The 72,089-nt window shown below is 35.3% G+C and overlaps 4 protein-coding genes and 1 pseudogene across 4 annotated transcripts in view; all 5 read right to left on the minus strand.

The window, feature by feature from the left end:
* Positions 1-5,309: 5,309 nt before the first annotated feature.
* On the minus strand, positions 5,310-12,807 carry LOC115975325 (probable GABA transporter 2). The gene is made up of 7 exons (XM_031096059.1): positions 12,442-12,807; positions 11,990-12,220; positions 9,383-9,480; positions 8,843-9,029; positions 7,857-7,987; positions 6,210-6,446; positions 5,310-5,814 (listed from the first exon to the last, which is right to left on the minus strand). Exons 1-7 carry the CDS (start codon positions 12,524-12,526, stop codon positions 5,425-5,427), a joined length of 1,359 nt encoding a protein of 452 aa, XP_030951919.1. The 5' UTR covers positions 12,527-12,807; the 3' UTR covers positions 5,310-5,424.
* A 9,797-nt stretch (positions 12,808-22,604) lies between these two features.
* On the minus strand, positions 22,605-25,450 carry LOC115975326 (high mobility group B protein 6-like). Its single transcript, XM_031096060.1, has 9 exons — positions 24,892-25,450; positions 24,335-24,463; positions 23,976-24,247; positions 23,783-23,888; positions 23,629-23,694; positions 23,347-23,517; positions 23,154-23,257; positions 22,960-23,044; positions 22,605-22,879 (listed from the first exon to the last, which is right to left on the minus strand). Exons 1-9 carry the CDS (start codon positions 25,372-25,374, stop codon positions 22,754-22,756), a joined length of 1,542 nt encoding a protein of 513 aa, XP_030951920.1. The 5' UTR covers positions 25,375-25,450; the 3' UTR covers positions 22,605-22,753.
* A 4,161-nt stretch (positions 25,451-29,611) lies between these two features.
* Positions 29,612-42,523, minus strand: LOC115975328 (annotated as a pseudogene).
* A 5,895-nt stretch (positions 42,524-48,418) lies between these two features.
* Positions 48,419-53,204, minus strand: LOC115975327 (protein trichome birefringence-like 23). Its single transcript, XM_031096061.1, has 3 exons — positions 52,494-53,204; positions 51,429-51,718; positions 48,419-49,557 (listed from the first exon to the last, which is right to left on the minus strand). The coding sequence occupies exons 1-3, from the start codon at positions 52,867-52,869 to the stop codon at positions 48,784-48,786; spliced, it is 1,440 nt and encodes a 479-aa protein (XP_030951921.1). The 5' UTR covers positions 52,870-53,204; the 3' UTR covers positions 48,419-48,783.
* Positions 53,205-67,435: 14,231 nt separating this feature from the next.
* LOC115975329 overlaps positions 67,436-72,089 on the minus strand; it is a 5,869-nt gene continuing 1,215 nt past the window's right edge. Inside the window, exons 2-5 of the mRNA XM_031096064.1 lie at positions 70,055-72,089; positions 69,163-69,223; positions 68,852-69,075; positions 67,436-67,857 (exon numbers count right to left, since the gene is read on the minus strand). The exon at positions 70,055-72,089 is cut by the window's right edge and continues 309 nt beyond it. Of these exons, the coding sequence (XP_030951924.1) occupies positions 67,803-67,857; positions 68,852-69,075; positions 69,163-69,223; positions 70,055-72,089 (2,375 nt within the window). The 3' untranslated portion in view covers positions 67,436-67,802. The remainder of the gene's footprint in view (positions 67,858-68,851; positions 69,076-69,162; positions 69,224-70,054) is intronic.

Here is a 72,089-nt window from a genome sequence, read left to right on the forward strand (position 1 = left end):
CGTCCTAAATTATTTGGCCTAGTTAGAAAAATCCAATTATTTAAGGAAATATTATTAACTGCCTTATCTCTTTTTTTTTTTTTAAATTAGAAATTTCATAAATTACCCTTAAAAAATTTACCAAAAAATTATTTAAGAAAAAAAATTTCTAATATTGGCTCCAATTGCCAAGCAATTTTCAAAGTTATTGTAGATTTCAAATTCTATTAGTGTACTACTCTTACAATTTGCAAACTTATATTCAAATCCAAATTCTATAGCCACCAAGCCTAATCCAAATTCAATCTTTATCTTTAAATCAATTTTAATACAGTAGACTAGAAACTCTACTTGTGGCAAAACAATATCTTTAGTGGATTTCAAAATTTAGGTTTTTAATTTTTTTTTAATAAAAAAAATGCTCCCACAAATAAATTAAGGACATAAAGGGAATGTTAATAAATTAATGGTGTTTGACTTTACAAACAGGACATAATTTTGGGATATCCCAAAATAGAATACAAGTCAAACAATTTGGGATAAATGGAGTAATTAAATATTAAAAAAAGTGTCTCATTTAAAATTATTGCCTTAGACTTCAAAATGTATTGAGTTAGCTTTAACATTACCTCATATATAATATACAGGAAAATATCATGATACTTCTTGAACTTTGGAGTAGTGGCTATTACACCCCTTGACCTTTTATTTTAGCCAATTTACTCCCTAAAATTCACAAATGTGCCAAATTGATACTTTGGTTACCCTACTGTTAAATTCACTAACAATAGTCATTTGACACACATGTGGACAATTAAAAAACTATTAGCCTAACATTTTGAGGTTGGCCCTTTGAGGCATAGGAAAAAAAAAATGAGGCATGAACAATGGTATTACCTCATCTCCTTTATAATTACAAAATACTTAAAAATTGACATGATAATAAATATAATTAATGTTCAACAACATAATAACTCAGATGAAATGTGAAATTAGTGAATCTATTTTATGAAGTCACCTGCAAGGTGTAGATTCAATTTATTTTTGTTTTTATTATTGATATTTTATATTAGAATCATAAAGAATATATATATATATATAAAGAAAATTTTAAATAAATATTTTAACCATTCTTTTTTAGTAATTAGTCATACATTTATATAATATTTAAAAGTCGAAACGTAGCATTTATTATTACTATACTTTTGTTAAGCCACATCAGCGTAGTATTTTGATCCACTTTAGTTCATTTCAATTGTAAGGTCTATTCGTAAATAACTAAATTAGTTAATTTATTTTTATTTTTTTCCAAATCTATTAGTATATGAAGTCATTTAAGTCTTTTTTTAATTAATATTAACCACACAATAAGTTTTTTTAAATAATGCATCTTATGAATGTTCTCATTTAAATTTTTAATGGCAAAAAGAACACTTCAAAGATATCAATTTTTATCAAAAAGTTTACAAAGTGACATGATTGGTTAGTTTCACATCAATAACATAATAAACACATTCCTGATTATTTTTTAGTGATATTGTCGTTAGTACAAATTTTATTACATATAAGTCTTACAAATATATATAATATCTTAAAATTGAAGCGTAGCATTTATTGTTGCTATGTTCCTCTTAAGCCACAACAATGTAGCCTTTAGTCCATTTGGCTCACATCGGTTTACCTCAGTCCAATTTTGTCCACTTTGGTCTATTTGGTCCCAATCGGTCCACTTTGATCCCATCGGTCCATAGACTCCATACGGTCTATTTTGAACTAATTGGGCCTTAAATTAATTCTTTTTATATGTTGCCTTTTCCATTTTGGACTCAAATATTCTTTTTTTTTCTTTTTTTTTCGGTTGAAAAGTATGAAATTTTATTCTATTTTGGCCAAACTATTTAATTTTGGGATAAAAAATACAATATATATATATATAGACATTAGAAATTAGAGCTATGAGCCCTAAAAAACAATGAAAGTGATAAATATTCAAAAAAATCACCTTAAAATTCAAGTTTCAATAATACATGCATTATACTTATATTTGGAAAGGAAAAAAAAAATGTTATAATTCTAAACTTAAATAATAATTTAAATTTAATATAACATGTTACATGTGTTGGATGGAATGGAGGTCGTACATTTTTTTTTTAATATGCCAACCAATTAGGGTTTTTTTTTTAAAAAATCATTTTAATAACATCTTCTCCATTTATATAAAACAATATTATAATTATATAATTTAAATCTATTTATTAAATTGTGTTTTTCATATATATATATATATATATATATATATATATATATATATTATTGAATGCAAAATACATTATATATTCCATTACATAAAACTTATAAAAATAAAAAATACTTTTAAACAACATGCCCTATTTTTAAAAAAACCAACAAATTTTTTATTATAATATTTTATTTTTATAATATAATATAGTACATTTTCCCACTATGGAGTGAATTTGCGAATGAGTATTTATTTTATTAAATATATTTTTTAATAACAAATGGGTAATTATAATATCCCAAACATCACTTTCTCGTATATACCATTAACAGCGACCTACGATTTTTCCGTGCGACATATGATCTAATCAATAAGGGAATATCATCACCGCACTAACTACAAGCCCCAAGATTATAGAATCAGCAAACTGCATGATTTCCGAGCAGTAGGACAAGTGGACCACTTTGCCATATGACGACTAATAAGAGATATTGCCAATCTATTCCGATTGATAAGGAAGTTTTCCTTAAAGCATATGAAATGTTCTAAATCTCATAATTTTTGCCGCATGTGAACGGTACCGATCTATTTTGAAATGGTGCGGACAAGAATGCTAAAAAAAAAAAAAGTTTTTTATTCGTTTCTCTCTCATCCTTTTTGACTTTCTCTCTACTCTCTTTTTCTTGGTGTTTGGTGGGAGGAGTTAATATATTATTTTAATGTATAGTAAATATTATTTTAATATATAGAATTGAATGATAAAATATCTGATAAATGAGATATTGTAAAACGATGTGGTAAAATAATAAAGTAGGTTTTTGATGTGTCAAAATGACATTTTTTATAAAACATCTGTTGTGGGTGCTCTTAGCTTATAAAAAGGCCAGCCCTTGCCCTTTTTTTGCCATGGTAAAAGTGAAACATTGTTTGCATTGGTAATCCTTGACCTTGGCCTAAAGAGCCCTTCTTTTATTTATTTATTTATTTATTTATATTATTTATATTATTAATATATGAGAATTCAAGTTCAATATGGGCTATAGGCTAAAAATGCTTGTATTTTCAATATATATAATATTTTCCAGTCACTTTCCCCAATTACATTTCGGCCCTCATAAAAATCCCTGTACCTTCGTCCCCATTTATCCAAAGCCTATACATAAAAATTTCTCAATTTACTGAGGTGATCAGTGATTACTTTGATTAGCACTTGATAGTTCCTTGGATATCAGTAGGTTGATAAGTCTCAAGCGCTGATGATCTTTGGGCTGTATCTTGTAAACAAGAACACTGAATCAGAGGAGACCGATGGGGACCAGCCAAAAGTCCTCCGATGGCGAAGTTAGTGAACTTGGAATTCTCTGTAAGAAGGGAGTGATTTCTTGAATAAAAATGTCTGAATGACTTACCTTCTCATCGAAGAATCCTTATATAGTATGTGTGGAACGGTTATCTGTTTAATAACCGTTCCTAATGTCGAGGAGTCCGAAGAATTGGGTAATTTCCATAACCGCTATGGAAGTTACCTCAGTTGAACAACTCCTTCCATAATGGTTAATGGAGAATTTGGCACTTAGTAGTTTAATCCAGTGAACTCGTCCATCTTTCATTAAGGATGGACGAGACTATCTAGGACGGCTCGTCCTTGTCCAAATGATTAAGGATGGATAAGCTTCCCATGGGATCTCGTCCGTCCAAAGACGGACGAGGTTAGCAAGGACACTTGGGATGATCACTTTGCTTGTCTGGTTCGCCCTAGTTGGTCTTTCATTGGACGAGCCATGTGGACGAGTTCAAGAGTTGATGTTTTTTGTGACACCATCAGCACTCACTTTTACAAACACCAAGATTGGTGCTACATCACTTTTACATGAGGCAACTACTAACATTGTTTTTTAACAGTCAAGGGTGACGCCAGGTTTAGCCCCTCTAAAATACAAATTTAAACATTCTAGTCCTAAATCTTTTTTAAACCCAATTGAAATAAGTCTAAATATGATCCTCTTAATAATATCTTGACATTTTTAAACATTAAAAAAAATCAATAACAAACTAATTTGATATAAAATCTAGAAGGAAAAAAAAAATAGTAAGTCCAACAACAAAAGTAAAAAATTGTTGATCTTGAACCATAAAAAAGAAAATTTCATTTAGATCTTAATAAATTTGAAATGAATTAGTCAAATGGTACTAAATTGTGTGCATTGAAATAGATATAGCTCGTTCAATGAATAATGAAGATATTATACAACGATTTCAAAATATGAAACCTTGTAAAAAAGATAATTGTAAAACATTATGTATTTTTTTTTTTTTTTATGTTGATATATTCATGTTTTCTTCTGTTTTAGAATTTGTATAATTTTTGTTTCTTACTAACCCCTTAAAAAAAAATCCTAGAGTCACCACTATTTTTTAATTAGTCACAATTGTGAAAAAGATGTGATTTTTTTTAGCACTAGGCTTATATTTTAAGAATTCATCTCTCCATTTACGCGACATAATTTTCAATATCAATGATGGAGATGGGTTTATTCATGCCTAGGACAAAAAATAGCATTACCCTTGAGAGAAAGTAATTAGTTTTCAGTTAATCATATAACAAAAGTGTTACGTCCATAAAATTTTTACAACACTTTCACAACAAATCATAAATAATAAATTGTTGCCGATTCTAATTTGAACCCATCACCATTTTTTTTTTTTTTTTTTGTCCACAAATAACAACCAATTACTTAAAATTTGTTACAAAAATATTATGATTATAGAATTTCTCCAACTAAAAAGTATGGCCTCTCCAGTCTCTCCTATTGCGTGACAGGATGGTACGTACCATCATCTGTCAGTACTTAATGCAATTAATACATGAAGTTCAACAAAGCCAATTTTCAATCTAAGCCGAGACTCATGATAGAAGTTGAGATCTGTCTGACGAACGAGTACACTTTCAATTCGATTTAATTTCCACCGTCACCAAACGCAATTCAATTTACAAAGCTCACATCTAGCTAAGTATGCTGTACTACGGTAAATGCTAGTGCCCCACGGCCCCCATGTAATTTTGTGTTTTTTATGTCAGCCACAAAAGATGCGGTATGGAAACTCGTATTTCAATTACTTCGAAGAGCACAACGATACAGATTCACCTTTCCAAGTGGTGAATAACCCAAATTGAGAGCAAGATTGCTGTGTAATTCATTTTGAACTTACCCAACCACATTACTGCTAAAGAGCTTAAATTTGTTGGCATCAAGAATCAATTGCCTTACTGAAGAGAACGAGCCCATGAGTCCTGCACCTGTGAAGACAACAATAATAGACATATTGATCCAATAGGTGAAAGATGATTTTGGAGGCTTGAAAGTCATGTTGTAGAGAAGCATTGGGAGGACGAAATCCAGAGGGATGAAGCCAGTTGCTCCTACCACAGCATTAATGTCTCCAAAGAATGGAAGCATTGCTGCAAAAAATCCGCAGAATATCACATACAGCGTCCGAAGAATTATCCGAGGAATAAGGTTCCTTTTAGAAAACATCCCTTGTTTTACATCAGCTGATTTTTTTTCCATGATCTCATAAGCAACTTGAGAATAAACCTGTGATATATCAGAGAGAGTTACTGAATGCAACCTGAAATTTTGTTTAAATAAAGGAATATACTATGAATGGCCATTCATTTTATACCACCCCCCCCCCCCTTCCCAAAACATACATAAAAATAAAAAGACAAAAAAATTCCCCCTCTTCTTGTTTGGTAATGGTAGTGACACAACATTGTTTAAAACTATTGACATGACTTATTGTGATTAGTGCAACATAACTTTTACTTGGACTCATCATTGACACCACTTTTAATATACAAATCGCAATAGGTCAAAATCGCCCATGTCTCTAGACTTATTTTTTCTTATTCTCTCTTGTAGAATTGATGTGCCAATGCATATATTGGAATGCAATATCTAGAAGAATTGATTGCCATTTGGAAGCTTACCAGACCAATGGCAAAGAGCTGCAGGAGAACAAAGATCACAGCAAGGCCAATAACCCATGTTGGAGCCAAAGAAGGACTTTCATCCGGGAATAAGCTATTGAGAATATTTGAATTAGCTTTGTTTCCGAACACCCAATATCCAGACACTGCAGCCGAGTAGAAGGTAACAAAAATTACGGCGTAACACATTTGAAGCCCTTTTACCATCTTCCCAGTGGCAGGTGGAGCAAGAGTTGCCTGTATTGATGGCAGGGCAAAATTTAAAATCAAGAAGCATGATAAATCATTGCTCGACCGTAATTCTTTAACGTTTGATATAATCTGAACAACCTATTTTACTAATCAGGCAGCAAGTGCCATTGTGCAGTTCAGTAAAATTAACCAGATCAAGAGGCCTAGTTGACAGTGGTTCCTAGGGGCGGAGCTAGGAAATTTGGTTTGGGGGGGCCGAGGTTAAACCATCTCGTAGTGAGTTACAATTCAAGAAAAACTCAAAATGCGACATATATGTTTTTGTGCATTGGTTTGATCAATGTAATTCTTATTAGCACTTAAAAAAACTAAATGACCAATTAAGTATCTTAAGTTCATTTTCCCTTCTAAATTTCTCTTAGCCCTTTTCAGAACCACAAGTTCAAACCATTCAAGAAATTAAATATAAATATAAAAATTACATCTACAAGAAAATATAAAAATTTTAAAATTAAAAATAACAAAATCCTTATAAGCCAATATGAAATTATATGTAAAAATACAAGATGACTTTGGTATTTTGAATAAAGCTTATCAATTGGTTTAATAAAATAAAAAAAAAATAAAGAAAATATATATTTATATATATATATTAAAAAAATTATTAAAAAATAAATTTAAAAAAAAAAAAAAGAGGAGAAGAATACTCTAGTACTTCTCAAGATCTTAAAATCATCTTTGCTAGTTTCAAATAAGCTCAGCACTCTTTTTTGAGACAAAATTATAAATTTTATGCAAAGAAAAGAAAGAATACAAAGCCAAAAGAATGGCCACAGCACAATAGAGCAGAAAAAAAAACAGAGCAGGAAAAACAGCAACATGTATATTCAGTAACAAAGAGCAACATTTACTAGCAAGTGCCAACAGATGCAGACAACAATCTCAGCTTACAACATAGAGCAATATAATAACAATAAGAGCAATATCAGCTCACACCAGATCAGAAAAATATATTGAAGCTTGGGAATTGAAAAAGTAAAACTTCTAATCAAGCCAATAATCTGACATGTGAAGAAGTTTCAACAATAAAGACTAATAATAAATGAGAGAAAATATTAAAAGATGAAAAGCAAGTTTGGAAGGAATTCTAAACGTGGACATATGGGGAGGGGGGGGGGGGAAAATAATTTTTCATGTGGGGGCCAGTTCTTAGAAAAATTGTTCAAGTATGCAATTTTACCTACTCTAATTTTTTTTTTTTTTTAACTTTTTTTTTTGGGGGGGGGGGGGGGGGGGGCATGGCCCCCCAGTCACCAATGTAGCTCCGCCCCTGGACTTGTTCCTATCCACTTATTCATCTGAGGTGCCACATCGCCTATGGAAAAAGAAAGACTAATGGAAAGCTCAAAAAAGGAAAAAGAAAAATATAGAGCTTTATTTATTCAGAAGCTTTACTTGTATTTCAGGTAGTATCCCATTTCCAAAAATGGAAGCAAATATAGATATAGATGTAAAGGCACTGAAAACCCTTGTTTTCATTTTAGATTCTAAAGAGTAGTCCCTTGGAGGGGCATTTTTTGAGGTACCTGCAGGACAGATGGAACTTTTTTAATCACCAGAGCATATTAAGATTAAATTATAAAAATCATTCCAATTCTAGAAGAGAGTTGTATCCCCAAGGAAAACAAATTAATTATGTTATAAAATTTACAGGAAAATACAATTATAATATTCAAGGAGCTATGGGCTACCTACAAGTGTTAGAACTTTCTTTCTTAAGTTTGCCTGGCCTAGTTTTGGGAAAATGATAAATAAGCAGACATGAAACCATGAGGGCTTTGATTTGTTACCAGTGATTCTGCATTTAGGACACCATCAGGACTTTAATTTTATTTTCAGTAATTCCGCATTTAGGACAAGGTGCATAAACTGAGGAGACGAGCATAACATCTACAAAATTTTTTGGACAGGGTTTTTTGTCAACTTGGGTGTGATGATGGTTATGAGACTTAAACTTAGGACCTCATGATCACATAAGACTGAAACCACTAAAACAACCCTTAGGATTAAATGCGTCATCCACTTCTTCATCTATTCATTTTGATAATGATTCTTCCATTTCAAGTCACCACAAGAATGATGGACGCCTCAAAAGTAGGTTTACTTTTCTTAAAAATATGAAAATAAATATAGATGCGTAATAATATGAAAGCCTTAAAAGTCGGTAACTTGGCAATGCTCTAACTATAGAGGAGCCATCTTTGACAAGTCTCAACAGCTAGGACAGAACGTGTACAACTAGTAGGTAGTAGAAAAGTACAGCAATTTATCAAGTTTGGGCCCAAGTGGGCCTAGACCTGATACTCTAGCAACTAACATATATAATGCATGGTTAGTTTATGTAAACGAAGCTTCATAGACGGATCGATAATTTTCTGTACCTGCATGTATACAAGCGCCAACGACAAGGAAAGTGTAGCCCAAGCTGAGAAGCAGCGAACCAAAGTTGATGTGTCTGAGAGAATGAAAGGTAGGAAACTGAGAGAGAATTATCATTACAAGTGTCACCATTGCTATGAAGTGGTACAACTTCAAGGGCCCATTGGGGGAAAGATTCGAATACAGGATCTTTGAGAACCAAAAGAAAAAGAGGGGGAAAAAAATGCAAAGGGTCATTAAGGAATTAAATAAATAAAGAGTAACATTTTAATCCAATTTTTTTTTTTTACTTTTTTTATGAAGGTATCTATTTTGTAGACCATTTGATTCTTTTTGAGGGAAAAAAATTTACAAATGACGGTATCTATTTTTTTTTTTTAACAAATGCCAAGCAATCTATTTTGGTGTTATATCTTTATCCTAGAAAATTATATATGTAGATTGCACTCATTTATCCCCCACCAACTGCAATTAGCAGCACTACCACTTTTCACATTACAAATAAAACTCATCTTTTTCTTGATAATTATTAATAACTATACCTCAAGGCATTGCCCTGCCAGCAAAATTGCACCTATTCCAATTCCAGTGTTGATAGCCGTTTGGATTAATATTACAAAATAAAACATCCATCCCGACCCTGTAAGAAAAACAAAGGCACAAAATAAGTGATTTTTTTTTTATGGATTTCTGATTTTATATATATATATATAGACACAAGCATATGTTGAAAACACCAGTAAATGTCACTTGAGTTACAAAGTTCTCTTAACAACATTTGAATTGCTATAAGTTATAATCTCTAAAATATTAAAGTAGTAATGGTACTATCAAAATTTTATAACAAAGATCTTATCAACTGACATGATAATAAATGTGATTAATACCACATCAACTACATAATAAATAAATTTCATAAAAAAATTTTGGTTAAAAATTAGACATTAATTTATAAGGTTTACATAGTAAAATTTATAAAACTAAATTCACCATTCATATATCTCATGTGATTCTTTTAATTTTAAAAAAGCCCACACTAAGCTAAGCAAATGAAGCACCAAGGGAACGTAAATTGTTGTGTGAAAATAATAATAATAAGTTTCAATAAAGATTAGTAAGAACATTAAAAATTTTAACAAAAATGGTAAACTACAGTTAACACCCATGAGGTTTAGGCTGATGTCAGTCAGATCCAAGGCAATTCAAAATTTAAGCAACTTGGTCCCTAAACCTTTACCATTTTTCTATTCTCTGTCACAATGATTACTGATTAGAGACCAAATTGTCCAATTTTAAAATGACTTGGTCTTATGATAAAAAACTATCATCAAGAACAGACGTTATAGATTGAAACTGTTTAAAATAAATAATAAAATATCTTAGACCTAACTAGTATTAGTCCAAACAATAAGACGTTAACTGTAATTTACCTTTTAAGAGCATTAGTATTGGAGCTTGTAAAAGCCCCAAAATGGTATTTTACCATCCACAAACACTAAAATGATGCTTTATATGATTTCTTTATCCTAAAAGACATACAATACTACTACAGTAGGCTCTTATATATGCAACTTATTGTAGCAACTTGTATTTATTTTTTAATTCTTTTTTATTCGCTCTGCCTCTTTCTCTTGATCATTTTGTCTTCCTCTTTCATTGACTTTGGGTTTTATTGGGTTTTAGGTTATATTATTTTATTGTGTAGATATATTATTTTAATGTGTTGTATAATAAAATAAAAGCTGGATTGTTGAGTGTATTGTAAAATGGTACGGTATGATAAATAAAGTATCCATTAAGATGGTAAAATGAGATATTTGGTAGAAAGCATATGTGAATGCTTTAACAGACAAATATTCTCCTGAAAAGATAACATGTGTATAGCTGCTTTCAAATCTTCAATGATTCCAATCAAACAAAAGAAAACCTTTTATATGACAAACCTAGTGGCGCACTTACTTTGGAGGTAGAAGTAGTTTGATTGGTTTCTCAAAAAAAAAAAAGTAGTTTGATTGGACTAATATCTGTATTAAGGAATCATGTCCACATTTAGGAATCTTCGCGATGATTTTGATCTCTTCTCATTCTTTAAGACCAATAAAAAAAACCACATTCATCACAACTCATCAATTCACATAACTTTTCAAAATTCCCAAATCACAAACAATCCCAATGATAGCTCTAATTTGGTGCTTTTCAAAAAACAAAAAAAGGTAACACTGGGTATAATATAACTTAAAAAAAAAGGTAATAAGAGAGGCACATTTTTGTAACTTTCGAAAAGGAATCCATCCTAAGTGAGAGATTATATATAGCTTAAGGTGAACAAATACTCTCAAGATTTACGGCGCATCAAAACCAACTCTCAACCCAAAAAGAAAAAGAAAAAAAAGACTTCTATTTCAAATGAATTCATTCTTAAGGTCTGTTTGGATAGAATTTATTTTACTGAAACTGAAAACTGAAAACACTATAGCAAAATAATTTTTAAATGTGTGAATAGTACCGTGAGACCCATTTTTAATGAAAAAATTGATAAAAAATGAAATTTGTTGATCCGTGAACAGTGCACGGATGCACTGTTCACGGAAAACTGGTCAAAAGTTGTGGCTACTGTTCATGTACAGTATATGAACAGTAACCGCTTGTGGGGGAAAACGCGTGAAAAAAAAAAAGGGGGAAAACGCAAAAATGCAATGCAGCAAAACGCAACGCTCTATCCAAACATTACCTTAATCAGTCTCATTAAATATTATAAATATAAAAGCATATATAATGTCATATATATTACTTATACAACATTTTTTATAACAAATTTTTACAGCTGTTAAATTGGTAAATTATTGCTAATTATTATCTAAACCTCACTTTATTATCCATTTACAGCTCGAACACCTCAACTAGTTTGAAAAATTATAGCTCTAGACTAACTATATATACACTATTAAAGGTGCAATAATATTTTTACTTTCGACGTGGATTATAATTACACCAATGAAAGTTACATGACATGAGATGTATACATAAGCAACGTAAGTAGGCCGCAACGTTGTTGCGGCGTGAACGCAACAAAGAGGAAACAAACAAAAAATGGCGCGTGCGTGTTTTTCGATTTTTACGGAAACAAAATTAAGCAAGTGGATATATACCTAAGACGTCAGCGGCGAGTTCACGGAATCTGATGTGGCGGCGACCAGCTTTCTCACAGTGTTCCAGCACCTCAGACATCAAGTAATAGGAATAGAAGGTCACGATGGCCATCGCCGTTAAACAAAAGAACCCTAGGACCCATCCTAATCCACTGAACGCATATGGCAACGTTAGTATCGTGGGCCCAACTATCGCCGTCGTCAAATGAAACCCCGCATGCCACCATTCCCCTGTAAAATCATAATTGTTGTGTCCATCAATTCAATGCCCATTTAAATTCTGTCACACACAAAAGTCAAACATAGCGATAACTAGTTTGGTGTGTGTGGGGGCTCGTAACCCGATAAGATTTTTTGTAGTCAAATAACAAATTTATATTCAATTTTGCGCTGATAAAGAGAAAAAAAGTAAAAAAAATAAAAGACTAGAATTATTGGGGATGAGATGGCACCTTTTGATTGGAGGACGAAGGCAGCTCCGGCGTCCTGGTCTCGAAGGTTTTGGGCAAATGGGTCCATTTGAGGAGGCTGTGCCATTGATATGAGAGGAAAGATAAAGGGAGAGAATGGGGGATGTGCGTAGGATAAGGATTGATTGACTCAGCCGCGCATGTTAGTTATAGGCGGAGCATGAGATGCGGAGATAACACAGGTGGGGGAGGTGCTGTTTGTTAGTGGCGTCGAAACTCAGCTAAAGTGCGCCGGAGGTGGAATGAAAATAATACTCTTGTTGTACCTTGCCCTTGCCGAGTAGATATATAAATATAAGTCCATAAGTGAAGCATTGTGTGTGTCCGTGTGTGTAAGACAGAGAGAGAGCATCGCATTCTCTTTAATTCTTTTGAGAATGGAGCGGGACATATAAAAACAAGTAGATTAGTCAACTGGATAATAAGTTGGTTCTCCGTAATTTACGAGATTGTCCTTTGATGTTGACTAAATTCTAAAAAAAAAAAAAAAAGTAGAGAAAAAGTATTGTTTGATATAATTAATTTTGCCAACTTATTTTATTATTCAGTTTATTTTTATTACTATTTATGAATTTTACTACATTTTTTGGTACTAATCATGGGTCTTACTATATTATTTCAACTAATTTTTACCTTTATCCATGGTACTTCAACAAAAAATTTTCAATTTTAACAAAATAAGTCGATCTTAAACACACTATGGGGTTAATTCCTGATTCCTAACGGAAAAAATAAAATTAATAATAATAATAATTCCTAATTCTCTCATTTATCTTTAAATAAACTAATTTCTTTTTTATGTTTGAAAAATAAGGAAATACCTTTAATCTATTGTTTTTACATTTAAATTTAATGGAATCATTTTATAAAAAAAAAAAGTATTAATTCTACACCACAAAAAAAGAGAAAAAGTGGAGATTTGCTTTTTTTTTTTTTTTATTGCATTTGTAATTATTGTGATTGTTTGATTTAATTGAAAAAGTACTGAATTTGGGATATTTTCTCTTTTTTCAAATATAAATGAAAAAATTAATTAGTTTCAAAAATAGGAGAGGGACTTGTGAATTATTCCAAACATACGTAGAAAAAGTACTCTTTCTCGGGAAAATTTTTTTTTTTTTTTTAAATGATGATTTATAGTATTTTATGCCAAAAAAAAGGGGGATGATGTACTATTTTCGTTTGGGAAAAATTGGTTTAAGTAGTTCATAAGTCTAAAACGGTGCTTAATTTTTTTATTTTGATGAGGAAGTCATGACTGAATCATGCTTGATTTGTTTAAGCGTGGTTGCTAAAAGTGAGGTACACACGAGAATTAAGCGGGGTTTGCGTCTTTTGATAAGATAAGTTTTTGTTCATGTCAAAACTGTTTAAGCTCTACTGCATTGGAGTTGAATAAGTTTTCAACGTCTCTCCTAATTTTTTTTATTTTTTTTAACGGTAACTCTCCAGAGTATATTGCTTTAATGCTACGCACGATACAGGAGGAGAAGAAAAAAAAATTAATTAAATTATAGCACACTGTATCATCTTATATAGTTTTTTTTTTTTTTTTTCCTCAAAAAAAAATCTTATATAGTATTTAATATAAATAATAAAAATAAGTCTTATATGTTGATTATGTTGAAAGCTCAATATATACAATTCATAATCATATGTCATGCTCATGTACGTCGGGTCAATATAAATATATTAAAGTCAATAACATTACTACCCCTTGAAAAAGTCAACAATACTACTGACAAAAATACTCAGATCCAATTTGACAATTTGTTAATTTGTTATTGAAAGTGATTAACAAAAAGTAATGAGTCAATATGGCACAAGTCAGTAACTTGTGAAATTGAGTATATAATTGGTACATGGACGGGGCCATGATTGGACATTGCCCCCAAAATTTTTTTAAAAAATATTATTATATATATAGGTATTAATTTTAGTAATTTTGTTTTAGAAAATTACATTTTTGTCTCCTTAAAAATATCATTGATTCTTTTAAAAGTATTTTTATAATCACAAATTTTTCTATAATATTTTGACAAACTGTTAAGGTAGCAAATTCTTAGTAGTTCGTATTTGAGCCTATCACTTACATTATCAGTAATTTGTAAAAAAGTTTGTATTTCAAACATATTCTTCATTTAAGTGAATTCCAGTTAGTTCAACTAATAAAGTCTCTAATGGTTGAATAAGAGATCTGTGGTTCAATTCCCGCCTACACCAAAAATCGATTGATATCTTGGTTAGATGATGGGAAATTATTGTGTACTCCCGGAGTATCATAAATGTGTACTTCCTCCTCTCACATGAATGGTGGGTCCCACCAACTCCTCTCACATGAATGGTGGGTCCCACTAATTAAATTTATGGTGGGACCCATCATTCATGTGAGAGGAGGGAGTACGCATTTATGGTACTCCAGGAGTATCTAATAATTTTCTGTTTGATGATAAAGAGTTATTATTAGGAGCGGACACCATAAATTGAAACTCTCTAATAAAATTAAATAATAAAAAAAAAACCATTTTCCTCATTTTAATTTTTAAAGACCACTGAAAAATTTATAAGTCTAAAATCTTGCACAGTGTATATCTGCTTGTCAGCCATCACATGATAACTAGTATAACAATAAAGGCTAAGCCAAGGAGGGCCAGCGGGAATTTCCCTCCTTTACGCCGTCTTAAAAAGTAAAAACTATTTCATTTTTAAATAAATAAATTTTAAAATATTAATTTCTATATAAAAATGTTTTAAGATGCTGATTCCCCCTATGTGCATAGCTCGGAATCATAAAATGGTTATTTACAATATCCCATTACCAATCTAACAAATTTTACTTTTTGTCGATTCATTTTTTATTCCCACATTACTATATACTTCTTCTTTTGCAATGACCCAACTTTTGAATTTTTATTTTTTTATTTTTTAGTAACCTCCTTTTGAAAAGTTGGAATGAAAGTTAAGTTAAAATCAAGGCATATTTAGAATATTTTCAAATGTATTATCATACTTTTGATACTTTTAAATTAATTTATTTTTCATTTTACTTTCAAGTTATCAAACGACTTTTTTTTTTTTTTTTTGGTAAACCGGGAAAGTAATATTAACTAAGAAGAGCTATTACAAGAACCAAAAGGGACCATCCTGGTCCGAGCTGTCCCCAGTGAATCAACTAACAAAAAGGGGATTGCAACAGGGGGAGGGGAATTAAAACGATTACAAGCAGAGGATAAATTAGCTCCTAACTTGGCTAAGGCATCAGCACAACAATTTGCCTCTCTATAGCAGTGAGTCATCCTAGCTTGAGGCAGCTGCAGAAGAAACTCCCTGCAATCATCAACAAGAACCGAAAGATCCCCATTAGAGGTGATATTGCAAGAAATTAAAGAGATTGCTGCGGAAGCATCAAGCTCTACTTCAACAGCCTGAGCCTGCAATTCAACACAAAGAGCTAGCCCTTCCCTAAGAGCAAACAACTCAGCAGCTAAACTAGAAAAGGCAGTAGTTGGTTTGGCAAAACCCGTGATCCAAAGACCGTTGCTGTCCCTTATCAAACCTCCACACCCGGCTATACCATTGTCACCCACCACTGACCCATCCGTGTTCAGTTTAAGCCACCCAAAGGCTGGTTTTAGCCATCTCACCTCCTTTGCCATGCTACTTCGTTTATTGCCTGAACCCTTCACACAGTAGAAAAACTCCCTAACATGCATCTCAACAGTCCTCAGGAGGTTCGGGTTTACAGCTTGCTGCTTAAAGACCCGGTGATTACGCTGCAACCATAAGTTCCAAATTCCAAACAGGAAAAAGGTACACCAGGGGTAGTCTTTGCTTCCAGCCTTGAGTGAGCTTTTGGTGTTGGCAGTGATCCAACTTGCAAGGTCTAATGTAAAAGAACTCAGCAAAGTTTGAGGGCACTTGGCAGCAGCCCAAAAACTCTGTGCTGCATGACAGTCCCTTAGGACATGAAGAATATCTTCTTCTATATTGGGGCAGATATCACAGCCACCTAAATCAGCAATGCCTCTTTGGGTAAGAATGCCTTTGACAGGCAAACTGTTGTGCAGACATTTCCAGAGAAAGACTTGAATCTTTGGAGGCATGTTCAACTTCCACAACCACTTCCCATGGAAATCTGGACTTTCAGGGTTCTCACCAATGGCCAACAAATAGGCGTTTTTAGAGTCAAATTCACCATTTGAGCTGGAAATCCAGCAGAGCTGGTCCTCTCTCCGAGAAATTCTTCGCAAGGGGGTGGCTTGGATTGAACGACGGATGAGATCATTGAAGTCAAAAGACAACGAGTTTAGATTCCAGCTCCCATTGACCATCACATCCTTAACAAGCAACTCCTCCTCTCCCCTTAAAAGGGGTCCTTCAATCAGGGATCTCATGGTGCCAAAGCTTAACCATTTATCATTCCAAAAACTCAAATTACTGTTACTCCCAATACTCCACTTAGAGCCCTTCTCACACACTCTGCTTCCCTTGGTGACTGCAACCCAAATTCTTGATTTAGCCCCCTTACTAGGCACTACCCTTCTCCGGTATTTTTTCTTCAAAACTTAGCCCATTTTGCATTGTTAGAATTTTCCATTCTCCAACATAATTTTGCAGCCAAAGCCAAATTTCTCCCTTTAGCTTCCTGCAAACCCAGCCCACCTTTGGCTTTTGGTTTTGTTACCTTACCCCAATTTACCATATGAATTTTCTTTGCCTCTTCAGTGGACCCCCAAATGAAATTTCTATTAATTCTGTCTAAGCTATTAAGCACTCTACTTGGGAGAACGCAGCCTTGCATGACATAGGAAGGCACAGCTGAGAGCGCAGCTTGCGAAAGAGTAATCCTGCCAGCCATGGACAACAAATTGGCTTTCCATCCCTGGAGCTTGTTTTGGACCCTTTCAAGAACAAAATTAAAATCCCTCGTGGTTGACCCCGGGTGTTTTAGGGGAAAGCCCAAGTACTTTCCTAGGTTAGGGGTAGATTGAATTCCCAAAACCTCACACATAGAGCCACGTTGCTCTTGGTCAACATTAGGCGAGAAATATACTTTAGATTTATTATGGCTGATTTTCTGGCCAGAGAGCTCACAAAAAGAGTCAAGAACTTCTCTAATATTGCAGCAATTCTTCATATCCGCCTTGGCAAATAAAATTAGGTCATCGGCAAAAAATAAATGGGAGAAAGCAAGGCCGTTAGAGGAGGCCTTCACAGGATCCCATAAGTTTTCTTCACATTTTTCAGAGATGAGGAATCCTAACATTTCCATGCACATAATGAACAAATACGAAGACAGAGGGTCTCCTTGCCGAATACCTCTGGTTGGTAAGAATGGGTCAAGTTTTCCCCCATTGACAAGGACTGAGATTGAGGAGCTAGAGATACAGCTCATGATAAGCTTTATAAGCGCTTCCGGAAGCTTAAAAAGATGGAGGATATCCCGAATGAAGTGCCACTCAAGACGATCAAAAGCTTTTTCCAAGTCTATTTTTATGGCCATATAACCCATCGTTCCTTTTTTGAGGCTCATTGTGTGGATGAGTTCTTGGGCAATAATCATGTTATCCATACCCATTCTGCCTGGAACAAAGGCTGTCTAGAGAGGAGAGATGAGTGATGGCAGCAAAGGTCTAAGCCTCTTCACAATAACCTTTGTGATTACCTTGTATGCCGTGTTACATAGGCTGATAGGCCTAAAGGAGGCAAGGCAGTCAGCTCCAGGGCATTTAGGGACAAGGGCGATAAGGGTTTCGTTGAGGTGAGGGGGAATGACCCCATTTCGAAAAACCAAGCTCACTTCTTCAAATAGAGAGGTACCCACTGTATTCCAGTAAGATTGGAAGAATCCAGCGTGTAAACCATCCGGACCTGGGCTTTTAAAAGGCTTCATGCTCCATAAGCTCTCTTTAACTTCCTGGATAGATACATCCAAGGTGAGAGGGGTTACTTCCTCCAGATCAATATACCTAGGCCAAGTATGGATCTCCCAAATTTTCCTAGGAGCAGATAGGGCACTTGAAGAGAACAAATCAATAAAACCATCCCTGATTAAGCTTGCCACTTCTTCTTCATTTTGCACCCTATTCCCCTGACTATCAAGGAGATAAGCAATACGATTCCTTTTCCTTCGAATTAGAACAGAGGTGTGAAAAAATTTGGTGTTCCTCTCTCCTTGAATGAGCCAATTATATCTAGATTTGACTGCCCAGAACTCTTCCTCTTGATGCAAAATGTCAAAAAATTCTTTTCTGAGTTGAGATTCCAGAGCAAGCAAATGATCACTAGGGCAATTCGCAATACTGCTTTGGATACCCTTTAGTCTAGCTTCAACTCTGTTTTTCTTATGGAAAATATTGACAAAGACGTCCCTATTCCAGGCTTTCACCTTCTCTGTGAAATTGTCAATATTCCTTTTCAGGGTAAGGTTATCAGACCAGGCATTCGAAACAACATTGGGGAATAAAGGATGAGACATCCACATAGGCTGGAAGCGAAAAGGACTTGGGCGCCAAGTGGACGGAGAATTATCTAAATTCACCAGCAGAGGGCAGTGGTCCGAATGGGTGCGCACTAAGTGATGGATAGCAGCTTCAGGGTATAACTCTCTCCAGTCAGTATTGGCAAAACCCCTATCTAATCTCTCTTGAATATAATGGCCAATTTCCCTTTTGTTTACCCAGGTAAAACTAGGACCATGGAACCCGAGGTCTACCATACCACAAGAATCCAGACACTCCTTAAATAATTGAACCCTCCTAGGATTAAGGGGGTTTCCCCCAAGCTTATCTTGATTGGATAAAAGCTCATTGAAGTCCCCTAACATTAGCCAGGGAAGTTGATGAAGGGAAGCAACAGAGGCGAGATTATTCCATAATAATTTTCTTTCTTCGAATCTAGGGCTAGCATATATAGAAGATAGAAGCCAGGAAGTGTCTGAGGCACGTACCTTGATCAAAACATGGATCTACTGTTCCGTTTTGGCCAACTGAATGACTTCCACAGTATCAAAGTTCCACAGAAGCAAAATCCCACCAAAATACCCCACGGTATCAGAGTGTAAGGCTCCATCAAAAGGTAACCTGTCGATTATGACTTTTACCCTCTCACCACCAACTCCCGTTTCCGTAATGATCACCAGAGAAGGGGAGTGAGTATTTATCAAAGCATATAATGCAAGATGAAAACGGGGGTTTAAAGCCCCTCTACAATTCCAAAGAATGATATTCATTGAGTTGGATAAAGGGGTGAAAGATCGAACCTCATGAGGATTCTGAGTAGCCATTCGGCTCAGTAAGCTCCATCCCCACTCTCTCATCATCTTCCTGGAGTAAACCTCCCCTTCCCCAATGATAATTGCGTGCTGCAATATCCCTAGCGGGATTTCCCTGGAGCTGACCAGCAGGTTGAAAACATGCATCAGCCGGTTCACTTGAAGGAGTTTTTTGGATATCCTGTTTCCCCAGCAACTCACAACTGCCGATTTGGAGATCCAGATTTTCTTTTCCACGAGCTCCTCCACCAGACTTAATTCTCCCAAGTTTAGCACCAGCGATTGCGGAGATAGAGTTCTCCAATTGAAGATCTTTGCTTCCGCTTCCGTTGGTATGTCGGATGGGAATATCCACCAAGGGGATTCCCACTCCATCCAGGCTGGGTCTGTTAGGGGGAGGAACCCTTTCTTCATGCTTTCCGGCGTTAAAGGAAAAATGCTGCTCCAGGCCTTCATTTCGGCTTGATCGAACTAGCCCCACACCATTGTTGGACTTGCTTTTACTTGCTTGAGCATGCTTTCTGAGAGTACCATTATTTTCCCCTTTCGAAAAATTGCCCACTGATTCTTGGAATCTGCTTCCATGAGATTTTTCTTTACCTTTTCCTTTCCCACCGGGTTTGTGCAAATGGGATTTTTGAAGAGTTTCCACACCCTTCACAGGAGTAGACTCACTTGTGGGAGTGGCTGTGAAACAATTGCTTTCCCCAAAACTGAAAACCGGAGGGGACAGGTTTAGTTGGGGTGCCGTGTTAGTCTCAAAAGCATGGCCCTTTTCTGGAGAGGAGCTAACGTGGGTCTGCCCTCTCTGCTTTCTTTTCCCATCACTAGTTTCACGGGTCTTTTTACTGTCATGCAATGTGTCAGTGGGTTGCGCTCGAGGGTACTGAAGGTCTGGAGTTGCTGCAAGTTTGGGTCCCAGCCTAGCGTCATCTTTAGGCCTGATGTCACGTGTTGCTTTTGACTTTGCCCCTGCCTTTTTGCTTTTTACAATCATCCACGGCCCATAAGCCTTTTCCTCTTCACTTTCAAACTTTCCCGCCTTTTGGGAACTAGACTCATCAGCTTCTTCCACACTCTTTGCCACAGGGGTGGCTGCCGTTTGTTCTGGGGCAGTGGGGGTTTCTTTTACAAGGTATGGGCACCACTCCTTACGGTGACCCACACGCCCGCAAGAGAAGCATAACGCATTGATGCCTTCGTATTGGACTTCCTGAATGACTCCTTCAAGGAGTATTTTCCTGGCTAGGGGCTTGCTTAAATCAATCTGAACACATATCCTAGCGAACCGACCCCTTACCCCGGCAGCCGTATTCGCATCGATCCTTAGCACAGGCCCAATGGCAGCACCTATCTCTCTGAGGACACAGGGTTCATAGTATTCAAATGGTAATTCTGGGAGCCGAACCCAAACTGCCACTCGGTCACAGGAGGCTAGGGAAGGCTTGAAATTTGGCTCCCAAGCCCTTATGGTTAAGTAGTGCCTTCCTATAAACCAAGGCCCTCCCTTGAGGACATTATCAAAATCTTCAACCAACCCAAACTTCAATAGGTAGAAATCTTTCCCCAGATCAACGCAATCCAGACGACCAGCTGGTTTCCACAAACTCATAATTTTTGAATGAAGATAGTGAAAACCCACTGACCTTCCAAAAACCTTAACAATAAGGGCATGGGTCCATTTCGAACTGATGAATTTCCTTGTATCTGTTGACAATCTAACAGCTAGCAAGCCGTCGCTGAGCTCTCCCACTTCCTCAATCAGTTCTGAGAAGTTTTCCACCCTCGTATCTAGCTTGAAAGCCTGAGCAAAAGCTCCGGGTATGGCACCCACAAGCTTATCTCTATAGGAAGCAGGCGATCCTTCAGTCTCCTTCACTTTTTTTGTACTGCGTTGGAGTTCGGCGTCTTCTTCTCTCGACCTCTCGCGCACAGAGAACATAGTCCATTTCAAAAAAGTTATCAAACGACTTGTCTGAATATCTTATAAGATTTATTTTTTTAACTTCATCTAATAATGATAATATACTTACAGTTATAGTAACCTACTATCTTAAGGATAACAATAATTATATCAAGTCTCAACCTTGACACCAAAAAAAAAAAAAAAACATTCCTTGAAAAAATAAGTTTTTAAAATTAATATAAATTGTTGACCACCCTCTCCTCAGCTCACCCCGATGGCATGGTTTGTATTTGAGAGAGACTTTTAAAACAAATTCAAGAGAATAAAAAAATTGATTTCAACCTATGGTGTTTGTTTCTAATGATTTTGCTTACCATAGTTGAAATAAATGTTTTTATTATGCATTTTTTTAAATAAAGTCAAATTACACACGTATATATATCCACAATAAATTAACACAATATTATTATTTTTTAAGTCATAATTGAAAGAATGATGCAACCCAACTTTGGAGAAAATTATAGAGTCCTCTGGTAGACTACATCACTTGTTTAAAATTGCTGAGTCAGTGATTAATTTCTGTTTAAAAAAAATTTCTAACTAACAATTTTAAACAAGTGAAAATCTTTTAGTGGAATAATGAATCACATCACTTGTCCACCATATGGAAGTTTTTTAGTAGATTGGTGAACCACATCACTTCTCCCAACTTTGATGGATGACGTAAAAAATATCTACGATGATGCGTGGTGAAGGGGAAAAAAAAAATGAGTATAGACACCCATAGAGACATCATATGAGTGGAAGTCCCACTTTTCATGACCTAGTCAAAAACACAAAAACGCGCATACCATTAAAAATTATTTTGTTACAGTGTTTTCAGCAATAAATTTTCTGTTTTCAGCAAATTCTCCAAACAGGAAGAAAATGAATGTTAAAAATTTTTGAACTGGCAAGTAGCAGACATGGATCAAATAAATATTTGAATTTTTATTCAGATTGAGAAAATAAAGCTGCCATATCATTGGGTTAAATACACCAATACTAAAAAATCACTGATTAGGCTATCAAACTGATAGCCAAAATCCAGATGTTCAAAATTTAACGCTTGAACATCAACTATCTACTTTCTCCAAGGTTGAAGCAACAGATTTGTTGTACTCCTCCAATTCCTTCTTGTACGCCTCCATAGCTTCAGCAGCTTTGTCATTCCAAGCCTTTTTCTCTTCTTCACTCAGTTCCTATAATATCAACCAGCAAGAGATTATTAAAAATATGCATTTCCATATTATATCCATCAACTTGATTAAAGAAATAATACCTTCCACTTCACTGAAATTAGTGCATTGAGGGTAGAGTTGTTGATCCCTTGTCTCTCCTCCAATAAAGTCTTCCTTGCATCTTTGCTGCATCAACCAAAAGCATAATTTTATCATATTCAAAAACTCAAACAACTCCTATCAAAAAAAAAAAAAAAAAACTCAAACCAACCATAATTCACGGTAGAACTTTTACCTGAATAAAATGAATGAGGATGCAGGCCTCTTAGGCTTGTTAGGGTCAGAATTCTTCTTTTCTTCCTTCTGTTGCTTCTTCTTCTGGCGATCCACTTTCGTTTTCTGCACATTTTATAACTAGATTTTAGCCACAGTAAAGTTTGAGAAAGTACCAATAACAAAACCTTTTAAAGGTTGATTTTATAAAGAACCTTGATTATATTTTCAGTTTTCTCCTTCTTCTTGAGAAGCTGCAAGGCCTCCTGCTTCTGAAGTTTCATCTGCTCTTCCTCTTCCTTTCTGAGACTGGCAGTTTCTTCATCCTTCATTTGATTGTAAGCCTCCATTTCTTGCAAATACTTCTCCTTGTTCTTCTTTGCAATCTGTAAGTTTCAAACGAAATAAAATTATACAAGAATCAAGCTAAATAGAATCAAGTTCATGGTTGCTGGACAGAAAAAGGACAAAAGGTTTTATTTGAGAAAGAAGTTAACCTCTTCATAAGGGCCTTTTTGTTCTTCTGTCATGTTTTTCCACTCTTCACCAGTGATCTTTGCAATCTATTATACAGTACCAAATTCAACAAATTAGAGGAGACCAATGTTTAACAATTCAAACAAATTTGCAAATGTTGTGAAATTAAAGCACCTCTGAAACACTCTTTTTCTCTGCATGCAAAGCAGCCCGCCTCTCATTTGTGAACACGAAAAATGCTGACATAGGATGCTTAGGTTTCAATGGATCCTTTTCTTTCCTGTGAACAAAGAATCAGATATTTTATTAATGCTATAATCAGAGAGAGACGGAGTATTGAGAGAGCCACACAGATAATGGAATTTACTTGGTCTTCTTGTTTTCTTTTTCTGATTCTTGTTTGAACTGGAGATACTGTTCAAGCAATTCCATAGCAGTTTTCTGTTTGTGCTCCTCCTCTAAGAGCTTCATTGCTTCGGTCTCACGCTTCTCCTTAGCAATTACCTGCAAATAAGCTTCCTTTTCAGCCTGATACTTCTCCTCATAGGGCTTCTTCTCTTCTGCAGTAACATTCTTCCATTTTGCCCCCAAAATGTTTGAGATGTCTTTGAACTCTGCCTCTGGATTCTCTTTTTTGATCTGCATCAAAACCCCCCAACAAAATTACCAAAGGCACATGAATCCAAATATTTAGCTCAACTCTCAAATACCATTTCTGTATCTTACCTCAACCCATTGATCTTTGCACCATAGAATGTAAGGTGCAGAAGGCCTTTTCCTTTCAGGGCATGCCTTCTTCTTCTTCTCTTTCTTGTCCTGTTCATTGTCTCTCAGAGATTGACCAGCGGGGAAAGTCTGAACATAAAGACAAATTCAGATTAGGCAACCATCATATCAAACACTAGAAAGCAAGACCCCTACAATAGTATCACTTTGTTGGTTGCTAAGAAATACTTCTCAGATCCTGATCCAAGTTAGTAAAAGAAAGAACTTTATCAAGCAGTTAAGTTCTACATTTCATTTTTTCAACAATTTCAGAGAAACCAAAAGGAAAATGACAGAAAATGAAGAAAGAAAATTGTGAATTTAAAGATTATATGAAGAAGAATTAATCACTCATTCAGAAAAATCAATTCAGACCTTGGCAAAACCATTTCTTTCAAAATCAAACCCAAAGGACTAATTTCAAAAAAAAAAAAAAGATTATCCATTTTCTAAGCAACCAATCACAGTGAGAAACCCAGAGGACGCAAAAAGAGAAAAAGAGGGTGAAGAAAACTAACCACTGTGGGTTTGAACTCCTTCAACTTCTGTAACTTCTTCAATTCAGTCTGAAGCTTCTCCTGCTGACGGCCTCTAGTCTCAAGCTCTTCCTCCTTCTGCTTCAAAATCTCATCTTTGGCCTTCAAGAGCTCCTCAGTCTTCTCCTTTTCAAGCCTTAACTTCTGTAGTTTCTCTTGCATTTCCAGCAAGTCTTTCTCAAAAGAATCTTGCTCCGGTTGTTGCTTCTGCAGCTGTTTTGTCTGTTTCTTCGAGGCTCTCGCTTTGCCTTTCTTTGGCGAGGTCCGCGGCTGAGAGAGGCTCTCGTGGTTCTCCTTTTCCGGGTCATTGGCAGGTGGTGGTGGAACCGGGCTCGGAGAGACCTTTCCGGCTAAGATGTTGGCCTCGTTGGTCGATGGGGTTTTCTCCTTCAGAGCCCCCCTCCTGGTGCTCCTTTTCTTTGTAGGAACTGTGTCGATGGGCATCACAGCTACGGTCTCAGCCATTGTTGGGGATAAAGAGAGAGCGAGAGAGGCTTGAGTTGGTAGGTTCGTGAGGAAGAGTGAGTGATTTGGGTTGTGAACAGAGAAGGGGGTTTTATATAGGGAAGAGATGTGAGAGGGCCTAACGGTAAGATTTTTCAAATTCAAATGGACTATTGAGCGTATATGTTTTTAATTTGACCGTTGGGAATCTGGGAGCGGTAATTGAATTCTTACCAAAGAAAGATGGGAATTTGAAATTTTAAACATTAGTCTATGATTGGTTGGTTTTGGAAAAAAGTCACACAGTGACACATATAAGGAGTTACTAACGTTCAGATCCAAATCAGATAGAATTGTTAGGATAAAAATAAATAAATAAAATAAAGAAAAAAAAGTAATGTTATAGTCACATATTATTTTATAATATTTTTATAAAATGTTAATGTGACCAACCTCTTATTAGTTTTCATCTAAACCCACCATTAATATCACTTTTTCATTTACCAATAATCACTCACCACATCAGTAGTTTGCAAAAAAATTTGTAAAATAGTTTGTATATCTAGTATTATTAAAAATAAATAAATAAAAAGGAAGAAAAAAACTTTGCCATATCATTAGCCTAACTGTAAACAAAAAAGTCGTGGTTATTACACATTGATGAGGAGCATCTTTAACTTTCAAATATCATGGTTCGTCTTCGTTCCATAGTGAAAAGAATCTGGATTGGGAGAACCAAATTATGGCTTAATTATTCTTAAAAAAGATATTATGGCTTAATTAAATTATTTGCATATATATTTAACATTTTAAGAATGTAGACATTTTTCGGAGATATTGTGAATAATAATAATAACAGCCATAAAATGAAGAAATGGTAAACTACAAATTTTGTCCCTAATCTTTTCAGTTTTTTTCAATTTAATCCTTAACGTTTTAAATGTGTCAATTTAGTTCCTAACATATTGGTATTGTGTCAAATTAGTCTCAATCGTTAAGTGATAGATGGAAAATGCTGATGTGGCTAATGACTAAAATAAAAAATAATTTTTATGTCAACTTAGATGCCATGTGTACTGTTGACATGGATTAAACTTAAAAAATAAAGATAAAACCTAGCTTAATGAAGACACCAAATAGATCAAGTAAAGAAAAGATTATAATTAGGTACAAGAAAGCTTTGGATTTGGAACTAGAAGCAACGTTACTGTCGTTGAAGTACCTGCCCAGCCTCATAAATCATAACTGGTTTTATATAACCTCTATCAAGTTGCTTTCGATAAACATCCCTTATCACAATGAATGAACCACCAGCTTGGAGATATGCTATTCATCGTCATTGTACTTTGTTGTCACAATCACCTTACCAACAACAAGGTAAACTGAGTAAAACCCAATACCGAATTGACCAAATCATGCTAACATCCGCTTTGGCTTGTAAGGTGAATTTGTTCGTCCCAAACCTTGAAAACCCAAATTGTTCATCAATTCTATAACAAAATAATAATAATAATAATAATAATAAAATATTTTTAAAAATCCCAAAATTATCCAGCGGCTCATGACCAGATCGCTAGAGGACACAAGCTACTTCATGGCGACTCAAGCCATACAGCTCCTCCACTCACTCTGACGAAGGACCACACTCTGGCAATGACTACAAACTCTATGTCCCCTTCCCCATCGACAATCTGACCTTAGCAACAAAAACCCCCCACATAGATTTTGGGATCGTGATTCATTTAGGATTTTATCATAATTTTCCGTCTTCCTTAAGTTGAGTTTTGTTTGTTTTATTTTTTGTTTTTACTGTATTTTTTATTTTTTAAGTTTAATCCATGTTAAAAGTGCACGTGGCATCTGAGTTGATATATAAATTATTTTTTATTTTAGTCGTTAGCCATATTAGCATTTTCCATCCATCGCTTAACAGTTGGGACTAATTTGATACAGTACCAAAATATTATGGACTAAATTGACACTCTTGAAACATTAAGGACTAAATTGAAATACATCAAAAAGGTCAGGGATTAAATCTGTAGTTTACCCAATGAAGAAATTATTTGCTAGTATCCAAGTTGTACCACATTAGTGCATTACCTTTATCCCAAAGTGTCCTCCCCTCGATAATGTTATGCAACGTGGGAAAATTTGTTAAATCAAATCTTAGTCACTAACGTATCTTCTTCTTTTTTTATGAAATTTTTTACCTTTACCTTCTCAAATCAGTCACAATTTTCTAAGAGAGAGAGAGAGAGACCTATGGCATCTTCTGGGAGTTGGGGATGGCGGGAGCCACCAATGGTGATGGTGAGGGTGAGGGTGAGGGTGAAGGTGATGGTTTTCATATTTTCTTTCATTTAGGACTAGGTTTGTTACTAGAATATGACTCAATAAATTCTCAGACATGGCAACTATTAAGTATTGAGTGGGAGAACCACTAGGGATTACTATTGTGGTCCTCCCAATGGAGCAAATAATTTCTCAAAGAAAATAAAATTTTGGGGCCACATTCAATTTGGTTCTTACATTTTGGTAACAATCAAGTTGGCTTCTGTTATTTTCAACTTGAAGTCACTTTGGTCTCTACTGTTAACTATTAACAAAAAATGCCTATATGGTAAAAGGTGTGCATTGTTGGCATTCTCAAAGCTTACGTGGAAACTAAAAATAATAATAATAAATATCACTTCTGCATCTAAGGCTGTGTTTGGTTCGCGTAAAACCATTTACGGAAAATATTCTATTTTCCGAAAATGCTATTTTCCGGAAAGAAAAACGTTTTCATGTGTTTGGCTGTCACAAAATTCATTTTACGGAAAATTAATTTTGATGTTTGGTTCATTTATCATTTTACTAGAAAATGCATCAAATCCGACAAAACGCTCGTCCGACGAGCGTCCGACGAGCGGCGCGATCGACGATCGCGATCGCGCCGCTCATCAATCGACGAGCGCGCCGCTCGTCGGACGCACACCGCTCGTCGATCGACGAGAGACGAGCGCGATCGTGCACCGCGCCGCTCGTCGGCGCGATGCGATCGTCGATCGCGCCGCTCGTCGGCGCGGCGAGGCGCGATCGACCCTCTCTCTCTCTGATCTGGGCTCTCTCTTCTCTCTCTCTCTCTCTCTCTCTCTCTCTCTCTCTCTCTCACTTTTTCCAAAAGTAATTTGAAGTGAAAATGAGGGGAGTAAATGATTTCCGGGTCAAAGGTGAAATTCGTGGTCAACCAGAAATCATTTTCCGGAAAATAGTGTTTTCCGTGACAGCCAAACACATGGATTTTCCGGAAAACGATTTCTGAAATTGGTTTTCACCCAATTCAAACGCAGCCTAAATAAAACATTTTAATTTACCAATTTTAAAGAAATTAATTTTTTTAATTGATAAATTAATTAATTTTTATTTAGATGTTGATGTGGCATTATTATTATTATTTTAAGTTGTCACATAAGCTTCAAGTGTGCCAACAATGAACACCATTTGCCATGTAGGCATTTTTCATTAATAGTTAACAATAAGGACTAAATTGACTATAAGTTGAAAATAACAATGATCAAATTGATTGTTACCAAAATATAATAACCAAACTAACAGTGAGTCTAAAGTATAGGAAGCAAAATAATATTTTTGCCTAATTTCTAGCTTTCTCCTCCCTCTTTTTAAAGTTATTAGTACACTTGTTGTACTACACCATTTTCCCACATAAAGATGAGCGGTATACCTTATTTTGGATTTCATATATAAAATTGATTTTTATGTGAGAGAAGTAACGGGATATTCAAGATAAATTCTCAAAAAAACTAAGATTCAGAGTGGAAGTATCAACATTCAGAAATCCAATGCTCCAAACTTCATACCTGTACATTACATGATTAAACATTCAATATGCTGAATGACCAAAATGGTTCCTTATCCCAAAGGGACCAGGATTTAGCAGCCACCAATTTATGCTAAAAATACACATTCTCTTAACTTTCTCCCCCCTCTTTCTGTATCCTCTTACACATTTCACATAGAAGATAAATTCCGCTGACAGGGCTGGTTAACACCAAAGTCCAAACAGATTGCCTGAGAGAAAGATGAGTAGATGACATTACAGGTATACCTGAAAGGCCAATCTTATCAAACACCGGGCGGGAAATTGGGAATGTATCACTTGTTCTCAACTCCTGCAAGAATAATTCTCATATCCAATATTTTTCAAAACCTGAAATGGAGAACATATGTTTCATGCATCAAAACTATGGTTAAATAATTAGCCACTTACAACCATCTCCATAATCACATCATTCCAAGAGTCTATTGGCCCAGGTAAGCACCAGTGCAAACAGTCATTCTGAACTGTTAAGTTTTTGCCCTTCGCATATAGATAAAACTCTCCATATGGACCTGGATGCCCATCAGGCCGCAAAAGTGAAAGCATAGTTAGGTCAAGAAGTTTAAGGTTCACCCCGTTTTCAGAAGCTTTAAATGCTGCCTTCTTAAACTCCTCTAGCTCTACCTTACGCATAATCCTATTTGAGTCCTTCAGTTCCATCTCGCCTTCTTTAACTGGTGCTGTTCTGAGGCAATTCCCTCCACTAGACCACTCCCCATTCTCAAAGTGATCTGGCGTGGATGTCCTAAAAAATATCAGGCCCTTGTGATTGGACGATACTATGAAGTCCAATACAAACCGGAGGGATTTCCGATAAGCAAAATCAAATCCCAACTCCGTCAAATTTCTTTTAGGACAGTAATGACAGCCCAACACTGTGTCATTCTCATGATAGATTGAAGACTTTAGAAACTATTTCCCACTTGAAATTATCATGTAATCCAAATTCTGGTATTGATCAGTCCACTTCTTGTCAAGTTTGTCGAGATACAGCTCAACTTCAGATGTTGAAACACCATTAAAGTCCTCAAAAATATCTGCTTTTACAAGGAAGGGGGACCAAATAACTGAGATAGTGAAGTTGTAAGAGGGGAACTGCCATCTTTTGGACCTGTAATCTTCATCATGGTAAACTTGAACAGCTTGTTCTACCTGAAGGACATAATCATTCACTTGCACAGGTCAGACAATCCTCTAGTGCCATTTTTTGAAAACAATAAACTCTCCCACATCATGCTGCCTAACAACAATCGTCACCCATAATGAAGGCACTAAGAAAATCAACATAAAGTCATAAACGACACTTGAAACTTTATTAATTTATTTAATCAAAATATAAATGCAAGTCTCTACACCAATTCTAGAAAAACTGACAAAACAAAACTAATAATTAATAACCATCAAATTCACAAGAAAGAATTTGAAATTTAAAAATAAAAAATAAAAAACGTAATCAATAACATCTGCAAATGGACCAAGTGGGATTCATACAGGTCAAGAGTTACCAGCAATTGAGCCTGCATGAATGCAATGTTTAGCAGCTTCATTTAATGCCACTCAGTAAAATTAGGTAAATCCATTTGGATACTGCGTATCAACAAATAGAAATGCAAAATAGTGTTTTTGTGAATTGAAGCAGGGGTATCTTCACACCTATTTTATTATGATCTTGCACTACAAAAATAAAGAATGCACAATGAAGGATGACTTTTCTCATTCTAATTCAGTAATAAATCACAGAAATCTTCAAGTATTAAATTCTTGGATTTAAAAGAGGGAAAATGGAAATGTTGAATAAGCCACAGATAAAGGATGAGCTTATAGGAATTGAACTTCAGGTATTATCAACACACACACACAAGAGGAAATGTGGTTGGAGACTTCTAAGTTCTAGCACTTCTTAGAGTCTCCTTAATTAGAATAAAAAATTCATTGACAACCATTTCTATATCAGAAACCCTACTTTCTAAAATATAATATATTCATATTACCACCAGGATGTCTTGTGTGCATGTGTTATTACAACTGAGAGTATGCTTTCAACAACTCATGATGATTCCTGATTTGTCCCAGTTGGTTTAATGGAATTGTAGTCTATTCAAGACTACTAATCTTCAAGAATGAGGAAAAAGAAAGGAAATTTTGGTTTAATTCTCTGTTGCCACTTATTCATCATGATTCAACTTAAATACATACCAAATAACCACAACCGATAACAATGACAGCTATTCTACTTTAGCCGAAACTTTGGCTAAACTAGATAATAACTATAACACCTATCGTAGATAAAAATAGCAATCTAATAACAAACGATAATAACAAAAGATAACAACAACCTAATCTCCCAGTTACAAGCAACTGAAGGAGTCCGTTATTAAACTAAACTCTTGGAGGCAATCTTCTTAGCTAATCCACTGTTACTACTTAGCAGGTGAATGTAATCCAGACATGAGGCTCTAGGATACAACATTCCCCTCCCCTTGAAGAAAAATCTTGTCTTCAAGATTTAAATTTGAAAATTGTTGCTGGAGTGCATCATAGGGCTCCCAAGTGGCATCTTCCTCATTGACTCCAACCCACTGTACCAAGGCTTCGTGCAACACCTTCTTGCCATTCTTAACCCATCAAAAATCAATTATACATTTGGGCTCCAAGACCATTGCGCCATCGTCCCCCACGTTAGGTAACTCTGGTGCTACACGATCAAAATGTCCTAGCTTCTTTTTTAACTGCGAGACATGAAAGACCAGGTGTAATCGGGAGTGGGTCGGCAATTCCAATCGATAAGCCACCTTTCCCAACCGCTCAACAATCTGATAAAGTCCATAAAAACACGGCGAGTGCTTCATATTCCCTCGTACTCTTAAGGACATTTGCCGAAAGGGCTGTAACTTCAAATAAACCATATCACCAGGTTGAAACTCTAGCTCGCAACGGTGGCAATCTTCATACAATTTCATCCAATGTTGAGCCTCCAATAAATTCTCCTTTAGCTGCTTTAATATCTCATCTCTCTGTCCCAAAGTGTTCTCAACTTGCACCACTGATGTAGTTCCATGCTTATATCTGTGAATTGTTGGTGGAGCTCGCCCATATACCACCTCAAACGGTGTCATGCGTGTGGTGGTTTGATAGGAAGTAATGTACCAAAACTCAGCCTAGGGAAGCCACTGAACCCACTGTTTTTGTTTAGAACTCACAAAGCGCCTCAAATATGTTTCCAAACATCTATTAAGAACCTCTGTTTTTCCGTCACTCTACGGATGGTAAGCCGAACTCATATGCAACTCAGACCCTTGAAGACAAAAGTATTCAGCCCAGAATTGACTTATGAACACCAGGTCTCTATCTGAAACAATGGAACGCGGCATACCATGCAATCGCGCCACCTCTTTGACAAAGATTTCAGCCACTGTTTTAGCTGAATATGGGTGCTTGAGGCCAATAAAATGCTCGTATTTAGAGAGTTGGTCAACCACTACAAGTACCACAGAATACCCATTAGATGATGGAAGTCCCTTAATAAAATCCATGGAGCCATCTTCCCACACACGATCTAGGATTGGTAACGGTTGAAGCAACCCACCTGGAGTTTGAGAGTCGTACTCACTACGTTGACAAACATCATAATGTCAAACATACTCCAGAATATCTCTCTTCATTCTCACCCAATAAAAATTTGCTGCAACTCGTTTATAGGTTCGTAATGCTCCAGAGTGTCCACCAATGGGTGTATCATGAAATTCATTGATAAAATTCGTCTTGTGGCAAGATCCAGCAGGTAGAACCAGCCTCCCTGGTACCACAGCAACCCTTCCTTGTCTGAAAATTTCTGAATAGCAGCCTCTCCCCTTTTAATTGCATCTCGAAGGTCAACCAAACTTGGGTCATGACGGGCTTCATAATGAATTTCATCCAACCAAGTTGGTCGTGGACAAGAAATGGTAGCCAGGTCCCCATGTAACCGCGACAATGCATCAGCGGCTTTATTTTCTCATCCAGGACGATACTTGATCTCATAATCATACCACATAAGCTTCACGATCCACCTCTATTGGTCTAGTGTTGTAATTCGTTGCTCCAAAAGATATTTTAAACTTCTGTGATCCGTATGAATTCGAAACCTTCAACCCAATAGATAATTCCGCTAGTGATGGATAGAGTGAACAATTGCCATAACTTCTTTCTTCTTTCTCATAGGTTGATCGAGCTAAAGATCGACCCGATATGGCCTTATTGTAAAAAGCCATTGGTTGTCTTTCCTGCATAAGCACAGTGCCTAAACCTTTACCAGATGTGTCGACTTCTATCATAAATTGCTTAGAAAATTTTGGTAAGGAAAGGACTGGTGCTTGAGTCATGACCTTCTTGAGATTTTGAAATGCCTCATCTGCCTCGGCATTCCAATGGAATGCATCCTTCTTCAATAGCTTTGTCAAGGGTGCTGCAATGCTACCATAATTACGAATGAATTTTTGGTAGTATCCAGTCAATCCAAGGAAACCATGGAGTGCAATAATGTTTGTTGGAGTAGGCCATGCTTCCATGCTACGAATCTTCGTAGGATCTGCTGAAACTCTAGCTGCACTGATTATGTGACCCAAATATTCTACTTTTCACTGCCTAATTAAGCATTTAGATTGGTTGACATATAGTTGGTTTTCTAGTAAGGTGTCGAAAACCATTTGGAGATGGTGCAAGTGATCATTTTAATTTTTACTATAAACAATATATCATCAAAAAAGACTAGCACATACCTTCACAATCGAGCACGAAATATGTCATTCATGAGTGATTGAAATGTGGAAGGTGCATTGGTGAGGCCGAAAGGTATTACAAGGAACTCATAATGACCGTCATAGGTGCAGAATGCCGTCTTATGGACATCGTCAGGTTGCACTCGAATTTGATGGTACCCCGATTTAAGATCCAATTTAGTGAAATATGCAGCACCATGTAACTCATCTAACAGCTCATCTCTAGTAGGAATGGGATAACAATCCTTCAGCGTAGCACAATTTATTGCTCGATAATCAACACAAAAGCACCAAAAGCCATCTTTCTTTTTCACTAGCAAGACCGGTGATGAGAATGGACTGGAGTTGGGTCGTATAATTCCGATAGTGAGCATCCCCTTCACCGCCGGCTCTATCTCATTTCTTTTTAATGTGAGGGTAGCGGTATGGTCTAACATTAATCGGTCCGCTTCCTGGTTCCAAAGTGATCCGGTGGTCATGAGATCATGGTGGAGGCAATGTAGTGGGGATTTGAAATATGGCCCAGTACTGCTTCAAAAGTTGTTTCAAAGCTATTGCTTGGTTTTGGTTCAACGATTCCTCCACGGTAGATTCTGTAGGTCCAAGTAGTTGCATGACAATAGCACCAGTGTTGGTGGATGTCAACTTTTGAACATGATGTACTGAGCCTTGTGTAACCCAACCTTTATCTTCACCACATATCACATATTTCTTCCCTTTGTCCCAAAATTCCATTGTGAGTTTACTCCAATCATGCAAAACTCTACCTAAGCCTTGCAACCATTGCATTCCCAAGACCACATCTGACCCTTGTAAGTCTAAGGGGTATACATTGGCTTGAAATCGGTACTCTTGGATCTCCATAGGTACAGCCAAATATATTTCTTCACTTGTTAGCCGTTCGCCATTGGCCACCATCACCGCAAAGGTTGGAGATGCCGTTTTGCAACACCCCATCCGCTTGGGAAATTTCAAACTAACAAAATTGTGGGTACTCCCACTATCAATAAGAATATGTAGTGGTCTCCCATTGATAGTCCCTATCACACGCATAGTTTGTGGGGAAGATACCCCCATTAGGCATGTAGCGAGATTTCAGGAGTGGTGGTTGGGTCTTCCTCTTCCTCGGTTGTCACAATTGGACCATCAATCTCTATTTCTTCACCCATGACTTCGAGCAAATAATTCCTGCTGTGTCTTGCATTGGTGGCCTAGCCCAAATTTCTCATCACAATTGTAGCACAGTCCCTTGTCACGATGTGCTTGCATCTCTGTCCAAGAAAGTTTTTTAAAGGCTGGGTTTTAAAGGGAACGCGGGGCAGAGGATTAGGATGGCTGTATATTCCTTTGGTAGGTTGTGGACTGGGTAGGGGTTGGTCTTGTTTGGGTGGAAGTGTGTCGCAGCTTTCATAGTTTGTCTTCTTGTGAGCGAGCTAGACTAGTAGCAAGGACCAAGGTAATGGGTCTGAATAATTTAACCTCGGCGTGAATTTCTTCATGTAGTCCATAGATATAACTCCCAACGAGAGCCTTCTCTAGCCAATCTTGTACTCAGGCTACCAAACATTCAAAATTTGCTTGATATTCTCGCACTGTGCTAGTTTGGCGTAATTTGGCTAAAGTTTCATCAAAGTCTTCATAATCCGATGGCCCAAAACGGACACACAAAGCATGTGTAAATTCCTCCCATGAAACATTCGTCCTTGTTTTCTCAAACCACTGGTACCATTGAAGAGCATCGTCCAGCAAATGGAAGGAAGCAAGAGTTATCTTCTCACTATTCTCTGTCCATTAGGCTGTGTTTGAATTGACTGAAAATCATTTCCGGAAATTATTTTCCGTAAAATCCACGCGTTTGGCAGCTACGGAAAATAGATTTTCCGAAAAATCATTTCCGTTTGACCAAAATTTACACTTGTTGACCCGGAAATCATTTTACATACTTGTTTTACCTTCAAGTGATTTCCGTAGCTGTGAGAGCAACACACTCAACCAAAACACCTGAAACACAAGTCCAAACGCAGCGAGAGAGAGAGATTGTTCGCAGCGAGAGAGAGGGAGACCGATCCAAACACCGCGCTGATCGGCGTTGATCGTGATCGCGATCGACGCATCGCGCGATCGCGCGAAGCTTCGATCGTGATAGCGCAAAGCTCCGATCGCGCCGATCGAGATCGCAATCTCACCGATCGTGATCGCGCAAAGCTCCGATCGCGCCGATCGGCGTCAATCGTGATCGCGCGAAGCTTCGATCGTGATCGCTCAAAGCTCCGATCGCGCCGATCGAGATCGCGATCTCACCGATCGTGATCTCGCCTTCGTTTTTCCGGATTTGATGATTTTTTTCTGGGCTTTGTTTGTGATTTGAGGAATGTATTCGTTTGGTAACCGAGAAAATGTGAGCAACAAGTAGAAAATGTATTTTCTATGGTATTTTCAAGAACACAACCAAACATCAGAAAATATTTTCCAAAAATTTTTTTGAAATACAACCAAACACATGAAAATATTTTCTTTTCCGAAAAATAGCATTTCCGGAAAATATCTATTTTCCGGAAATGCTTTTACACGAACCAAATGCAGCCTTAATAACAGAAGAATTTTTATGCCTTGTAGATCCATCCCGTTGGGTCTTCTCCATTGAATTGAGGAAAATCCACCCAAGAAAATTGAGTTTGTATTCCCCCAATAGTTCCTCCATTAGTCCCTTTTGATCCATGATTACGGCTAGCAAAGTGTTCTCCATTATCGTGATTCCGGCTAGCTAAGCCTTCTTCGCGGTGGCTGTTGTGAGCAGTTGAGTTTCTTTGGCTGTCCATCCCTTCAATTCTTCTTCCCATTTGAGCTATTATGTTGGCAAGGGCCTCTACACTCTCCTTATATCAATAAACTCCGTAGCGAACTCTTCTCCTGGGACTTCGATCTGTCTCCGGATAAAATGGTCTCTAACCTCCAAGGCTACTATCCGATCCTCGTTAGTTGTTGAATGAGTAGGTGGTGGGTTGTTTGTCATTCTAGCTCTGATACCAAATGATCTGTCCTAGTTGGTTTAATGGAATTGTAGTCTATTCGAGACGACTAATCTCCAAGAATGAGGAAAAATAAAGGAAATTTTGGTTCAACTCTCTGTTGCCTCTTATTCATTATGATTCAACTTAAATACATACCAAATAACCACAACCGATAACAATGACAGCTATTCCACTTTAGCTGAAACTTTGGCTAAACTAGATAATAACTATAACACCTATCTTAGATAAAAATAGCAATCTAATAACAAATGATAATAACAAAAGATAACAGCAACCTAATCTCCCAGTTACAAGCAACTAAAGGAGTCCTTTATTAAACTAAACTCTTGGAAGCAATCTTCTTAGCTAATCCACTGTTACTACTTAGTAGGTGAATGTAATCTGGACATGAGGCTCTGGGACACAACATATTCCTTAGATTCATTGATGTGAGTACTTCAAAGAAACAAAAGCATCAACAGTGTGACAAACAATTGCTATATAAAATACATTTATAATGCCTCTAAACTAGTACAAACCTACGAAGATAGTCATAGCGCAGAAGCCAAATTCTTGAATTGGCTTGAGGGCTTAAAGTAGCAAACATCATCTTATAGCAAAAAGGTTTCATTAGGATCGCAATTATGCTAAATTAAAATTTTACATGTTAAAAAAAAATTATGTATAGTGGATTACATTCCCCCTACTATTTACAAATAATAAATTATGTAAGTGCTCAGGAAAAGATAAATCACACAAATCATATATACAATTGAAACCCAAAAAAAAAAGTTAGTACGGACAATGAAAGCTCGAAAATGTGTTAAAAAACACAAGAGCTGTTTAGACCCTCAAATTAAAGTTACGACTCGATAGATTTTACACTAACTTAATTCTAAGTGCAGAATAGTATAAATGCGAGCAAATAAACAAACAAGCTACTCAAACACATATTCATATAATCACAGCAGTAAAATGAAATGTAAAAGAGTAGAGAAGAAGAATGCAAACACAGATAACACACCGATGTGTTATCGAAGAGGAAACTGAAGAACTCTATGAAAAACCTCTCCGCCGCCCTCCAAGCGGTAATCGATCCACTAGACAATCAGTTGGGATACATGGGTTAACAAGAGACCCTCCAAGCTTAATCTACCAGCTGTACCTAAGCCCTCCAAGCTCCTACTCCAACAAGACTTCTCGGAACCGTGTCTTGTCTAGCTCTCCGGATCCCGCAACAAGCTCCATGTTGCATCTGTCATCCTTGGCTTCTTCCAATGCTTCCTAGCAACACCAAAAACACTCACTACATTGAAAATGTGTGGATTGTATTTAGGTACAAATCTCCTCTCAAGGTATGATAATGGGAGAGGGGAGGAAAAGAGGCTACAATGATTTCTCACTAAGGATAAGTAGCTCTCTCTCAAAAAGATGGGAGTGTGTTGTAGAAAACCTATCTAGGGTTTTTCTCTTTGAATGGCCTTCTTTACATTTATGGGTAATGAAGGTATATATAGTATGGGTGAAGGGTAGGGAAGTCACACTAATAAATCCTCCAGGCAGAATATTTCGTGACTGTCTCGCGGGAAGGCCTTACCTACGAGACACTCGCGAAAACGACAACCTGGCATGACTCTTCAGCTTCCAGTCATGTGCTCCTCACGTGGCTCTTTCACGGCTTAGCTTCTCGCGAGCTTCTCGCGAAATCCACTGATTCTTCATTTAAGCTTGAGTCTTCACCAACTTAATACTAAACCCAATACAATAAAATCCCACAAAGTGCAAGGATATAAATTAAAGCAATTACAACACTTTTTATCACAGAATAAAGCCAACATAAAACATAGTTGTAAATCACAACTTTACATACAGGACCTACTCACATCATGTCCAAAAATCCAAATTCAAGACTTAATATTGCTACAACAATCTTAACAAGTACCTGCGAGAGCATGCAGAGCAATGACTGGACATGGTTGCGAGATATTGAATCACCAATTAATGCCCATGTTTTGTCCCTCATCGCCCCAAGGAATCTCTCTAGATGAAAAGGCGGTAACTCACAATCTCTTGGATTCCACCTCCAGTATAGGTATCCTGTATCTGACCGCCCATTATTAATGCAATTCTGAAGACCTTCAATTAATGAGCAGCTTCGATTAGTGTACGTAGGACTTGATGGGTTAGGTATCCAATCCCCAGTAAGAAGATCACATTTTTCTGCAACCAGATTTGACTTCCATTCAATACAAAATGGAGAATACCACTATAAAGAGAATCAAACTAGGAAAGAGTGACTTCATTTGAGTGTCATACCGTGTCAAACACGCATCGAACATGCGTCGGACAGCCGGGACAAGAGAACAAAAAGAATCTAATACCCTTTCACAAAACACAGAAAGCATTCATGCTTTAAATAGTAATAATGCATTTGAAAATTTAATAAATATCTTTATTCTTGATTTTTATCATAATTTCCAAACATCCTTTAATAGTAGAGGATTTGATTTATTATCCATTGACCACATTGTTACTCTTAGTTTGATATGTGTGTGTGTGTATAAATAAAATTGTATGAAAATAAATTATTATTAATATATAAAAATATGAATAAAAATATATTTAATAAACGTATCATGTCGTACCTGTTTCCTATTTTTTCAAAAATTGATGTGTTGTCGTTTCATACTTGTACCTGTTCCCGTATTCATGTTCTTACTTCTTAAGAATCAACAAAATCTTGATGAGGAAAAATTTCATGAAAACTAAACTGGTAACCAATCATAGTAGACTACAGACAACACTAGATCAATGAATCATGCAATACGCTAATAATAAGAAACATACAAATTAGAACAAAACCCATTAAAATTTTCTAGTAAAACCATCACACTTCTATGCATGAGTTAAAAATTTAAAATCAACCAACTTTAATTAACTGCGCACTTTCTTTAATACAAGATAGAAATTCTACTCTAACCTAATCTAAGTGTATATATGTATGAAGTTCTCTCCTAAAGACTTGAACCTCAACCCCCCACCTCACAAAAACTTTGTACTTGTTAAGTAACCATTATGCCAAGGGTGCGCGATGATAACTACACTCTTCCAAAAAGAAACCAACAAAATCCACAAAACCATTTATGGTCAATAGATCTCAAACCAATCTCAAGTATCCATCTCCAAACCACATTCTTCAAGAATAGAAAGTTTTGACTTTTCTTGTGCATCCAATGTTAAAATTCAAAGAAAATGTAAAAAGAACAAACCTAATAAAATTTTCCGGTAACACCATCACTACATCACACTTCCATGCGTGAGTTTTGAAATAACACCATCACTGCATCACACTTCTATGCATGAGTTTTGAAATAACCGATGTAAACTAACTACACACTTCTAAAAGAACTAACAAAATCCACAAAAACATTTATGGTCCATAGATTTCATACCAATCTCAATTATTATTCTCTATACTACACTTTTCAAGAATAGTAAGTTTTATTTTTCTAGTGCGTTCAATGCTAAAACCAGTGGTGGCTTTAAGAATCATTTTTAGGGTGCTTACTAACAAACATAAATTATACAAAATCTAATGAATAGATAAGTTGAATATATCAACATCACCAAAAATCGAAAATATATAACGTATTACAATTTCTTTCTACTAACAAAGAAAAAAAAAATTAATTGATAAGAGATAAAGTGGGAATTGATGATGTGGAGATAAAAGTAATAAAGTGAGAGAGAATCGAAAATGAAAATAGAGAAGAGAAAATGGAGAGAGAGATGATATTTGCTACAAATGCGAATCCATACTCTAGGGAGAGCAAAATTATTATGACTGCAAAGTCAAAGAGAGCCTAACTGTCGACACCGCCAAGGAGAGACCACAATATTTCTCTTGGTACATTTATTAAGAAAAATTGAAATTAAGGATTATTTTTATGTAATAGGTTGAACGAGTTACAAAATAAAATTAAATGATTAGGGTTTTTTTTTTTTTAATAAGCTTTTTGTTGAATAATTTTTTCACTTGATATTGTTTGGTCTAATCTTGTTTTTGTTTGGATTATTTTTATTGTTATTTTTGCTAATTTTTATTGTTGTTATTTAAGCCCTTTTTTTTTGTTAAAGGGGTTAAGAGTTATGTTTGAGAGAGCAAAATCATTTTTGGAGTAATGCTATGTCTACAATATTATTGGTGGGTTAAAAAGTGATGTCAGTGTTGAACCCAAATTTGAATTAGTAACAACTTACCATATATGACTTTTTGTGAAAATATTGTGAATGTAGCATTACTATTATTTTTTGTTAAACTTAAATCCTTATAATTCTCAAGTCATGATGTTCAATATTTTTATTAGGCGGTCAAAATAAGTTAGTTTAGTATATAAATTTTTTTAAAGGAAAACTGTATTTTATTGCATTTTACCATCCTAAACTATGCCTCATATTATACTTTGCACCCTCAACTTTTCAAATGTACATTTTGTACCCTAAACTATGACCATTGTTACACTTTGCACCACTACATCAAGTTTGCTTGGATAGAAATCCAAAATTTAGGGTGTAAAGTATAATTGGGAGTATAATTTAAAATGGTAAAGTGTAATTTTTTCTTTGTTTTTAAGGGGTTAAGAAAATAGGCAATTGAGTCTTTTCAAGTGATGTCATGCTTTTCCATTCAAGTTAACAACAAATATGCCGTTAGGGTACAAAATGTAACAAGAGTCATAATTTTGGTATAATTTTTTTTTTTTTTTTGAGAAAGATAATTTTGGTATAATTAAGAGTATAGTTTAAAGCAATAAAATGTAATTTCTCTTTTTTTTCATATATATATATATATATATATGTCTAATTAATGTATGTCCTAAGAGTACACATTAATTATCTATTTTTGAAAACATTTTATGAAGAATTGAAAAAATTGTCAAAAAAATAGGTAACTTTTTCATTTTTTCATAAAAATTTCTTAAAATAGTTGCCAACACATGCCCTGAAAGCACGCATTAATAAAACCATAAACACGCACTTTTTTTTTTGTAAGCGAAGGGTCCTGTCACCATCTGACTTATACATGGAACCGCCCTTAAAACCCAAAGATAATGTAAAAACAACAAAACCCAACAAAGATTAGCTGGATTCAAATTACCTTTTGGAGGCACCTGATCTTTATTTTCTTGAACTTGCACAAAAACAGGTGGGTTTAGAGTTGGGTTTGGGTTTGGGTTTGGGCTTGGGTTTGAGTTTGGATTTGGATTTGGAACCACACTTTTCTGGGCAATAGGTGTTTCTTCTAAGATGGGAGAAACAGTTTTGGAGTTTGGGTTTGGACTTGGAATAGGAATTGGAATTGGAACCACACTTTTCTGTTCAATAGGGGTTTGTTCTAAGATGGGAGAAACTGTTGTGGAACGAAAGAAAACGAGATGAAAAGCAAAACCCATTAATAGAATGGGAAACACTAACTTCAGAAGCATATGGTTCTGTTTGTTTCGAAACCAATTGAGCTTCATTTTCTACCCACTGAAATACTTGAACTTGCTGCTCGCTATTTTTTGGAGCTTGCTTTTAAATATAGTCTTTTGAGCTAAAATTCTTGAACATGCATAGGAGGGAATAAGGATGGTATAAATTGGAGAATAGATTCAGGTGACCGACATTGAAGTACGATATAAAAAAATGTATATGCCATTTTAAGAAAATTGCCATGATTGTTGAGAATAGACACTCAAGAAGTAAAATACGAGGAAATTAGTTTAAAAAGAGAAAGGAACGGGTTTGGGTGGCACTGTTCATGCCGCCCATGCATGGCATGCCCTCTGGGAAAACGCTGGCAAGCCCATGTCATACTTATGAGCACGCTAACAAGGGTTTCAAAATTAACATTTTTAGAAAAAAAAATATTTTAAAATATATATATTTTCTAAAAAACTATCACATTTTCATGCCTAGCAACCTTAAAATAAACTAGTCGCTAACCCGTGCGATGCACGGGCTAGTTAAATAAAAAGATAATTAATCAACCACATGGTAAAAAAAAAAAATTAAAAGAACCAATAAGAGACTAATTTGTTCATCAAGTAATCAATCTAAGTAGCATTATAGCTCATGTACAAAACCCCATAGTAACAATCGGAAATTAAGCGAAAATTGAAATTAGTAAATATATCTTTGACTAAAAAAATCAAAACAGGAAAGAGGACAACAAAAATCAAATAATAAGTCATAGATTAAAACCCAAAATGCCCAACAAAAACAATGAAATTTCCCATTTTTTAATCTAATGAAAGCAAACCTAGATTATAAATCAATCAGGACTGCCCAAATTTTGATCGCATAAACACAATAAACCTAAAAACAAACCCTAGAATATGAAACTAAGATCAAAAACGAAAAAACAGAAGGTAAATAATAGAAAGATTCAAAGAGAGAGAGAGTAGAAACATTGTGGATTTGAAATTTTCTCCACTACCTTCTTGTCTAATAACCCAGATATCAAGCCAAATAAACAAAAATAAAAAACAAAATAGAATAGAACAGAACATGAAACTGAAACTTACCGACAACTTTGTGGAACCGGAAGACTCTATTCTTTATATCTCTCTCTCTAGTAGTTTTTTATTTAATATAGAGAAGTAGAGTATCGGGTTTAGAGTTTAGAAAAGTTTTAATATAGAGAAGTAGAGCACCGGTATTAGGGTTTAGAAAAGTTTTATTATTATTATTATTATTATTATTTTAATATTATGCTGACGTGGAAAATTGTAGAAGCTTCAAAAGTTTCGGTTTTATATATATATATAGATTAGAAAACTATTTGTTGACTTCTTTTTTTAGTTTCGTGTAAGATAGAGTTGTTTTCCATAATGTTAAACTAAATAAGGGAAGTTAAGAAATAATATTTTCTTTTTACCTTTTTTTATACCACCAAATACAGAAAAATACAAAAACTCATATCAATATAAAATTTTCTATTAAAACAAACTGAGGTGAACATAGGTTGAGAATTGAATTATTGAATATGTAATTTTAATGGTTAAAAAGTAAAGAAATTATACACAAATAAAAAATAAACTACTCCCTCCGTCCCACTTTGTTTGTCCTGTTTGAAAAGTCAAATATTTTAAGGGAACATCATTTATTGTCTTGTCTGCCTTATAAAAATGTATAAGTTTACAAAATTACCCTTAAATAAATTTATCAGCTTTTTTTAAAAAGAGTTATTCTTAATGAGGCTTAGGGGTATAATAGAAATATTAGTAAACTAATAACTTTTATTTTTAGAAACAGGACAATATTTTGGAACATCTCAAAATGGAATAGAGGACAAACAAAGTGGGACGGAGGGAGTACATAGTTTTGAATATCAAAATATGGATTTTAATTCCATAGTTGAGACTTAGGTAAGAAGATTTGAACCTTAGACATCTCCCTTAAAAAATCCTAAATGTGATAGTTGAACTACAAGTCTCTTGGCAGGTTCCCTAATTAATCAAAACACATAATTGTATTGAATTTAATTTTCCTTGAAAAAGATAACACGGTTTGTGATTTATTGATCAATGCAATTATATGTTTGAATTTAATTGGAAGCCTAATGTACAGGACTGCACTTAAAGTTTTTCCCTTTGAATATGTATAAGAGAAACCAACCCAAATATTTGGCAAGTGTATTTTTCTTTTGAAAATCATGCATTACAATTTATAGTTGAAAATTTAGTATTCTTTAACTTGTGCTCTTAGAACATTTGTCACATGACTCTTCTTTAAAATATCAAAACTTAGCTATAAAGTCTTCAGTGTTGTACTGTAGATTCCTCAATTAAATTTAACCACATGATTGTATCAATTAGTGAGCCACATAAATAAATTTAATTCTCCTTGAAAAAATAAAAAATCTTTCATGTTGCATTAGCCAGTGTAGCCACGTGGTTAGATTTAATTGAAGAACATAACTACATAAAGTACAACACTTAAAAAATTGTAAAAGATTGCATTAAAGGGAACATGTTTTAGATTCCAATTAGCTCAACTGGTAAAGTCTCTGATGATTGTATAAGAGATCTGGGGTTCAATCCCCGCCTATACCAAAAAATGATTAGTGTCTTAGTCTGATGATAAAGAACTATTATCAGGAGTGAACGTCATAAGTTAAAACTCTCTAAAAAAAATGAACATGTTAAAAAATAATAAATATACAAGATTTGACTTTATTAATTTTTAAAAAAAATATGCCAAAACATTATTTAATAGAATATTAAATACATCTTAATTTATGTTATTACTTCTTAGTAAAAATTTTAAATAGTATATGATTGTTGACTAACAAAATCACAATAATAGTTATTACTACAGACAAGATGGAAAAAGCAAGTTTTTTTTTTTTTTTTTTTTTTTTTTATAAAGATAGTTAGAGCTCCCCCAAAAAAATCTTAATTAAGTTAAAAGACTCTTGGCTACAAAAGCAAGTAAACCAAAGTTTTTAGAATAATTTTACTAATATAGGTGTTACAAACTAATGTGGTGTCGTTTGAAATAAGTAGATTTGGGGTCTTGAAATTTTTGCTTGATTTGGTCAAATAAGAACTTTATCCTTTTAAATTATCCAAACAAAGGATTTGAATTTGGACCTTCAAATCTAATTCCATATGGCCCAAATCTTGCCATCCAAATGAACCACTCTCCCATGTACACATAAATATCACTTGCTACAAAATTTTAATGTTCATTTAGCTTTCAAATGGGACTTATAGTTTCATGGAAGAGGTAGAGGCAGAAAGCAATTTCCTAGAAGCTCCTCAGTAACAAACATTTTCTTTCTTTTTTTGTGTAATCACAAGTGGCTTTACTCTAATTTTTCCCTCTTTTTTGTAAGTTTAATATTGCTTTAAAAAATTTTCAAGCTGGCTTAGAAATTGTGGCATTGAAATTATTGTGAAATTTTGTTTGCTATAGTGATTGATTAGAGATCTGGTGTGGGCTGGATTGTCATGAGAACAGATGTTAATTGAGTAATTCTTAGATATTCCCAGAGTATGGAGAATGTGGCTCCTCCTCTCACATTCATGGCGGAGTCCACTCATTAAATTTATGGTGGGGTCTACCATGAAAGTGAGAGGAGAGAGTACCATTTCACTATATTCCGAGAATACCTAAAAATTTTCCATGCTGGTGTAGTGTATTTTGTGTTATTATGTTATTAGAAGCTAGTATTATAGATTTTCTCTTCATTATGTTAGATCTATTGCAATTAGCAATGTTAGATTTTTGCCAAGAGCGGTCTAGGGGGGGAGGGGAATGGTTCAAGTTACGAGATTAGCAGTATATTGTAATTATCTCCAAAAAAAAAAAAAAACTATGTTAAAATTTTCATACAAGCTAAACACTAGAAAATATCATCCATAACATTTTTAGGAATGCAACTAACGACCCAAAAAGAAAAAATAATTTTCAAAAAAGGTTTCCCTAAAAAATGTTTGTAGAAGAAAAAAATGCAACCTTAAGGCCTAATAGTTATTTATTCCTGCCCAATTAGAGGCTAAATTCCGTCTTTCTACATACATGTTGTAATAAAAAAATCCATTAATCGTGACAAATAAAAAAAATCACCATTTCGTATCAATCTAAATAATAAGGAGGCCCTTCTCAAAAATAAAATAAAATAAAATAAATAAAAAAGGAGGTTTAATTATGATTACTGAAAGTTTTGAGAGAAAAATTAACATTGAAGTGAGCTGTTTTTGCTTTCAAAAAAGAAGTGAGCTGTTTTTAATTTGACCGTTAGGAAACTAGGGCGGTAATTCTTACCAAAGAAAGATGGGAATTTGAAATTTTAAACATTAGTCTATGATAAGGAGTTACGAACTTCAGATCCAGATAGAATTGGTAGGATTAAAGAAAGAAGGAAAAAAAACTTACAGTGATTATTGCATTAGCCTAGACTGTAAACAAAAAACCGTGGTTATTGCACATAGATCATAGATGAGGAGGATTTATGACTTTGAAATATTATGCTTTGTTGCATAGTGAAAAGGATTTGGATTGGGAGAACCAAATTATGGCTTAATTATACTCAAAAAAAATTTATGGCTTAATTAATAATTTGCATAAATATTTAACATTTTAAGAATGTAGCAATTTTTTGGACGTATTGTGAAAAATAATAATAATAATAACAATAACGGCCATAAATGAAGAATTTTTTTTTTTTTTTTTTTTTGAGAAACATAAATGAAGACATTATTTGCTAATATTGAAATTGTATCACATTACATCATTACCTTTATCCCAAAGGGTTGAAATTACATTCATTCACAATGCAAGTTGGATTTCTCTAAGAAATTATTCACCCCAAGAATCACATCAGCAATACTTAACTGTCTTTCCACTCAATAAGATGGTACAATGTGGTCCTCCCCTAAATAATTTTGTTCAACATGTGACAATTTACTGAATTAAATCCTAGTTACCAACATAGACATAATTTTTTTTTAATAATTTAAAAAAATAAAATAAAATAAAATAAATAAAAGGCTTTCACCTTTACCTACACAAATCAATCACAATTTCCAGCTCCACTGACACACACCTAGATGCACTAAACAAATAAAGAGAGAAATGCCTATGTCGTTGTCTAATTGGAGTTGGGGATGGTGGTGCTGGAGCAACCAAGGCACCACCGATGAGGGTGAACATGAAGGTTTTTTATTTTTTATGACTAAGATTGGTGACTAGAATCTGACTTAATAAATTCTCACACATGGCCCTTCAAGACTGGGAAAGCTACTAGGTATTATTACTATTTAGTCATTGTGAATAATTTCTTGCTTCTTCCCCCTCTTTTGGAAATTTTTAGTGCACTTTTTTCTTTTTTCTTTTTAAAGAGAGTTTTCAACTTATGAGTTTTTTTTTTTTTTTTTTTTTTTGAGAGTTTTCAACTTATGACGTCTACTCCTAATAATAACTCTTTATTATCATACCAAGATACCAATCAATTTTTGGTGTAGGTGAAGATTGAACCACAAATCTTTTATACAACCATAAAAAACTTTACCAATTGAACTAACTGGAACCCACTAGTACACTTGTTGTAGTACACCATTTTCTCACATACAAGTAAACAGTGAACCCCATTTGTGAATTTCATACATATAATTGATCCTTACGTGGGAGAATGCGTAATACACGATATTTAGGATAATTTCTCAAAAAGAGGGGGATTCAGAATTGAAGTATCAACATTTACATATCCAATTGCTCCAAACGTCCAATCTGTACATAACATGATTTAAACATTCAATATGCTTAATGACCATATGGTTCCTTCTTATCCCATAGGGATCAGGACTTAGCAGCCACCGATTTATGCTAAAAATACACATTCTCTGTAAGTTCTTTGCACTGCTATGGAGCTCTTAACTTCAGATGCAATTAGATTTTACTATTGAATTTGTAATTATAAAACAATGTCAATTATAAATAACAATACAAGTTACAATTAACCCCGTCTTCTTTTTGTATCCTCCGACACATTTCACATAGAAGATAAATTCCGCTAACAGGGCTGGTTGACACTAAACAGATAACCCGAGGGAAAGATGAGTAGATGACATTACAGGTATACCTGAAAGGCCAATCTTATCAAACACCGGGCGGGAAATTGGGAATGTATCACTTGTTCTCAACTCCTGCAAGAATAATTCTCATATCCAATATTTTTCAAAACCTGAAATGGAGAACATATGTTTCATGCATCAAAACTATGGTGAAATAATTAGCCATTTACAACCACCTCCATAATCACATCGTTCCAAGAGTCTATTGGGCCAGGTAAGCACCAATGCAAACAGTCATTCTGAACTGTGGCGTTTTTGTCCTTTGCATATGGATAAAACTCTCTATATGGACCTGGATGCCCATCAGGCCGCAAAAGTGAAAGCATAGTTAGGTCAAGAAGTTTAAGGTTCACCCCGTTTTCAGAAGCTTTAAGTGCTGCCTTCTCAAACTCCTCTAGCTCTACCTTACGCAGGATCCTATTTAAGTCGTTCAGTTCCATCTCACCTTCTTTAACTGGTGCTGTTCTGAGGCAATTCCCTCCACTAGACCACTCTCCATTCTCAAAGTGATCTGGCGTGGATGTCCTAAAAAATATCAGGCCCTTGTGATTGGACGATACTATGAAGTCCAATACAAACCGGAGGGATTTCCGATAAGCAAAATCAAATCCCAACTCCGTCAAATTTCTTTTAGGACAGTAATGACAGCCCAACACTGTGTCATTCTCATGATAGATTGCAGTTTTTAGAAACCATTTCCCACTTGAAATTATCATGTAATCCAATTTCTGGTATTGATCAGTCCACTTCTTGTCAAGTTTGTCGAGATACAGCTCAACTTCAGATGTTGAAACACCATTAAAGTCCTCAAAAATATCTGCTTTTACAAGGAAGGGGGACCAAATAACTGAGATAGTGAAGTTGTAAGAGGGGAACTGCCATCTTTTGGACCTATAATCTTCATCATGGTAAACTTGAACAGCTTGTTCTACCTGAAGGACATAATAATTCAATTGCACAGGTCAGACAATCCTCTAGTGCCATTTTTTGAAAACAATAAAATCTCCCACATCATGCTGCCTAACAACAATCGTCGCCCATAATGAAGGCACTCAGAAAATCAACATAAAGTCATAAACGACACTTGAAACTTTATTTATTTAATCAAAATATAAATGCAAGTCTCTACACCAATTCTAGAAAAACTGACAAAACAAAACTAATAATTAATAACCATCAAATTCACAAGAAAGAATTTGAAATTTAAAAATAAAAATAAAAAACATAATCAATAACATCTGCTAATGGACCAAGTGGGATTCATACAGGTCAAGAGTTACCAGCAATTGAGCCTGCATGAATACAATGTTTAGCAGCTTCATTTAATGCCACTCAGTAAAATTAGGTAAATCCATTTGGATACTGCATATCAACAAATAGAAATGCAAAATAGTGTTGTGAATTGAAGCAGGGGTATCTTCACGCCTATTTTATTATGATCTTGCACTACAAAAATACAGAATGCTCAATGAAGGATGACTTTTCTCAATCTAATTCAGTAATAAATCACAGAAATCTTTAGGTATTAAATTCTTGGATTTAAAAGAGCCTGCATGAATGCAATGTTTAGCAGCTTCATTTAATGCCACTCAGTAAAATTAGGTAAATCCATTTGGATACTGCATATCAACAAATAGAAATGCAAAATAGTGTTGTGAATTGAAGCAGGGGTATCTTCACGCCTATTTTATTATGATCTTGCACTACAAAAATACAGAATGCTCAATGAAGGATGACTTTTCTCAATCTAATTCAGTAATAAATCACAGAAATCTTTAGGTATTAAATTCTTGGATTTAAAAGAGCCTGCATGAATGCAATGTTTAGCAGCTTCATTTAATGCCACTCAGTAAAATTAGGTAAATCCATTTGGATACTGCATATCAACAAATAGAAATGCAAAATAGTGTTGTGAATTGAAGCAGGGGTATCTTCACGCCTATTTTATTATGATCTTGCACTACAAAAATACAGAATGCACAATGAAGGATGACTTTTCTCATTCTAATTCAGTAATAAATCACAGAGATCTTCAGGTATTAAATTCTTGGATTTAAAAGAGGGAAAATGGAAATGTTGTTAATAAGCCACAGATGAAGGATGAGCTTATAGGAATTGAACTCCATGTATTATCAACACACACACAAGAGGAAATGTGGTTGGAGAGTTCTAAGTTCTAACACTACTTAGAGTCTCCTTAATTAGAATAAAAAATTCATTGACAACCATTTCTATATCAGAATCCCTACTTTCTAAAAGATAGTATATTCATATTACCACCAGGATGTCTTGTGTGCATGTGTTATTACAACTCTGAGAGTACACTTTCAACAACTCATGATGATTCCTTAGATTCATTGATGTGAGTACTTCAAAGAAACAAAAGCATCAACAGTGTGACAAACAACTGCTATATAAAATACATTTATAATGCCTCTAAACTAGTACAAACCTACAAAGACAGTCATAGTGCAGAAGCCAAATTCTTGAATTGGCTTAAGGACTAAAAGTAGTAATCATCATCTTATAGCAAAAAGGTTTCATTAGGATTGCAATTATGCTAAATAAAAATTTTACATGTATCAGAAGTAATCAAATTTTCTGTATGGTGGGATTACCTTCCTCCTATGATTTACAAATAATAAAGATGTAAGTGCTCGTGAAAGGGTAGAGAATCACACAAATCATAATTTAAGCAACAAAAAAAAAAAAAAAAAATAGTGTGGAGGACAGGACCTACTCACTTCATGTCCAATAACCCAAATTCAAGACTCAAATATGCTACAACAATCTTAACAAGTACCTGTGAGAGCATGCAGAGCAATGACTGGACATGGTTGCGAGATATTGAATCGCCAATTAGTGCCCATGTTTTGTCCCTCATTGTCTCAAGAAATCTCTCTGGATCAAAAGGAGGTAACTCACAATCTCTTGGATTCCACCTCCAGTACAGGTACCCTGTATCTGGCCGCCCATTATCAATGCAATTCTGATGACTTTCAATTAATGAGCAGCTCCGATTAGTGTACGTAGGACCTGATGGGTTAGGTATCCAATCCCCAGTAAGAAGATCACATTTTTCTTCAAAATTTTCTGCAACAAGATTTGACTTCCATTCAATACAAAATGGACAATAACACTATAAAGAGAATCAACAAAATCTTGATGCGGAAAATTTCATGAAAACTAATAAGTAACAAATGGTAGTAGACTACAGACTACACTAGATCAATGAATCATGCAGTACTATAATAATAAGCAACATACAAATTAGAACAAAACCCATTAAAATTTTCCAGTAAAACCATCACACTTCTATGCATGATTTAAAAACTTAAAATCAACCAACGTTAATTAATTACACACTTCTTAAAGAACCACCAAAATCCACAAAACCATTTATGGTCCATAGATCTCAAACCAATCTCAAGTGTCCATCTCAACACCACACTGTTCAAGAACAGAAAGTTTTGATTTTTCTAGTGCATCCAATGCTAAAATCCAAAAATAAAATGTAAAAAGAACAAAAAAAATAACAAAACCCAATAAAATTTTTCAGTTAACACCATCACAGTTCTATGCATAAGTTAGAATCAACCAATGAGAATTAAGTCATTAACTACACACTTCTAAAAGAACTAAAAAACTCCACAAAAAACATTTATGGTCCATAGATCTCATACCAATCTCAATTATTATTTTCTAAATCTGAGTGAAGTACTCCTACGTCATAAAAAAAATTTATTATTTTCTACACCACACTTTTGAAGAATAGTAAGCTTTGATTTATAAAGTGCATTCAATGCTAAGACCCAAAGAAAATGTAAAAACAACAAAAACCCAACAAAGATTAGCTGGATTCGATTACCTTTTGGAGGCACCTGATCTTCATTTCCTTGAACTTGCACATAAACAGGTGGGTTTGGGTTTGGGTTTGGGTTTGGAGTTGGAGTTGGAGTTGGATTTGGATTTGGAATTGGAATTGGAATTGGAACCACACTTTTCTGGGAAATATTCGTTTCTTCCAAGATGGGAGAAACAGTTTTTGGGTTTGGGTTTGGACTTGGACTTGGATTTGGATTTGGAAGCACACTTTTCCGGGCAATAGGGGTTTGTTCTAAGATGGGAGAAACTGTTGTGGAACGAAAGAAAACAAGACGAAAAGCAAAACCCAACAACAGAATGGCAACCACTAACTTCAGAAGCATATGGTTCTGCTTGTTTCGAAACCAATTGAGCTTCATTTTTCTACCCACTGAAAGACTTGGACTGCGCTGGTTCAAGTTGCTTTCTTTGGAGCTTGCTTTTAACTATGTAGTATTTTGAGTTAAAATTCTTGAATATGATGAGCAAGGAATAAGGATGGTATTGATTGGAGAATAGATTCAAGTGACCGACATTGAAGTACGATATAAAAATAAATGTATACGCCGTGATTTTAAAAAAAAAAATTAAAATTAAAATTGCCGTGATTGTTGGGAACAGACAAGTTTCAATCTCAAGATGGAAAATACGAGGAAATTATTAGTTTAAAAAGAGAAAGGTTGGATTTGGCACTTGTAGTTCTTACTAGTCTCCACTGGCCAGTCGGTGAAATACGTTGAATTGAGGTTTTATATATATATATATATATATATATAGAGTTTTTTTTTTTTTCCTTTTTTTGATGGGGGAAATGAGGCTATCTTTGTTTCTACATTAACTATTTTTTGGAAAATGGTTTTTTTTTTTTTTTCATTTTCTTATGCTTAGCCGTAAACCTAAAATGAGTTGAAAAATCTATTAACTTTCCCTATATAGTTTCGTGTGAAATAGGGTTATTTTCCTTATTTAACTTCACGTGAGATAAAATTGTTTTTTGAAAAATAATTTTATCTTATAACAAACTAAATAAGGGAAGTTAAGAAAAAAATTTCTTTTTACCTATTTTTTCTAATACTACCAAAGATAGGAAAAATGCAAAGAATTATCATCACAAGAACATGTACTTTTACTTGTTGAAAAGTAAAGAAATTATACACAAATAAATAAATAAACTACATATAATGATATAACACTTTTTTTTAGCTTCACATATAACCATTTTGAATATGATAAAACTTAGGTATATTTTCTTTATGTGCAGTACAAGGTTTCTAAATTTTTTTTTTTTTTTAGTTTTATAATTCGATTGTTGGGCAAGTAGATTTGAACATTGGACGTCTACTTCTAAAACACCAAAAGGTAATAAATGAACACTTGAACTACAAACAAAGCTCTCTTTCTCCCAAAAAAAAAACTACAAAGCTCTTGGTAGGTTCCCTAATTAATCACACACATATGTATATTGAATTTAATTTTCCTTGAAAAAGATAACACAATTTGTGATTTATTGATAAATGCAATCATATATTTGAATTTAATTAGTTAAGAAATGTTATGTTCACAACATTTTATCAATACTTTCACAACAAATCATAAATAACAAGTTGTTATTAGTTGTTACTAGTGAGTAAAAATGTAATTTCAGTGATGAATTCAAATTATAACCAGTAACAACTTATCACTTATGATTTGTTTAGAAAATGTTGTGGATAATACTTCTCCAATTGGAAGAGTAACATACTACACTTGATGTTTTTTCCTTTGCGTATGTATACGAGAAATCAACCCAAAAATTTGGCAAGTGTATTTTTCTTTTGAATATCATGAGTTACAATTTATAGTTGATAATTTTAGAGCCTGATTAGTAGGAAGATTTTTGTTTTTGTTTTTAAAACAGTATAAAAAAAAAAATTCAAAAAATTGAATTTGAAACTAGTTTTCAGATAATAATTTTTATATTATACAAGTTTGGCTCTCACTTTCAAAAAAAAATTTTAAAATACTAAAATCAAAGAATAATTATTTGGGAAACCATTTCTATTTTTGAGATTTAAAAAAAATAAAATTTAAAAAGTAACATGTAGAATTTGTAGATCACTTTTTTTTGTAGATAATTATAAGGGAATAAAGCTCATCATGTACCTTTTTTTTTAATGAAAAATTTTCAAATTTGAAGTGTGGGAATTCTTTTTGTGATAAAGATAAACTCCTTAATTTAAAAAATAAAAAAGCTTGGACAAACATGTGGGGTCCACTGTTCTTAATTTATTTACAACCATGTTATTAAAAACATTCTTCTAAAAAAAAGTTATTAAAAACATTTTATGTATCTTGAAAACATCTTTTTAGCCATTTTCAAAATCATGTTCTAAACCAGGAAAATAGGATACAGTTTTTTGAAAACTGTATTTAAAAAATATTAGCCAAATAATAAATTCAAGTGTGGAACCCACCATTTTATGGATTACAAAACAAAAATCTATATTTAAATACTCTTACTAAACGCTCTCTTAGCATTCTTTAACTTGTACTCTTAGAACATTCATAACGTGACTTTTTTTTAAAACAACAAAACTTAGTTATAATTTGTTCAATGTTGTACCTTAGATTTCCCAATTAAATTTAATCACATGATTGTATCGATCAATGAGCTACATAAATGAATTTAATTGTCCTTGTGAAAATAAAACATATTTTGTGTTAAGGCAAGACTTAGGTACAGTATTGAGCTGTTGTTCCATATGTTCCCCTCTTAAAATTCTGCCATATGGATTTTTTTCACATGGAATAGAAGTGTATTTTTTTAGTTAAATAACCACATGACTGAATCTTAAAAGGGAAGCCTAAAAAACAGTATCTAAAGTACTGTACCTAAGTTCTATCATTTGTGTTATTTAGGCCAATGTAATCATATGGTTGAATTTAATTGAAGAATATAAGGTACAACACCTAAAAAATTGTAAACAGCTACCATAAATGGAACATGTTAAACATAATAAATATACAAAATTTAAAGTTTTTTTTATGGGTCATGTTAACAAATGCTCCTAGGGCAATTTTTAATAAACCATATTAGGAAAATTGACATAATTTTTATGGAAAATATAAAAGATGTCAACAAAATTAATTGTTTTTTCATTTTTCCATAAAATATTTCTAAAAATAATTTCTAAACCAATGCCCTTAGAACATTCTTTAACATTTCCATTTTTTTTTTTTTTAGAAACAAACACATACACATGTGAGAGAGAGAATAAGGGTATGTTTGGTAATTGGTTTTTCTCCTTATTTTATGTTTCCAAAAACAATTTTCTATTTTTTAGACTAAAAAACTTATTTGGCAACCCAAAATGAATAGAAAACAAAAACTATTCTCAAAACTTATTTTGTGAAGGAAACTGAAAACATGCAAAATACTATTTTCAGTTTATAATTTTCAAAAGTCAATGACAACACGCATTTGATTCAATGAATCTATCTCATTTAATGAGTTAGCATTAGAGTTCAAATTCTAATAATAACATATTTTAGTATTTTCTACTTTTTCTTCAAAAAAATATTTTTTAAATTTCAACTAACCAAACATTTTTTTTGATTTCAAAAATACAAGAAAAAAAAAATTTCCAAAAACAAGTTTTTGAAAATAAAAAACAAAAACTGTTACCAAACATAACTTAAGACTCTAACACAAAAGCAATAAAGGGAACATGTTAAAAATAATAAATATACGAAACTTAAGGTTTTTATAAAAAAATTTAGAAACAAACAAGACACACATGGAGAGAGAAATATACTTATAAATAATTTAAAAGTGAGAGCAAACATATCTTGAGACTCTATCACAAAAACATAATACAAACTCCATTAAAAAGACTTGTTATGCACACTTTTCGAAAAGAGAAATCTACGTATAAATAATTTATTGATCTATAACTATGTGTAGTTCTCTTTAAATTTGTGCAAATTTTGAATTTATTAAATTTGTTTTGTTTAAATATGCCAAAACATTATTTAGTAGAATATTAAATACATCTTCTTCTGTTTTTTAGAAGAATATTAAATATGTCTTAATTTGTGTTATTATGCTGCTTCTTAGTAAAACTTTTAAATAGTATATGATTGTTGACTTACAAATATACAACAACTGCTATTGCTTTTAGACAAGATGGAAAAGCAAGTATATCGAAGTTTTTAGAATAATTTTACTAATATAGGTGTTACAAACTAATGTGATGTCATTTGAAATAAAAAGATTTAGGGTCTTGAAATCTTTGCTAGATTTTGGTCATATCCAAACCTTTATCCTTTTAAATTATCCAAACAAAGGATTTGGACCCTCAAATTCAAATCCATATGGCCCAAATAATGAACCACTCTCCCATGTACACACAAATATCAGTTGCTACAAAATTTTAACCCTAATTTAGCCTTCAGTATTTTTTTTTTTTTTAGGAAACAATACTACTTATTAGAACACATTTAGCTTTCACATATGACTTATGGTTTCATGGAAGTGGTAGTAGAATACATTGCTTGATTTTAGGCTGCATTTATTTCAACGCAAAACGTTTTTTTTAAAATTGTTTTATTAATTTTCAAGTGTTTGGCTCAATTGAAAATGTTCGTCAAACCAAAATGTTTTGGTTTAGCTAGAAAAATAAAGTTTTTGGGGCATAAATTTTTTTTACAGCCCTAAAGAGGCATAAACAATTTCCTAGAAACCCTTCAATAGAAACAAAGGTTTCTATTATGTTTTTTTTGATAAATTTTTATAAGGTCTAGAATTAATATTGCTTTTAAAAATTTTTAAATTGGCTTAAAATTTGTGGCATTGGAATTATTGTGAGATTTTGTTTGCTATTGTGATTGATTGGAGATCTGGTGTCGGTTGGATTGTTATGAGAACATATGTTAGAGTGGTGTATTTTTTGTGATGGATTTTCTCTTCATTATGTTAGATTTTGTGCAATTAGCCATGTTAGATTTTCATACAAGATAAACACCAAAAAATATTTTTCAAAGCATTTTTAGGAACACAACTAAACACGGAAAAAAATGTCTCCCTTAACAAACATTTTATGTTAAAAAAAATAAAAATAAGAAGAAGAAGAAGAAGAAGCAACCTTAAGGCCTAATAGTTATCTGTCGGGGGCGAAAAAGTTTTCCTTCTGATAAATAAGATTTATATTGGGTTGGAGGTCTAAACCGAAACTCGACAATGAGCTTGATGCACAGCCCAAAGGTTATCGGTGAAGATCCAAAGAATTCATTGTATTTTATGCCTTGGGCCTAGATTGGAACTAACAAAAGTAGCCCATAAACAATCCTTACAGTGGACACGTTAGCACGGTTAAAAAGCATATTGTAAGAAATAACCCAGCAGTAAAATGTTTCTGCAGAAAATGACCCAACGGTAAGGTATTTCTGCAAAAAATAGTCTAGTGGTAAAGTAAGATAAAACAGGATAAGCCTCCAGCTATTAGCTATTTCATAGATTAAGGAAAATATCTACACTTTCAGACTCATCATCCGTTAGCTCTAGAGAGGAGTCTTCTAATACAATAATATGAGGGAAAAATTTTATAGTAACAGTTACATCATAACCATTAATAGTAAATGAATAAGTAAATATCATGGGTTCTATTATGACAAATAATGAGGAAAACTTAGTGTGAGATGAAGGGAGAGAGAGAGAGATCCCAGCCAGCTCATTATGGTGCCAAGACATGTTCGTGAATATATAGTGAGTGATGAGTAGAGAGAGTCATTTGTGAGTAGTATGAGTAATGAGTGAGAGAGTATAGTAAGGCTACTGAAGCTTTCTGCTGAGGGTAGATAAGTGTCTATAAGTAGAGTTATGAGAAGTGTTTTTGAGCTAGGAGCTAGGGACTTAGTTTCTAGGCTTGAAACTAAGAACTCCATGCTTTTTTCAGAGCTTAGAGAAGATTTAAATAGAGAGGTTCGGGAAAAATCTTTTCTGGTGTATCTCTTAGCGTATCTTGGTGTCATTAGTGTGTTTGTTGAGCATTAATGGAGAGTTCCATTTATATCTGGGGTTTTAGGGGATGATTAGCAAATAATCTCTGCTAAATCTTTTCCAATCCTCAGAAAATTCTTAGAGAATCGGTCTTGGGATTTTAGCTAATAGTGGTAAGCTCAACTTTTAGAAGGTTGTTGCTGTTTTGGGTAATAACAGTTGGGATTCTGACTTAGTATTGAATGCTGATTGGCCTTGGCTGATGGGATTAGAGCATGCTTTAGGCTAATGATCTTGGTTATGCTGCAACTAGAATCAGAGCTCCTTAGGGCAAATTGGATCACCCCAAGCTAGGTGTCAACCTTGGAGCCCTTACTGGGAACTCTGGTGGGATCCCATTGGTGCCCTCCAAACCACATTTCCCTAAGTTTCCCCATTTGGGGTTCATGTGCTTGGTCCATGAACCAAAAAATACACATTTTTAATATGAAAATGAGTTGACTTCATGTTGTTTCAGGAGCTTTAATGGCCTAGTCATGGCTGCTCTTGGTTTTTGACCGGCTGGGTTGGAGAAGAAAGAAGGGACAGCTGGCTAAAGCTTCCTAGCTTTCTGTCACATCCCCCTTAGTTTTATGTCACATGAGAAATGATGGGATTTCAGCTTGTGAAATAAGGGTTCAACCCTTGAGGGACACGTGTCCTCTTCTGATCTGATTGGACAAGTTGGGACCTGATAGGAAGGGGTTCCAGCTGTTCAGTTGTTGCTGAAATTTGGCTAGTCAACTCACGTGACCTCCAACTGCTGGGATTTGTGTGTGGGTTGGGCCGACTCAACTGGGCTTTGTAGTTGAGCTCTTTTGGGCTTGGTTATCACTACAAAATGAAGAGTTTTGCTATGGGTGATATTCATGGGCCTTTGTAGTTAGTTGATTATGGAAAAATGAGTATAGTTTCCATAAATTTTGTGAAAGAGATATTTTTTGAGAGATGAATAATTACATTTCCCATGAGTGAGGGATTTAGCATATGTAAAACAAGTGTCAAAAATAGTATTTGAGCTTTGTAAGTATGTGCCAAAATAGCATTTGGGCTTTGTAAAGTAGTGCCAAAATAGCATTCGGGTTTTGAGCATAAAGTAATTATTTTTGCCAAAATAGTGTTTTGGTCTTTGTAAAATAGTTGCCAAAATAGATTTGAGCTTTTGTATTATTTGGGCTTTTAGAAATAGTTGTCAAATTAGTATTTAGGCTTTGTAAAATAAGTGCCAACTTAACATTTGGGCGTTGTAAAAATAGTGTCAAATTAGCATTTGGGCTTTGTAGGATAATGCCAAATTAGTATTTGGGTTTTGTAAAAATAGTGCCAAATTAGCATTTGGGCTTTGTAAATATAGTGCCAAGTTAACATTTGGGCTTTATAAAAACTGGTGCCAAATTAGCATTTGGGCTTTGTAGGATTTTGTAAAAATATTGCCGTATCGTAACAGGTTTTAGAGATGCCACATCGTAGCAAACTTTAGAGATGCCGCATCGTAGCGGGTTTTGAAGATGCCACATCATAGCGGGTTTTAGAGATACCACATCATAGTGGGCTTTAGAGATGCCGCATTGTAGTAGACTTTAGATATGCCGCATCGTAGCGGGCTTTGAAGATACCGCATCGTAGCGGGTTTTAGAGATGTCGCATCATAGCGGGCTTTAGATATGCCGCTTCTTAGCGGGTTTTGAAGATGCCTCATCGTAGCAGGCTTTATAGATGCCGCATTGTAGCAGGCTTTAGAAATGCCGCATCATAGCGGGCTTTGGATATGCTGCATTGTAGCAGGCTTTAGATATGCCACATCGTAGCGGGCTTTGAATATGCCGCATCATAGCGGGTTTTAGAGATTTCGCATCGTAGCGGCTTTGAAGATGCATCGTAGCGAGCTTTGAAGATGCCGCATCGTAGTGAGTTTTAAAGATGCCGCATCGTAGCGGGCTTTAGAGATGCCACATCGTAGCGGGCTTTAGAGATGCCGTATCATAGTAGGTTTTGAAGATGCCACATCATAGTGAGTTTTAAAGATGCTGCCTCGTAACAGGTTTTAGAGATGCCGCATCGTAGCAGACTTTAGAGATGTCACATCGTAGCGGGCTTTGTTAGAAGGTTCTGTTGGGCCTTTGGGCTTTGCCCACAAGTTGAATGATTTTGGGTTTTTTGTGGAGATAGCATAATTTGTGGCCCAATTTTGGTAGTAACATGGTGAGTATTTTTTGTGGGAAACCTAAGTTGGATAATATGTGGGATATAATGGGTAATATTTATGAAAGGACCCACGGCAATTTATGGGCTTGTGTATGGAGTATTTGTGAAGGCCCAATAACATGGAGAATATTTGAGTAATATGTGGGAGATATTTATGTGGGCTCAAAATAATTTATGGGCTTGTGTGGATATTTTTGTGAGTGGGCTAATGAAATTAAGGCCTGGAAATTTGTACCTCAACATTATCCATGCCAATTTAGAGGCTAAATTCCATCTTTCATATGACATATACATGTTGTAAACTTGGAATAGAAAATCCAATAATTATGACCCAAAAAAAAAAAAAAAAATCATTTTGTATCAATCTAAATGATAAGGAAGTTTAATTACGAATACTAAAAGTTTTGGGAGAGAAATTAAAAATATCTCTAACCAATATTGTAGGTAATTTCTAATCAACCATGTAATATGAAAAATTATTTATTATTATGTAAATACTACTTCCTTCTTTATTATATAAATACTACTTCCTTCACTCATATAAATAATAGACTTTAACATAAATTTAATTAATAAAACTCATTATTATTTGTGAAGGATATTCCAAGAGGCACGAGCAATCCCTCACCTCTCACATAAAAAGGGAGTCTCACACATAAATCCTACCATAGGACCTGATCAACAAAATACCTAATAAATTTTCGATTTGTGAAAGGCCAAAAACTTTTCAATAACCGAGGTTTCAACTTTCAACTCTTTGACTTGCATTTATGGCTGAATAGTTTGAAAACTTTGAATACTTTTTATTTCGGCAATCAGGAGAGAATAAAACCATTCATTTACCTGTTCTTTGGTTAGTAAACAAATCATGGACTAAGTCAATCCTAGGTTATCAATGTTGACACTAATTTTATCTATGGTTGGTTGATGATGGCTACTTGATATAAAAATTAATAGATTAAAATCAAGCTTTGTGAAACGGGGGAAACTCCAAGATGACAATTTACTAAACTCAGCGGCAGGGGTGCTCGATCACCCTTGCCGATCACAATGAAGCTGCTGAGCTGGAACTGCCAAGGGCTTGGGAACCCTTGGATAGTTCGAAGCCTTCAAAAATTGGTGAAGGATCAAGCTCCCAATATTTGTTTCCTCATGGAAACAAGGCTGGACAAGAAAGGTTTTAAGAAGCATTGTAAGGACCTACCTTTTCCCAATCAACTCATAGTGAAAAACCCAAACTCTGGAGGTGGTTTAGCTCTGATCTGGAAGCATGGAGTGGACGTGGATGTTATTAATTTTACACAAAACCATATTCTAGCAAAGGTGAGGGAGGAGGACGGTTTTGTGTGGTACATGACGGGGTTTTATGGCTGGCCAGAGTCTTCGCAGAAATCCAAGTCGTGGGCATTACTCCGTCACTTGATGTCTTTCATGGAGGGTCCTTGGATGTGCATAAGGGTTTAACACCATTTTGCATTCTCATGAGAAACAGAGTGCTCGGGCACCTCCATACAACCAAATGGATGAGTTCAAGGAAGCCTTGGAACAGTGCCACCTAACTGATTTGGGGTTTGTTGGGTATCCTTTCACCTGGAACAATAAACGTCCAGGTTTGGCCAACACTAGGCAGCGCTTAGATCGTGCAGTAACAACAGAGAGTTGGAAAATGAAATTTTCGGCAAGTGTTGTTAATCATCTTGTTTCACATGCTTCTGACCATGCACCACTACTTTTGCAAATTAGAACTCCTAGAAGCAGTTATGCAAGGGATCCAAGAGCTTTCAAGTTTGAAGAATCATGGTTACTCTGGGAGGAATGTGAAGCAATGGTTCATGAGGCTTTGACAAAACCGGTTGGTTGTGCTCGGGTTTGAACGGGATAAAGGAGAGAATCTCAAGCTGTGGAATGGACTTGCATGCGTGGGGCTCCACCAGAACCCACCTTAATACAGAGAGAATCAAAACACTCCAAAAATGGGTGGAAGACCTTAACAAGGAAGAGACAACAGATGACAGTAAGGCTGAATTCTTAGTAATCAGTAAGGAGCTGGATGATCTATTAATGAAGCAAGAGATTTACTGGGCACAACGATCAAGAATTTCATGGCTAAAGCATGGGGATAAGAACACGAAATTTTTTCACTTTAAGGCATCAAATAGAAGAAGGAGAAATTTGATTCAGGGGATAAGAACACAAGACAATAGGTGGGTGGAGGACATATCAGATATTGGTCAGGTAGCCACCAGTTATTTTGAGAGGATGTTTATAGCAGGTACATGTGATCGGGTGGAGGAGTGTTTGAATGCCGTTTAGCAAAAAATCACCGATGATATGAAGGAGATTTTGACCATGGAATACAGTGTGGATGAGATCAAAGCAGTGTTGTTCCAAATGGGACCAACAAAGGCTCCTGGACTCGACGGTATGAATGCACTTTTTTACCAAAAAATTTGGAATATTGTTGGTGATGATGTTGTTGTAGCGGTATTAAATTTTCTAAATTTTGGAAATATGGACTCTGCTGTGAATTACACCAACATTATTCTTATCCCAAAAATCAAATCCCCAGAGAAAATGTCTGACTATAGACCTATCAACCTTTGTAATGTCATCTATAAAATCATCTCTAAAGTCCTAGCCAACAGACTGAAACAAATACTTCCCCAAATAATCTCTCCTACCCAAAGTGCTTTTGTTCCCAGCCGCCTTATAACTGATAATATATTGGTTGCTTATGAATGTTTACATGCCATGCATTGTCGTAAAAAAGGCAAAAAAATGCTCTATTGCACTGAAACTGGACATTAGTAAAGCTTATGACAGGGTTGAGTGGGCTTTTCTCAAAGGCATTATGGAAAAGATGGGGTTTCCTGAGATTTGGATTGATCGGGTCATGTCTTGTGTTACCACTCCTTCTTTCTCTATATGCATTAATGGTAAACCCTTTGGTAATATCTCACCATCTAGGGGGATCCAACAGGGAGACCCATTATCTCCTTATTTGTTTCTCCTATGTGCAGAGGGTTTTACTTCATTTCTAGCCAAAGCTGAGACGGAGGGGCAGATTCATGGGATGTCCATTTGCAGAAGTGCTCCCTGTATTTCTAATCTTCTATTTGCAAATGATTCTCTAGTATTTTGCCAGGCAAACCAAGGAGAGGTGCAGGTGTTGATGGAGATCTTGGACTTGTATGCTTTGGCTTCAGGGCAATGCATAAATTTGGAAAAGTCTTCCATTTATTTTAGCAGCAATACTGAAGCAAGGCATAGGGAAGAGATTAAGAACATGTTAGGGGTACAGGAAGTCGCAAGATTTGAATCTTATTTGGGGCTACCAACCTTGATTGGTAGATCTAAATATCAAACCTTCTCCTTTCTCAAGGATAGAATTTGGAAAAAGCTCCAGGGTTGGAAGGGTAAACTGTTGCTGAGGGCGGGGAAGGAGGTACTAATAAAAGCTGTAGCTCAATCTATTCCCACATACACTATGGGGGTTTTTCTTTTACCTCTGAAGCTCTGTAATGAACTTAATGCCATGTGTGCTCGATTCTGGTGGGGTCAGGTGGGTGAAGAAAGGAAAATCCATTGGAAGAGTTGGGATTCGATGTCTAAGCCAAAAAGGGAAGGGGGCATGGGATTTAGGGACATTCGGTGTTTTAATTTGGCAATGCTTGCCAAGCAAGGTTGGAGGCTGATCCAGGATACAGGTTCATTAGTATATGCTTGCTTCAAGGCTAGGTGCTTTCCAAGGTGCAGTTTCTTGGAGGCTAAGGATGCTCCCAACAGCTCGTATGTTTGGAAAAGTATTCTAGCTGCTCAAGAAATCCTGAAAAATGGATGTTGCTGGAGGGTGGGAACTGGAGCTGATATTAGAGTTATGGCAGATAAGTGGATACCGAATCACCCTAGCAACATGGTGATTTACCAACCACAAGAGGTAGAATGGGAATGGAGGGTGGTGGAACTTATTGACTGGAATGTTGGTGCCTAGGATAAAAATTTGATAGAGATGAAGTTCCATAAAGAAGATGTTGATGCAATCCTTAGAATCCCACTTAGTAGAAGATTCATGTCTGACTCTATTTTTTGGCTCTTCAACAGAGATGGGGACTATTCTGTCAAGTCAAGTTATAAGGTAGCATGTAAAGTCAGGAAGGAAGCGAGCATGCAAGGGGAAAGCTCAATGGCAGGAGATAGCGAGTTGGTGTGGAGAAAGATATGGCAGATGCACATTCCAAATAAAATTAAAGTCTTCGTGTGGCGGGCTTGTCATGGTATTCTACCTACCCGTGCCAACTTGCTTCAAAAACATGTAGTTGAAGATAGTACATGTGTACTCTGTAAACGAACTAGTGAAACAGAGCTGCATGTGTTGTAGGAATGTGGCGTGGCTCAGGACATATGGGCTGGAAGCATGAGGAAGTTACAGAAAGGAAAGGGTGGCCAACTCGATTTTCTGCACTTGGTGGAGGAATTAATGGTGAAGCTATCTCGGGAGGAGTTGGAGTTGTTTTTCGTACAAGCTTGGCTCATATGGACTCAGCGCAATACAGTGATGTTTGGTGGAGTGATTCAGGACCCTTCTCGGCTGGTGAAGAGAGCTGGTGAATTCTTGGAGGAGTTTAAACTGTCCCAAGTCCAGCTGGCTGTGTCGACAGTTAGTGCGAGAAGTTCAAGGTGGAATCCCCCGCCATGCCTAAGTTACAAACTCAACTTTGATGCAGACATCTTCCAGGACGGTGAGGCGTCGGGTTTTGGGGTGGTGATCTGGAATAACGGTGGGGAGGTTATGGCGACTCTATCTGCAGGAGGACCGGCTGTCTCTGACAGTGAGGAAGCGGAGGTGTTGGCTTGTAGGAAGGCGCTGGAGTTTGCTGCAGATTCAGGCTTCACTGATCTGGTACTTGAAGGAGACAACTCGGTGGTTATGAATGCCATTTCAAGCTCACGCATGTTTCAGTCCAAGTTGGGCCATTTGTGTTCCGACGTCCACTGCCTGGCTACGGGACTACAAGTCCGTTCGCTGTCCTGTGTTGCTCGTTCAGCTAATTCTGTGGCTCACTCTCTAGCTTGTTTTGCACATTGTATCAATGAGGATATGACTTGGTTAGAGGAATCCCCTCAACCGGCCTTGGAAGCTCTGTACTTTGATGCACATTAAGCTTTAATATAAAGATGCGTTTTCAAAAAAAAAATCAAGCTTTCTGCTTACATCATTTGGGTTATCAATGCCAATTTTTTTAAATCTAAATAATACAATTCGGTAGCAAAACCACAAAGGGACAAAAAAAATATTTATAAAGAAGGGCAACTAAGTCCATCTAGCCTAAAAAAAAAAAAAAATTCGTTTCGAATACCGTTTTTGCCCGAACTAGGTTGAAGAAAAACTCTTCAAATTTCTCATATATTTCTTTTTTGGGGGTGAATTTTGAAAATCTAACCGTTGAATTTCATGTTCCTTATATTCTTAACATGCATATCAAATTTCATTCAAATCGGATATTATTTACTATTTAATCAATTAACTTATTTTTTATATACAATTTTAGATTACAAAAACTTGAAATTATAACATTTATTTGATGATATAGCAATTGATCTTTGATTTTCTTGAAATTTTGTAAGTATTAAGGATTTAATAAAAACATGCAATCTAACGGTTAGATTTTCAAAATTCACATTCAATATAAATATATATGATGAGTTTGGAGAAAAACTTTGTTCCAAAAAAATTCAAAAAAAGTCCGTCTAGCCTATGGTTCCCAAAGCAAAAATCAAGTATCAAGGAGATGCAAATCTCTCTCAACATTAAACAAAAGGGCCCATTAAACAATTTTATGAGCAACAAAATTAGGTTCCCTTTAATTAACAGTCCAATCAATAAAAGGATTTTAAATTACAATCAGTGGTTGAATTACATTCGTGCATCTCCTTCACAATGTCATTATCATTTCTTTTCATTTTAATGCACCACTCTGTTTCTCCCAACAATTGCTATGCTTGGGCTGTTTGCGTAGAAGATTTTGGTATAGTCCTTTACTCAATAAGTTGAGCCATCTTACTAAAGTCCTATTCATTTATTTTTGGGTGTACCTCTCTCCTTTGCTATAAAAATTGGTCCAAAAAAAATGCTAATTATTGCATTAGAAGCATAGCTATGTTAATTACTATGCCGAATTTGTTGGCCTTTCCTAGTCAACCGACAATTATATGGTAAACTTTTTTTTCGGTCTAGTTACACTTTGTCACCCTATGGATCATACAAGCCTCCTTCCTCTTGTAGCATATCAAGTGGGGTGACGCTAGTATCTAGTGGTCAGTTCCACTGGTCACGTTGCGATGCAGACAAGTGTCCAATCTTGGACACGTATCCGTATTCCAACATATCCAGTGAAACTAGCTATTGGACACAAGCCATTCCCTATCAGGTGTGTGCACCCCATCTATATCTTAATATTATCACCAAGTAGGCAAATAAATCGGATTCAAGTATATTACTATTATCACCAAATAAGTAAATAAATCTGATCACCAAGTAATAGGATATAGATTTAATTGATTTTTCTGGGGGTTATTTGCTTATATACAGATTTTTAAAGTTTAGCTTTCTTTCTTTTTTAAGTTCAGCTGTACTTTTATTTACTTTTAACAAATAAGCCAATCCAAATGCATACGAGATTGGCCTTGTCTCTCATTTGATATGCTGCAACAGATGACAGACCCAGTAACATCTCAAGAGACATTTTATATGGCTACCAAAGCATTCCACTGGATGCACTCAAATGCTTGACATGAAAAATCTGACACCTTTTGCTGAATGTTCAACAATGGATCAGCTACATTAGCTCAATATACCATTACTTGACAAATTGCATGGTCTAATCAGCTTGCCCACAAAGAGATCTATATGAATGAACGATCGAGCACATATGTTACAAAGGACTTTGGCCTTGCATCTACATTGGAACACAGCACCCAAGCTAATAAATATTAAATACACACCCCAATACTGCAATTGCCACATCAATTTCATTAAAAGAACACTGAAGCATCCACAACTCAACAAGGTCATCAAATCCAAAAAAATACAAATCATATAAACCTTGCTGGAACTTTCATGCCAAATCCACGTTTTGCCTTCTCGACACTGTTCAAAAAATTACCCATGGTCAATGACACATCATAAAAAATGCAATTTATCCCATCAGAAAAGAAAGACACTCAATAGTTTTGAGCATACATTTGCCTAACAAATCATACTCCATGGAACTGATACCATAAAGTTGTATTGAGATAGAAATTTTCTCAAATTCCGAATTTTACTTGGTTTACGTTTTTCTTGGTGTGAAAGGAAAGTATATTCCTTGTTAAAGAAGTATATTAGCATTCCTTATGCACAAAGTATACCTTGTCCACCAAAAATAAGGTTTTGAAGTCTTATAAATAGACAAACTACAAAGGGTTTGGTGGCTTAAGCCAAGGGTCCTCCCACACAAGGAGAAAATCTGAATTAGCTTGAGAAACCTTTAGAGAGAGATTTTATTATTTGTGAGTGCTCCTTGAGTGTGTAAACACTTTGTAATCTCTCTTTGATATAGTGAATTCATGCCTTGTTGCCACCCATGGACATAGGCTATTGTCAAACCACAGAAATTCTTGATATTCGTCTCTAATGTGGGGTTGTGTCTATTTTTCTTTCTAGTTTTCTTTGTTCCTATCTTTTATTTGTGACATCTTTCACAAGCCATAATAGTGGTCACTAGACTCACTACCAATCTTGTATGGGAGTGCTATCCAGCGGCCCTTTCCCAGTTCCCACAACAAACAGAATCAAAGCTTTCACTATCACAACACCTTCTACATGGCAGGATATGAAAACATACTAACTAGTTTCCTCCTTTTCTTTTCCTTCCTTTGTTTTAAAGTCCATCAGGTAGCATAGAGGTGTTAGAAACAAGTAATGGTATCACCAATTATTAAATTATATACACTAGAAAAAAATCGATTATGGTATCACCAATTGTGTGAACTGTGAACCACAATTCTTAGAAGTTAAGAATTTTAATCTAAGTGATGGTTTTAGCATTGTCTCAGGGTTTCAAACATGCTTCTAAGCATTGTGAATGAGTAGCAGGACTTACGTTGGAGCAAGTTTGCCCAAGCCATCTATTTCTTTTCCAGAGTCCTCATCTACAACTCTCCCAGAAATCTCAATAATATAAAATTTATCTCTTGCAGTTGGTAGTCCTCTGCTGGCAAGCAAGTCCAGATCTTTCTGATGAAGCTCTCTCCCATTAACATAGACACTTGTGTTTCCACAAGAACAATTTGTTGGAATGGGATAGTTGAATTCTTCAATAAATGGCTGCAAAACAACAACAAAAATTTACCTATAAATTCATGATATTAAATTTTGTCACCAATTTATGAACCAAGAACCAATGGATCTCACAGGTATTATGCCAAGGCAAGGGTGGCCCATCACACCCCAGAATCCAGCTTGAAAATCATACCTGGTGAAAGCAAAGACAAAAAAGAAATATTTTTAGTATTTTAGCTAAATGAAAACAGCATAATGTCATGCAAATAAACAATGACACGAATAAGTCCATTTAACGAAAATAATCTTGCTCCAACATAGAACGAGCTTGAGGTTTTTAGATGATTATAGACCAATACCAATTATATTCCTAAGTTCTCCTGCAACCATGACAAGAACACAAAAAATTGCTGGCTAATTAATGCTTGTTGGAACCATAATCTTGAATATAAGTTCCTGCAAAATCATAAATTACACAAAATAATATGAGACCTAGTTGAACCAATACTCGGAGGCATAGGTTAACCATTGTCTTAAAGAGAGTCTTGGCCTCCATAAAGCACTTAAGGATTTCGGGCCAAGCCATCCCTGGGGTACATCATACAACTGAGCTAAGGCTCAACCATTCTACTCTAGCATGACAAGAGTGAATACGAGTCTCTTCACACCAAATGCCAAACTATATCTAGAGAACACACATAAATTCTAACTGTCAAGCCTTGTAAAATACTTTTTTTTATAGCCTTTATCTGTAAATACACCATCAACAATGTAAGAAATCAGACAATTATTTTATAGCTTCATAAATTTTAGAATTAATTGGTCACTAGGCTAGAGTTTCATTTATGGAAGCATCTTCATATACATTAATAATTCAATCTCCTAATTTGAATTGCCCAACAATGCCAGTGTTTTTATGTCACCTACATGGAATTATTCATAATATATGTTCTCAATCCAAGATATGCATGTTTTGGATGATATATAATGCATCAAACACCTGATTGTGATTATATAGACCTACCAATAATCTCCTGGCTGAATTGACCCAGCTGACTTTTCGGCCTTTTTAACCACACGGTCTGGTATTGGTTGCCCATTAACAAAAACATTAGGTCTTTCATTTTCCAGACTTTGAGTGGACCTAAAGCTCTTCTTGATAAGACCAATGAAGAATGATTCAGTATTCCTGTTCAGCTTATGTTGATCTTTTTCCTTACTTAGCTCCACAGAGTCTTGAGATAAACTTGTATGATGAAAATCATTGAATGACACCTCCATCTCGGTTGCCACTGACATATCTTTAACAGAATTTTGTCGAGAAGTGATCCTACTAAGGACCACCTTGTCTTGGTCCACACGTTTGCTATTGTTTCCCTGCCCATATTTGCCCACTGCATGATCATCAGAAAAATAAGAACGGTCCAGGAACGGTGAACCTGGAAGTGTAGGAGACAAGTCATCTCTTAAGGGCTGCTCAGCAGAGTGAGAAATATCTCCCTGGACAATCGATGTACCCAGGCTCTCCTCAGAAGATGAAGTAAGGCCATGTCTTTTCTCAGATTCGCTTAAGTTCAACCTCGGGTCTTCTGATTGCATATGGTGCCTATTATCTGCCAAATCGAAGATATAACTAGAATTATCAAAATCTTCAGAGGAGTTTATGTTGCCAGCATTCAAACAACCTTGAGAACTTGGATTGCTTTCATTTAATACCTCTTTAGAAGCTTCATCAGCCTCAGTAGATATTTGCTTGGTTTCTTCGGGAACAGGCACACTTAGTTTCTTATTTACAATCTCAAACAATATTATGGTTGAACAGGCACCACATTGCATTTTCTGCTGATTCTTCTCTATCTTTTTAAGTTTTCTAGGAAGTTTTAACAACTCAAAGCAATTATGGCAAGTTATGAATGGGGCACCACCTGCTAGAGGATGGCAACGCCATCCATCCCCATGGGCTGCCACCACCCTTCTTGGACCACTCTGACCAAGACCATCCACGTCTGAGTCAATGTCACTTGCCCATCTTGTATGCATCTGCGGATTCCACAAGTGAGGATTGGCAACTTGAGGATTATAACTTTGTGGCCCAATATTGTCATGGCAGTGGAAATTGGAATTGATATGGTCCTTCTGAATCCTTCTAGTGTTATACACGGTGGGTGGAACTCGTGGAGGAAGGTGCCAATTCTGGTTGAGGCAGTGATAACAAGAGCATGATGGCCGGTGGAAAAAAGTTTCAGGTCGATACGATGATGCAAAGGGATCTTGATTGAATCCCATGTACTGCCCTGGAAAGTATTCATAAGGTGGTCGTTGTAAGTATTGACCGGGAGGTTGATGGAGAGGCCTCCTTGTCATTTGTGGCTGATATGGATCCTCATATGCAGGAAACTCATTCATGACATGCCTTGGAGGATAGCAATTCAGTGAATCCATATTATGGTGATTCCTAAAAGGAACAGTTCCATTTGTATGATTGAAGTAAGGCGGCCGTAGGCCATGCTTATCCAGAGCAGAAGGCTGCATTGAAACGTTATAAACATCCTGGCCACCATAAGGATCAGGCTGAGTCCTATCAACAGGAGCCCTTGGATTATCTTCCACATCACAAGATCTGCTAAGTTGATCCTTCAACTCCTCCAGCTTCCTAAGGAGTTCAGCTCGATTTTGTTCTAGATGTACAACTCTGTTAGACTCATCCGATTCATCACCATGCTTTATAGGCTCTCCATAGCCATAATATGATTCTGGCTTATAGTTTGAAGGTCCCTCATCAGGATAAGCAAAAGCTGGATATCCCTTTTGACCAACAACCGCCCTGGAGCTTCTGTAAAATCCCCCAAACTCATCTCTTTCCACACCCCACTGCTCCATATTTGCCCTCGATCTTGAAGACCCAGCTGAACTCCTAAACTGGGCCAAATTTTCTCTGGTACTCAAATTAACAAACTCAGGCCTGTTCATTTTCACATCATGCTTATCTCCACGAACCCAATTGTCCACAGGGCGTTCAGACAGTCCCATATATCTATCAAAAAATCTAGTTTCTTTCT

Source organism: Quercus lobata, chromosome 2 (genome assembly GCF_001633185.2).
Source record: "Quercus lobata isolate SW786 chromosome 2, ValleyOak3.0 Primary Assembly, whole genome shotgun sequence".
NCBI lineage: Eukaryota > Viridiplantae > Streptophyta > Magnoliopsida > Fagales > Fagaceae > Quercus > Quercus lobata.

Excerpts from the sequence above, each read along its gene's own strand:
- LOC115975326 (XM_031096060.1), bottom strand. The coding sequence starts at position 25,374 with ATGGCTGAGACCGTAGCTGTGATGCCCATCGACACAGTTCCTACAAAG. Across the intron at positions 23,518-23,628 it reads AAAAAGGCCCTTATGAAGAG|ATTGCAAAGAAGAACAAGGA; the intron begins GTTAACTTCTTT and ends TGAAACTTACAG. Across the intron at positions 23,258-23,346 it reads AAACTGAAAATATAATCAAG|AAAACGAAAGTGGATCGCCA; the intron begins GTTCTTTATAAA and ends TAAAATGTGCAG.
- LOC115975327 (XM_031096061.1), bottom strand. The coding sequence starts at position 52,869 with ATGAAGCTCAATTGGTTTCGAAACAAGCAGAACCATATGCTTCTGAAG. Across the intron at positions 51,719-52,493 it reads AGATCAGGTGCCTCCAAAAG|AAAATTTTGAAGAAAAATGT; the intron begins GTAATCGAATCC and ends ATCTTGTTGCAG. Across the intron at positions 49,558-51,428 it reads TGCTCTGCATGCTCTCACAG|GTAGAACAAGCTGTTCAAGT; the intron begins GTACTTGTTAAG and ends TATGTCCTTCAG.
- LOC115975325 (XM_031096059.1), bottom strand. The coding sequence starts at position 12,526 with ATGGCACAGCCTCCTCAAATGGACCCATTTGCCCAAAACCTTCGAGAC. Across the intron at positions 12,221-12,441 it reads CTTCGTCCTCCAATCAAAAG|GGGAATGGTGGCATGCGGGG; the intron begins GTGCCATCTCAT and ends ATGATTTTACAG. Across the intron at positions 5,815-6,209 it reads AGCTCTTTGCCATTGGTCTG|GTTTATTCTCAAGTTGCTTA; the intron begins GTAAGCTTCCAA and ends GATATATCACAG.